This window comes from Poecilia latipinna, unplaced genomic scaffold (assembly GCF_001443285.1).
Source record: "Poecilia latipinna isolate Pla-1442-1.1 unplaced genomic scaffold, P_latipinna-1.0 Scaffold628, whole genome shotgun sequence".
NCBI lineage: Eukaryota > Metazoa > Chordata > Actinopteri > Cyprinodontiformes > Poeciliidae > Poecilia > Poecilia latipinna.
Window position 1 is genome coordinate 201,194 of NW_015113244.1, and position 56,093 is coordinate 257,286.

General features: G+C 45.0%; 5 protein-coding genes across 23 annotated transcripts in view; 2 read left to right on the forward strand and 3 right to left on the reverse strand.

The window, feature by feature from the left end:
- The window catches only part of LOC106954104 (protein-methionine sulfoxide oxidase MICAL3-like), a 22,863-nt gene extending 21,227 nt beyond the window's left edge, over positions 1-1,636 (forward strand). For all 12 annotated transcript variants that reach the window (XM_015043352.1, XM_015043355.1, XM_015043351.1 and 9 more), the window contains 8 exons: positions 82-165; positions 296-343; positions 407-649; positions 728-821; positions 969-1,019; positions 1,089-1,188; positions 1,256-1,329; positions 1,399-1,636. In XM_015043352.1, coding sequence (XP_014898838.1) covers positions 82-165; positions 296-343; positions 407-649; positions 728-821; positions 969-1,019; positions 1,089-1,188; positions 1,256-1,329; positions 1,399-1,574 — 870 coding nt within the window. In that variant the 3' untranslated portion in view covers positions 1,575-1,636. The remainder of the gene's footprint in view (positions 1-81; positions 166-295; positions 344-406; positions 650-727; positions 822-968; positions 1,020-1,088; positions 1,189-1,255; positions 1,330-1,398) is intronic.
- Positions 1,637-4,332: 2,696 nt separating this feature from the next.
- lta4h (leukotriene A4 hydrolase) lies at positions 4,333-9,157 on the reverse strand. Its single transcript, XM_015043369.1, has 19 exons — positions 8,874-9,157; positions 8,020-8,150; positions 7,827-7,947; positions 7,440-7,508; positions 7,260-7,364; positions 7,018-7,070; positions 6,874-6,946; positions 6,642-6,782; positions 6,533-6,556; positions 6,370-6,440; positions 6,191-6,302; positions 5,965-6,109; positions 5,779-5,882; positions 5,308-5,378; positions 5,179-5,233; positions 4,998-5,087; positions 4,840-4,922; positions 4,660-4,764; positions 4,333-4,573 (listed from the first exon to the last, which is right to left on the reverse strand). The coding sequence occupies exons 1-19, from the start codon at positions 9,018-9,020 to the stop codon at positions 4,435-4,437; spliced, it is 1,839 nt and encodes a 612-aa protein (XP_014898855.1). The 5' UTR covers positions 9,021-9,157; the 3' UTR covers positions 4,333-4,434.
- Positions 9,158-10,926: 1,769 nt separating this feature from the next.
- Positions 10,927-20,996, forward strand: tbc1d30 (TBC1 domain family, member 30). The gene is made up of 16 exons (XM_015043381.1): positions 10,927-11,653; positions 12,459-12,623; positions 14,238-14,299; positions 15,426-15,491; positions 15,710-15,835; positions 16,227-16,412; positions 16,487-16,556; positions 17,473-17,571; positions 17,640-17,808; positions 17,882-17,987; positions 18,085-18,203; positions 18,294-18,433; positions 18,979-19,188; positions 19,260-19,340; positions 20,107-20,737; positions 20,918-20,996. The coding sequence occupies exons 1-16, from the start codon at positions 11,233-11,235 to the stop codon at positions 20,994-20,996; spliced, it is 2,730 nt and encodes a 909-aa protein (XP_014898867.1). The 5' UTR covers positions 10,927-11,232.
- Positions 20,997-21,805: 809 nt separating this feature from the next.
- On the reverse strand, positions 21,806-40,732 carry prkcq (protein kinase C, theta). The gene is made up of 18 exons (XM_015043368.1): positions 40,651-40,732; positions 35,342-35,660; positions 31,674-31,873; positions 30,542-30,602; positions 29,740-29,920; positions 29,635-29,666; positions 29,453-29,538; positions 29,239-29,368; positions 28,125-28,234; positions 26,785-26,914; positions 26,557-26,711; positions 26,224-26,397; positions 25,126-25,217; positions 24,632-24,694; positions 24,387-24,525; positions 24,126-24,314; positions 23,865-23,993; positions 21,806-23,322 (listed from the first exon to the last, which is right to left on the reverse strand). The coding sequence occupies exons 2-18, from the start codon at positions 35,457-35,459 to the stop codon at positions 23,164-23,166; spliced, it is 2,148 nt and encodes a 715-aa protein (XP_014898854.1). The 5' UTR covers positions 35,460-35,660; positions 40,651-40,732; the 3' UTR covers positions 21,806-23,163.
- Positions 40,733-46,819: 6,087 nt separating this feature from the next.
- The window catches only part of sfmbt2 (Scm like with four mbt domains 2), a 33,821-nt gene continuing 24,547 nt past the window's right edge, over positions 46,820-56,093 (reverse strand). For 7 of the 8 annotated variants that reach the window (XM_015043371.1, XM_015043373.1, XM_015043372.1 and 4 more), the window contains 17 exons: positions 55,863-55,951; positions 55,338-55,587; positions 55,105-55,202; positions 54,737-54,838; positions 53,749-53,979; positions 52,939-53,065; positions 52,750-52,863; positions 52,605-52,647; positions 52,102-52,163; positions 51,377-51,516; positions 51,194-51,303; positions 50,141-50,316; positions 49,895-50,046; positions 48,832-48,999; positions 48,179-48,304; positions 47,970-48,089; positions 46,820-47,381 (listed from right to left, as the gene is read on the reverse strand). In XM_015043371.1, the coding sequence (XP_014898857.1) occupies positions 47,244-47,381; positions 47,970-48,089; positions 48,179-48,304; positions 48,832-48,999; positions 49,895-50,046; positions 50,141-50,316; positions 51,194-51,303; positions 51,377-51,516; positions 52,102-52,163; positions 52,605-52,647; positions 52,750-52,863; positions 52,939-53,065; positions 53,749-53,979; positions 54,737-54,838; positions 55,105-55,202; positions 55,338-55,587; positions 55,863-55,951 (2,246 nt within the window). In that variant the 3' untranslated portion in view covers positions 46,820-47,243. The remainder of the gene's footprint in view (positions 47,382-47,969; positions 48,090-48,178; positions 48,305-48,831; positions 49,000-49,894; positions 50,047-50,140; positions 50,317-51,193; positions 51,304-51,376; positions 51,517-52,101; positions 52,164-52,604; positions 52,648-52,749; positions 52,864-52,938; positions 53,066-53,748; positions 53,980-54,736; positions 54,839-55,104; positions 55,203-55,337; positions 55,588-55,862; positions 55,952-56,093) is intronic. The other variant, XM_015043376.1, reaches the window with a different exon arrangement.

The window sequence follows — 56,093 nt, forward strand, 5'->3', positions numbered from 1 at the left end:
CACAGACTCCTGTAATGTAAAGGGTTTAGAGCAGACTGTGGATCAGACTAATACCTGGACTGTGATGTCCTGGTCTTCCAGTTGCAGTTGCAGTTGTTCGATCTCGTGTCTGAACTGCAGAAAGTTTCCGTGGAGGAAGAGGAGGATGAAGAGGAGAACCAGCAGGTAGGAACTGAGAGTCGGTTTGGTTGGAGACGATCTCAGCCGAACCTGAAACCTTCGTTTGTCCGAGAGGTTCCGCTAGCTGACTAACTCCTTCCGGTTCTGCTTGTGTCCACTTCCTGTCTGTCTGCAGGTCTACGTCCCTCATGCTCTGGCCTTCAGGCGGTCGTATGGTGTCAAGGTAAGACTCACCTGTCCTGCAAGCGATGCTGTCAGTCCAGGTTTGAGCCGCCATTTGTTTCAGAGGAAGAAGCGCGTGAGGGACAGCGTCCCGGACTCGGATGGACAGTCTTCCTGTCCCACGGAGGTTCTGGGCGTCCTGGTCCCGCCCAAAGAGCCGTCCAGCCTCAGCGTGAGAGAGGCCATGTTCCAGAACCAGGAAGGGGACGGAGACGGAGACCTGGACGCCAAAATCACCCGCCGCGTCCAGAGAGCGGCCAGGAGGCAGGCCAAGAAGGAGCAGCTAAAGAGGCTGCACAAGGCCCAGGTGAGTTTACCTGAGGACAGGTGAGTTTACCTGAGGACAGGTGAGGTCCAGACCGTGATCCCGCTCCGTCTGCTTCAGATGATCCAGCGGCAGCTGCAGCAGGTGGAGGTGAAGCAGAGAGAGCTGGAGGAGAGAGGAGTGATGGTGGAGAAAGCTCTGCGAGGAGAAGCAGGTGAGCCAGGCGGCAGAACACACCTGAACACACACCTGGGTTTTAATAAAACCCAAAGGAAACCCGACCAGAACCAGCAGCTTCTACCTGAACTCACCTGAATCTAAACGAACCCGTTCCTGAACTCTTGGTTCTGGTTCTTGTCAGACTATTGGGAGGACTCCAGCCACGGTCCAGACACGGAGCTTCACCTGGGAGGTGAGTGTCTGTTACCTGTAGTGTTTCCATGACGACGGCGCCTGATGCGCGGCTCTGCTGTGACTGCAGGACTGGGCAAACTGGACAACCTGGTTCTGATGCAGCAGTGGTTCCGGCTGGTCCAGCAGAAGAACTCTCTGGTCCGATACGAGTCGGAACTCATGATCTTGTGAGTATGTGAGTGGATACGGATCGGAACCGGGTCGGCTCAGAACTGAAGGCGGTTCTGCTTTCAGCGCTCGGGAGCTGCAGCTGGAGGACCGACAGAGCCGCCTGCAGCAGGAGCTGAGGGAGCGGATGGCCGTGGACGGTGAGGCGACCCGAACAGAACCGGGTTCCGACCCAGACGGGCTGCAGTCTAACCAGCCCGATGTTTCAGATCACCTGAAGGGCGAGGAGCAGCTGGACGAGGAGCGGCGGATCCTGGAGGAGATGCTGGAGGTGGTGGAGCAGCGCGACGCCCTGGTGGCGCTGCTGGAGGAGCAGCGCCTACTGGACCGCCAGCAGGACCAGAACCTGGAGGTTCTGCTGGCCGGGGCGCTCAGCTGGGCCTGACGGAACCGGACCAGAACCTGGAAGTTCTGCTGGTTCTGGCTAAAGTGTTAGTTTGGTCTTCAGTTGGTGTTTCTTCCTCTGGTTCTGGTTCTGGTAACTGACCCAAAAGGTTTTTCTGGACCTGGTTTAAAGCAGAACTTCCTGCAGAAACGTTCTGATCCGGTCTTTCTTTTTGATTCTTTTTAATGTCATAATTTGGTTCTGATTCAGATTTCAGACGATCTGCAATCAGAACCAATATCAATAATCAAACTGAAGATCTTTGATCCAAATAATCTGAAGGATTGTTTAAAAAAAATTAAGTTATTTAACTGGTGATTATAAAGAAAAAACCAAAACTAATTAATGATCAAATTAACTAAGAATGATGAAAACACAAAAACTGTTAATCTGCTGAATACGTCCTGGTCTGATGCTAAAAACCAATAAGGAAAAAAGATTAAAAAAAATAAAGATTTATTTCAATAAATCTGAATATGGTTTTAAACACTAACCTGGTTATTGGAAAAATAAAATAATTGAAAATTAAACTGTAAAAATGTAACAAATATATACAATGAATAAAATTTTATTTTTAAAATATGAAAGTATAAAACTAATGTTTTAAAAATGTACAAATACAAAATCATCCATAAGATAAAAATGGATAAATAATCCCAGATTATTCCAGTTATTTTGGGATTCATCTGTTGATTAATAATCTGAGTTTCTTTATGCGTCACCATGGTAACCCACAGTATTATGGGATGAGCCAGCTGATGGTCATGTGACCTAAACTCGGTTTCCTGCAGAACCGGATTGTTCTGGTCACCATCTGCCTTATTTCCTCCGCAGGTCTTGTAACCCTCTCTGATGTCACTTCCTGTGTTTAATAAAAACAGATTTTCAGCTCAAATTGTCGAGTTTTAGGAGAACCTTCACTGAGTGTCAGGTTCTGTCATCTAGAACCGGATTTAAAATACAAAGATTGAAGACGCTTCGCCTGCTTCCTGCAGCTGGACGGGTTCTTCACTTCCTGCCAATCAGTTTTTAGTTCAAACTAGTTTTTGCTACATTTAGGTCCAGATTTTCAATTTGCTGTTTAACTTTTTGAAATGATAAAGTTGGAAGAAAGTCCAAAGTATTTTGTTCTGAGTCGCCGTGGTGACGAGCATCTCCGTGTGGATGCTAACTCGGCTACAGGCTCAGACATCTTCCACTCTGAGCTGCTGATTGAAAATGAACCGGGCCCAGTCGGCGCCGTGGGGAACTCCTGACGCTCCAGAGGATCCCTGAGCTTTAGAGCAGCGTTTCCCGACCCTGGTCCTCAAGGCACACCGACCTGCATGGTTTAGAAATCCCCTGCTTTAATGCACCTCAGCTGACTGCAGGCCAACAAACACCTGCTAACTGAAGGAAACACCTGGAGGACCAGGGCTGGGAGACGCTGCTTGGGGCAATGGTTGGTTACCTTGCATGTCTGAAGGCGTCTCCAGGCTGTTTCCTTGGTGACCGTGTGTCACCTGAACTGCCCAGGTGTGTCCATTTAACCTCTGACCCCTGTGACCTCTGGAACCAGCTGCTTCACATTAATCATCCAAAATGTTTGAGTTTTATGTTCTTTGCATCCAGTTTGGATGTTTTTATGGAAAACGAATAACTGATGGTCTCTGGTTCATGTAAACTCTGTAGAAAGTTGGTGAAACGTTTCCTCACTTCCTCCTGATGAACAAACTCAGAATGTAATTTATCGTTGCTTCACGCCAACAGGAAGCTGATGGTGAAACTCGACCTGATGACCTTTACCTGTTCATCTTTGTTCTGCTCAGACATTAAAACCCAGAACGCCTCCATCACCACAGCATGACGCTGCCACCACCATGACTCACCGGGCTCTGAATTAATTTGGCTGAACACAAACTTCTGCTTATTGGCAAAAATACTGAAACCATCCACTCCTGTCCTTCACTTGGTTTATAACTTTACTTTTGTAAATAAAACGTGTTTATGGCAACAGGATCTTTAAAATGTTATACTGCTTATAACTTTATATCAGTTTTTAGGTTTTCTTCTAGGGGATGTTGATATTTGTAGAAAATGCTATAAAAATCCATTATTTCCTCTAACGTTGATGTATTTGTACCTAATGTCAAAGAGCTTGAAATCAAAAAAGTCTTCCTGACTGAAAAAAAAAAAGTTTCCAACCCTAAAAAACAACTTTCAAAAATATTCCTGGTTATTTTTCAGACGTTCTTTTGTGAATATTTAGTGAAATTATTGCAAAAACACAAAACATAACCAAGTGTTTTAGTCGAGTTTCTAATGGAAAAAGACTAAACTAATTTACAAATAAACAGGAGATTCCTTAACTTAAATCGTTAACATTGATCCAAACGTGAAATAATCTGCCAGTAGAACCAAACATTTTCCTATACAAGTTAAAATGGTAAATTACTGTTTTAAGTCAATATTGAGTTATTAACAGCTGAAAAGTTACCTCTAACTTAGTTTTGTTTTATTTTAAATTTATGCAAGATTTTTGCAATAAAAGATCAAAAATGCCTCCTAAGATTTTTTACAGCGGGAAAAACAACCTGCATTTGTTATTACATCTTTATTTAAAGTTAAGGGCCGCTGTGGAAGGTCCAGAGAACCACTCATGGTCCTGGAGCCGCATGTTGGAGACCAGGGTCTAAACCAAGAGGTGCACTCCACACCAAAGAGATGCAGAAAGTTGATTTTCTCCCTGCAGTTTAAAACAAATGACACGACTCGGCGCTGCGCTCAGAGATCTTTATAAAAACCTGATCTGGTCCAACAGAAGCTTCTGGTTCTGGATTTAATACTGCAGGTTCAGAACCGGGTCGGAACCGGGCGGGCCTCAGCGGTCTCCGGTGCTGCTGGCGTCCACCTTCAGGTCCTTGGCCACCAGGCCGGAGGTCACAGGGTGCATGGCGGCGCGGTGAGCCAGGAACACGCGCACGGCTTCCTCACGGTACTTCTCAAAGTTAAAAACCTCCCTGCAGGTCCAGAGGCACAAAGATGGAGGACAGGTGAGAAACACGGCAGCGTTTACCTGCAACTCACCTGGACCCATCGTCGGTACCTGAAGAGTGGCCGGGTGAACTTCATCCTGCCCTGCTCCGTCGCCATCTTCAGCGCCAGAGGAACCGCCTCCTCCCACTGACAGCGGACACACAGCCGCAGCCACCTGGACACACAGCAGCCAATCAGGATGCAGCGCTGCCAGGGAGGGGCGGAGCTTAGATCTGAGCCAATGAGTCACCTGAAGCGGATCTCTGAGTTGGTGGAGGCGTTGAGATCGTAGACGTCCTGCATCCTCTTCACATGAGACAGAGGGAGGGGCTCCTGAGGGACAGAGCAGGGGTCAAAGGTCAGAGGGAAACACAGAGGTCACAGGGGGACACAGAGGGCCGGCTTTACCTCCTGCAGCAGCAGAGAAAGGAACTCAATGAGCTGGTGGGACGACAGTGTCTTCACATCCGACTGGCTGAAGACATTCAGGTCTTTGGCCTGAGGGGACAGAGGACAGACGGAGCTCAGAGGACAGACGTCTCGGTCCAAAGCCTCTAGGGGACTTGTGTGGGTGAGGAGCAGTTCTTACCTTGATCCACCTCTGAGTAAGAGCGATGCAGGCGTCTGCCAGCGTGGTGTCATACCTGGATCAGAACCAAAACCAGCGGGTCAGGACGGGTCTCAGGGACCAGATGGAGGACAGGTAAGGTTCACCTACTGAGGTTTGACCGGAGGCATCCCAGGAGTGAACATCCAGCCGTTCCAGTCCACCTTGTTCAGGATGTCCACCTGAAGGACGACATGTTGGACACCTGAGAACCAGGAACCACCAGAACCAAGAAGCCAACAAAACCTGGTACACCCCAGAACTAGGGACCCTAGATTCATCCCCCCGAAATGTTCCTCACCACAAAGGCCCCCGAATATATTCATCAACCCAGAAGGTCCTCGAGTGGGTCAACCCACTCCTTGGCTTTTGGGGTGAAGGACCGACCTTGGGGTCCTTGGGAGCTGCTGGGTTGGTCAAACCAACGTCCTCTCAGGGCCCCCAAGTACGTCCTCGACTGCATTCATCACCCCAAAAGCCAAGAAGTGGGTTCGTCAAACCGAAAACGCCCAAGTAGGTCCATAATGCCAGAATGTTCTGAGTAGGTACGTCACCCAGAGGCCCTCCCAGGTGTTTCCTCACCTTGTCCTTAAAGTAGGTGAACAGGTAGTTCTTCCAGTCATCAGTGGTGACACTGCTGTAGGCGAATCGCTGGATGTAGGACTTCACAAAACCCATGAAGACCTCTGAGGGAGAGACAAGCCAACAGGTGTATCAGCAAAGGACCAGAACCAGGTCGGTGTGTGCGTGTGTGTGTCCAGGGGTCACCTGGCCCCCCCATCAGCTCCTCTAGGTGGTACAGCAGAGCGAAGCCTTTCTCGTAGGGCACCGAGGAAAAGGCGTCGTCAGGATTGACCTCCTGCAGGCTGGGCACCAGGTTGGTCAGAGGGTTGTTGGCTCCAAAGGTGTTCACCTGAGCGACAGGTGAGGCGAGCGGTGAGAGGAAACACCTGCATGGTTCTGAGGAGACGTACTGATGGGTTCTGGTTCTCACCGAGTCCTGCAGGTCCTTCCAGCCCCCGATGGCTTTAAACTGCCTGAACTGCTCCCCCTCCATACGCCTGCCGATCATCCTCTCCAGGTAGACGGTGTGACCCTCGTTCAGCCTGGGAGCAGAACACACCTGAGCATCACACCCAAACCCACTGGACCCCTACTCGATTGGTTGGTTACCAGAAGTGTTCCCAGGTTCTGTTGGTCACCAGGTTCCCGGTCCAGCTGTGGGAGATCTCATGAGCGATCACCTGAGGAACACAGACACCATCCCACCTGGATTAACCTGTCCATTAAAGCCCCGCCCACACGGAGACCCAGGTGTGACCCGGATGTTACTCACTCCAGACAGGGATTTGTCTCCAGCCTGAGGAGAGACAGACAGGAAACAGCTGGTCAACAGGACGGTCACATGACGCGGCGCCAGGTGTGGCAGGCGCATTCAGGTTTACCAGCAGAGTGGGCGTGGCGAAGGTGAGGCAGGGGTTCTCCATGCCGCCGTAGGGGAAGGAGGGCGGCAGAACCAGGACGTCGTACTGACCCCAGACGTACGGCCCGGCCAGGTCCTCGGCCGTCTTCAGCATGGTCTCCGTCTGATAGACAGGTGAAACCAGAACAGGTGAGGGAGAGCAGCGGAACGGGGCCGGCCTCTCTGATCGGATCACGGTTACCATGGCGACTCACCTCAGAGAACTCGGACGCCGCCTTGTCCACAAACTCCATCTCAGACCAGACTCTGGACCTGGGACCAATCTCCCTGTAGACCAATCAGAGAGCAGAGGTCCTGTCACCTGGTACAGGTGGAGCCATGACATCATCAAACACTACCTGCTCTCCAGAGCTCCCACCACAATGGCTATCAGGTAGGACGGCATAGCCACCTGAGGTCAGAGGTCACAGAGGGGAACAGTGAGGTCACAGAGCTCGTAGGGCTGAATACTAATGCATGCCACACTTTTCAGAGTTTTTTATGAAAAGACATCAGGGGTGTGAATACTTTAGCCAGACTGTGAAGACCTGAACTCAGGTGAGACGGTGATGATGTCATAAAGGAAAGAGGCGTGGCCTACCGGCTGTCGGAACCTGTAGACGATCCGACCGCAGTCCTGAGGATCCACTTCCTGTCCGTCTCTCACCGCGCTCATCACCGCCACCAGCTGCTTCGGGACAGACACCTGGAGACAGGTGTGTGTGTTAGCTGTGCAGGTGTGTGTGTGTGTGTTAGCTTTGCAGGTGTGTGTGTGTGTTACCTGTGCGTAGTAGGTGTGTTTAATGGATGGCGTGTCCTGACAGGGAACCATGCTCCTGCAGTGATGAGCCTGTCAGACAAAGTGCAGCGCAAAGATTCAGATCCTGATCAATTTGCTCTGCAGATGTTCTGGTTCTGTTGGACCTTCCAGACCGGTTTTGTGTGTTTTTCAGAGGTAAGACGAGGAGCTTCGTTAGAAACGGAACCAGTTTGGAACCAGAACCAGGAGGAAATGGAGCAACCGGGCCATTGCTCAACACTGAAGAAACATCAGTTTAACCAAATCTGTGTCTCAACAGCTAGAAACCACCAAGAGGAACCAGAACTTCTGCTCTTTGGACCCGACCACATCTTCCTATGCCTTAGGTATGTCTGACAGGTATGTCACCTGGCACTGGCTGAACAGGTAGGGCTGCTTCTTCCCCGCTGTCTGCTCAGGTGTGAGCCACTGCAGCGCAAACGCAGATGGAGACGTCTCATAGGTCACCTCCACGATCACCTGCTGGCCCCTGATTGGTCCAGACACACAGACAGGTCATACATGACACAGACAGGAGGTGGGGAGCTGGACGTGAGCTCACCTGGAGAGGTCAAAGGGCAGCGTGATGACCAGTGGGGTCCCCTTGAAGCTGTGTTTGGGGCCCAGCTCAAAGTGGGCCGTCTGCTGGTTGACCGACACGGATGAGACGTTCAGGTCCCTGCTGTCCAAAGTCTGCAGCAGAAGAACTGATTTCATTAAGGGGTTAACAAGATAAAGCCACACCTGCTGATAAAAGTCACCTGGCTGCAAACCAGTTGGACCAGAACAAAGTTCGCACATCACTGCAGCTCCAGGTCATCAATATAAAACATTAATCAGATGAAATCTGATGCTTCATTCTGCTGCTTCTGACTCTTTCACACTCAGATTGCACTTCAGTGAAATATTAAGAGCTCAGGTGAAAACGCCTGTCCTCATGACGTCACACTTCAGGACTCCACACAGTGGCAACTGGAAGTGTGGATGAGTCACAAATAAAACATTTAAACACTTTCTGCGGTGTGTTTATGTTGCCACAGAGGAATTATTCTCTTTCACTCCGGAACCAAATATCAAAGTTCACCGTCTTCTAACAAAACTCTGCTCAGATTTAACTCCTTAAAATGATTAAATATGTGATGCAAGTGTGGCCTTCATGAGCCGAATTAAAGAGAAACCTCAGCTGGAAAAGGAAACTTCACCATCTCAGCTGGACCTGCGGCTATTCCGCTGCAGAACCAGAACCAAGCAGAACTCTGAGCAGATCTTCCTGAGCTCCGTGTTTCTGAACCAGACCCCAGACCAGACTCTATGCAAATTATCTCTGTTTTTATTCGCCTCACTGACAAGCTGCCTGATGTGAGCTCAGAGGCTGAGACCGGGTCAGTACCGGAGCACCGGATCCGGGCAGCATACCAGAACGGAGAAGCGGTCCTCCAGAGCCTCCACGGTGAGCTGGACCTTCCCTCTGATCACGTGTCTGTCGAAGTCCACGTGCAGCTGCAGGTTCAGGTGTTTGGTGAGGCAGGTGGAGAAGGAGGAGAAGGAGCAAGGGTCCGACATCTTGATCCGTCCGCAGAGACCGAGCACTGAGAGGAGGCACGCCGAAACAGCCGCTCAGACACCGGGGAGAGGGCGGGACTTCCGGACCGCCTTTCATAATAAAAGTCCCGGCGCAATTCCGGCTTTTATTTTGAAACCTTTATAAAAAAATTAAACAGCGACTGAATGTTAATTTATGATTTGTTTAAAAACATTAAAATGTTCCTATATTTTACAAGTTTGAAATAATTAAAATAATAAATTAAGAAACTAAATCAGTAGTCATGTAAAAATAAGTTTAGATATAATTCTTAGAGAGAAAGAACTTTAAATAAATAAGTAAATCTGAATAAAATATAAGTTAAGGTTTAATGAGTAAATCCATGTCCATCCAGCAGGGGGCACTGTTGGTGCAGCTTGGTTTTACTACAGGAAGTAGTCATCAGAACAGAATGTAAACAACAGCTGGGTTGTGCAAAATAAAAGCCTTGACATATTATTATTACAATAAATAGAATACAAAATGAAAAATAAAATTAAACTATACTGAATGAGACATTGAAATACTAGGGAAATTGATAAATGTAAAATAATAATTCTGGTTCCTCTTTAATTAATACGTCTTGATTTACTTATGAAACTAAATGCTTCCTCTGAAAGTTCCTCTTTTAAATCAATGAAGTTGAACAAAATCGACACAATATAAAATTGACTAAGATTAAAGAAAATATACCGCAAAATCTGTAAAGAGTTTCATTTAACGGGCTTGTAAAAATAAACCCAATGAAGCTTTAAACGCAGTCAGTCTCATGCTGAGCTGAAAAATGGAGCGGATCTGTAAAATCAGGACTCGGCTACTAATCAGTTTTAGATCATTAAAGTTTGAAGTCCTTCAGTCTTTCAGGAACTCTTTATCTGACCTGCAGCCTCATCATCAGGTCCAGAACCAGAATCTGGTCCGGATCCGGATGGAAATCCTCCATGAAAATCACGTCATCCTCCGCATCCATCCAGCAGGGGCGCTATGCCCCTGTTAGATTAAAACCAGCGTCATGATTTTAACTAAACAAAGATTAAAAAGGAAAATTTGATGAAAAGAAAGTGAACCCGGTCCCGGAGGGTGTACTTTTTACTTTCAATCAGAGCTAAGATGATCAGCAGGAGAGTTTATTTATCCATTTAATCAATTTTATTATATCTTATTATTTTATTTATTGCTGATCATTTATATTATTTATCTTTTTATTCTTTCATGACTTTTATAAAATGTAAAATTCACAATAAAAATGTAAAAAGTAACATTTCAGGCTTTCAGGGTTTTGAGCAATACTAAATAAAGACAATAAAACTAACATATAAATATTTCCATCGTCTTCTGTCTCACATTAAATCAGACTCATGTCATAAATAACTCTTTAAGTTATTTATGATTCTAGAAATTATTACTATTTGTTGGAAGTGACTCGACGCTCTGCTGCTCGGACTTTTTAAACTTGGAAATGAATTAAATGAGCTTACTGTTTGATGATCAGTTGGAATGTATTATTATTGAATTGACATAATTTACTGTAAAAAGTCTGGAGACATTTGTTGTGAGAAATAAAACTTAAATTGAATAAAATGCTACATTTTTAACTCATTTGCACTTTGCTGTTTTCATAACTGTATTTATGTTATAAATTTGGTTTTACTGTAGAGTACTTTATTCTTTATTCTGTTTTACTTTTTTGTTTCTTTATGTGAATCTAGATTCTATGATCTGCTGTTACATCTGAATCACCGATGAACAATAAAATATTTTATTCTAATATTAAATTATTAAACATTTACTTTGTTAATAAAACTACGTGTTAAAGTCTGAAAAGGTTCATAAAGTTTAAGCAAAGTGAAAAACATCTTGATACTTCCTGCTCAGCTGGTTGCTCACCACAGGAAGCTGATTGGTCGATCATTTTCGGCTCGTCTCTGATTGGCTGGCAGAAACACCTGTTGCACCTGCCTGTGGAGCAGCAGAAAGTTTGTCCGCCGCTCAGGAGTCGCTTTGGACCGGTCCATTGTTCCGTCAAAGAGGGGGGATCCGGGAAGTCCGGCCCGGAACCCGGAGGCAGGCAGCGGGAGCGGCGGGACCGGCCCACCTGCCGCGGGGAGCCGTGGAGTCTTCCACGGACTCAGACAAACTTCCACTCCGCTGATAAACCCGCTCCGGGTCGGAACCGGTCCAGCGGCCGGAAACATGGCGGCGGGGCTCGAACCGAGCCGGGAGGAACTTCTGGAAGTGAACATATGTGATCGCAGCGTGGGCTCCGAGGAGGAGAGCGGCGTGTTCAGCCACTCCACGGAGGATTTCTGCGGCTTCCAGCAGTGGACCCACAATGACACATCATCATCCTCATCCTCACCTTCATCACGTCCGGCGGAGCTGCGGGACCCGGAGCCCGCGGCCCCGCGCAGCTCCATCGTGGACTGCCTGCTGGTGGAGCTCTACGACGCGTTCAGCGGCGGCGGCGGGCGGCGCACCGCGGACAGCTGGGACAGCTCCACCGGCTCCGGCTCCGACACCCTGCCGGCCCGCAGCAACTCCGGCTGCGGCTTCCTGCAGGAGCTGCAGGAGCGGCACACCCGGCGGCTGCAGATGACTTACCTGGCCCAGAAAGGTGAGCGGGGCGAGGCGGGGGCTGGCGGGCCCTGCGCGGTCCGGAAGGGTCTGCTATCTGGGTTCGACCAGAACCCGGTACTGAAACTGAAACTGCAGAAAGCAATGAAGTGGGTTAGGGTATGTTGGATTTTCACAAATCAAGAGTTCACTGAAGGAACGCTGCTGTTGGTAAAATTAAGTTTACAAAGGAAGTGAATGACTTTATTTGCATGTATTAATGAATTTTGATGTTCACTAAAAAGGTGAAATGGTTAAATTAAAAACCATCAGAATAATCAATAATTTTAATAAAGTTTGGTTATTTCCTGGTTAGTGGAGCTGATTGGGTCGTCACCTTGGAGTCTCGCCTGGCATGCAGAGACAGGCAGTGTTTGCCCTGCACACACACACACACACACACACACACACACACACACACACACACCCCATCTGCCTGCTAACAATGCAGAGTCAGGAAGAGGAAACGGTCCGATAACGGTTCTGGTGTTTTCCTGCTGCTCTGCTTTCAGCAGTTAAACTTCAAAGTTAGGAGGAAAAAGTTTCCTTCTTTACAGAAACTACAAATTTTATGACGTAGTTTAATGAACTTCATGTTTTCTGCTGGATGTGCCAACGAATAAACCAAGAGGTTTTATTCAATGAAGTATAATAAACCAACATGTTCAGAGCCACTGACCTCTGGGTCTGTTTGAGCAAAACGGGAGGAAAAGTCAAGGTGTTGAATCTGGTTGTGGTTCTGAATGGGATTCTGATTCTGGTTCTGGTTCTGGTTCTGACCCGCTGTGCTGCTCTTCTCCTGTCAGACCTGCAGGAGCTGCGCTCCATCATCCAGGAGGTGAAGCACCGCTCCGGCCTGCAGTCCACCAAGCTGTTGCGGCAGCTGAAGAGGCGGGACCGGCTGGTCCACAAGCGCCAGAAGAACTATGACGTCATCACGGCGTGCCTCCAGGCCGTGTCCCAGAAGAGACGTAAGATCAGAACCGTTTCTGTTTGGGTCCATGAAGTTCTGCTAATTATTCCAACCACTTCAAAGACCTGCACATTTCTGCAGACATGAAAGCTCATTTTGTAGATGATGGTTTTGATTCGGACCGCAGGTCCAGAACCGGTACCGGCTCATGAACCAACATTTTCTCAGAAATTTGAAACCAGAACTAAAACTAAGAGCGGAGTTCATAATGTGACGTCTGCAGGATTAAAATAATCCGTAATAATCCCACTGTTTCCTTTCTGATGAACATGATATCCAGTTTTACTGTCGAACTTTATGGACCGGACCGGACCGGTCCTCCGTTAGCTCCTCCGTCCTCCGTCCCGGCGCCGCCTCCTGGTGACGTCAGAGAGGAGGAGGAGGAGGAGGAGGAAGAGTGCAGCATCAGCAGCATCCACCACTTCCTCCTCATCTCATCAGATGCTCTCCGGAACCGGTGCCGGTACCGGCAGGTTGTTTGGGCCTGGTTCCTATTAGTCCGGAAGCAGCGCTTCAGAACCTGAACCTGCTTGAACAGTTCGGCTCGGCTCGGCTTCTGATGGGCTCCGGTTCGTAAGCGCATCGGCAGGCGATGAGCGCAGAGTCCGGTCGGAGCGGCCTGTTTCCGGGATGAGGCAGGAGCGGCTCCCCGCCGGCAGGAGGCCCCGGGCGGCCGGCCGGCAGCGGCCGCAGGGCCCGGCGGGGGTCGGCGGCATCATCAGCAGCGTCCTGCGGAAACGCAACGGGATCTCCCGCAGCGCCCCGCGGCTGCTCTGCACCTTGGAACCAGGTGTGGACCTGCGGTTCCGACCGCCGCTCCGCATGTTCGTCCTGCTTAATGTAAAATTTTTCTGAGTTCATTCTGGGGACATTTTGCTCTGTTCTTTATTTTTATGTTGAATCTCCGACACCAAAATAGAATTTAGATTGAAATCAGAACATTTAAATGTCATAATTTTGAAGAAATTAAACATTTTTCTGAAAATTTGCCACCGAATCTGAACCGCCTCCTTAAAGATTCAGTTTTTCTTTCACTCTGCTGGTTTTTATTTTGTATTTTTCTGTAAAGCGCTTCCGGTGTAGTCCCGCTGCTGTAATCTCCGTGGGCGCTTTCCCGGGTGGGAATATAATCCGGTACCGGGAAGTGGGCGGGTCCTCCCCGGTAATCCCCCCCGAAGCCTCGCAACGAAGCGGAATGGCGCAGGGGAGCCGAACCGAACCGGACCAAGCAGGTCAAACGGGATTTTCTAACATAATAATAAGGGTTAAAAAGGTTCCGGCTGAAGGAAACGGGTTCGGTTTGGTCCGGTCCGGTTTGAACGTTTTCCCTATTCGCTTCGGGTCCAATTCAATTCCTGTCGATGTTTAGCGGTTCGGGTCGGATTCAGCACCACCGGAAGTGGACAGCAACAATGAACCCGAACCTTTTGGATCAGATGATCCTGATTCATGAAAAGATGAAAAAGCTGGCAGCTGGAGATGTGACTTTAATTCTGACTCGGTTCTGTTGATCCTGATGTTCTGGTCGAACTTTTCTCTGTAAATGTTGATTTTTTTAAGCCGGTTCTGATCCGGTAGAAGCTGCGGTGCTCAGGCTCCTGTTTGTTTCCAGGTGTTGACACCAGGCTGAAGTTCACCATCGAGCCGTCGCTGGGAAACAACGGCTTCCAGCAGGTGAGTGCCACGCAGGGCCGGCCCCAGGCATATGAGAGCCGGGCCCCTCAGGGGGCCCCAAGAGCACCAACAGACACCAAGTAATACAAACTAAATCTCTTACACATGGAAAAACTATTTATTTATACAAAACTTTATATCTTCCTGTTTCTGCTGCTTCTGTTGGGGAAATTTAACCTCAAACTTGTCGACTTGTTTAATGTAAATTAATGTTTATCAGCTTTTAAATGGTTAAATAATGATGTACATAAATACACTGCAAAAACATTTCACACAAGGATTTTTGGTTCAGTTTCTAGAGTAAATATTTTACATTAGACAAATGTAACTTGACATAAGACTAAATTTAAAGATATAGGAGCTTAGCTGAAGTTAATAATTCCTTCATATTGATGAGAAACTATTTGTTCCCCAGGTGGATTATTTCATTTATAAAATGGGGGGGAAATCTGCCAGTGGAGCAGTAACAGTTTCTCATCAGTATGAAGAACTTGTTGACTTAATTTCAGCTCCTATTTCTGCTGGAAGGTAGTTGAGGTATTTACAGACCAAACGACTTGGTAGGATTTAGAGCAGGGCTGTCAAACTCCTGCAGGGCCGCTGTACCGTAGCTGTTAGATGAGCCTCTGCTGAACCACCTGGACAGAATAGCAAAGCTCTGGAGACCTGATCTACACCAGGTGATGGAGCCGTTTCATTCCAGGGTTTTTCCCTGTGGCTCATCTAAAACCTGCAGGACAGGAGAGGACTGGAGTTTGACTCCTGTGATTTGGAGTTTTTGCTGTGCAGCATTTTAAAATGTTTTTTTTTTAGTTTATTCTACAAGGTTAAAATCAGCAGCCATAATAATACTGATCTGATGTAAGATAATTAGAAATTATGCTAATGCTAGCAGCTCCACTTAGCAGAATGAGGCGTCTCTGTTGAACTCACCGTGAAACATGGTGGTGGCAGGATCATGCTGTGGGGTTACTTTCTTCAGGTCTGCTGAAGCTGAGGATAAAGAAGAGAAGTTTCCACCGTTGGCTCTGGGGTGTACTTACTTCTGATTGGCTTTTCCACATAGGAACCAGAAGTTTACATACAGTGAATAAAGGACATTAAGTGTGATGTCTCTGTTCCTCAGTGGTACGACGCGCTGAAAGCTGTGGCTCGGCTTCCCACCGGGATACCGAGGGAGTGGAGGAAGAAGGTACGCATCATCATCATCATCATCATCATCATCAGTTATTGTTATTGTTGTGACGTCAGTCAGAGCTCAGGATGATGGAGAACCTTCAGCTCTTGTTAGTCAGAGCTAAAATCACACTGGTAGCTTCAAATAAATGAGCAGTTTAGGGTTCAGAGTTTGGACCTCCAGAACCCAGAGAGGTTCTGGAGGTTCTGGCTCACTGTGGCGTGTCGTTGCAGGTTTGGCTGACGCTAGCGGACCGCTACCTCCACAGCATCTCCATCGACTGGGACAAAACGCTTCGCTTCACCTTCAACGAGCGCAGCAACCCAGACGACGACTCCCTGGGCATCCAGATCGTCAAGGTAACCAGACTTTATCTGTGATCTGATTGGCCGAGGAGGAGTGTCAGTCAGCGTCTGATAGGTCAATTCCAGGTGAAATGATTGTGGGTCTCATTGAGCTTCATGGACCAGGAGAACTTTCTACAGCTCTACGTTTTCATGCTAAATCAATATTTGAATGTGATCTCCATTTTCCTTCTGACCTTCCTGGACTCGTTTGTGTCACTTCCTGTCGGAAAGAAACAGGAAATTCTTGATTGGAATAAATTCTTGGTTTTAACCGTCCTGGTTCCCTTTCCATGCAGGTAAAATCACATAAACAGAACAGCCAGCAGCTGGGATGGTGTTGTCATGGAAATGGGTCAGAGGGTCAAAGTCTGCTCCTGTGTTTACTCTTCCCTCTCCGCTGCAGGATCTGCATCGCACCGGCTGCAGTTCTTACTGCGGCCAGGAGGGGGAGCAGGACCGGGTGGTTCTGAAGCGGGTTCTGCTGGCCTACGCCCGCTGGAACAAGTCGGTGGGTTACTGCCAGGGCTTCAACGTTTTGGCCGCTCTCATCCTGGAGGTGACTGAAGGAAACGAGAGCGACGCGCTGAAGGTGAGTCCAGCTGACGGGTCAGCCACCCGGAAGGTTCTCCAGAACCTCACCTGGTTCTGCTGTTTGGGTTTCAGGTGATGATCTACCTGATCGACAAGGTTCTGCCTGAGAGCTACTTTGCCAACAACCTGCGAGCGCTATCAGGTAAACCCAGCCTCATGTCTGAAGCCGTCATGTTTCAACATGGCTGCCGTTTTTAAACCTACTGAACAATTATTGCCATAAAATGTTCCCCATATCATAACTTGGAAGAACTTTGTCACATCATATTCATACAACTTTATGATAATATGAAGCAAAATCAGAAACTTTCTGTGCGAGTCTCACACCAGTCAACTGGGAGGAATGGAGGCGTCTTAATGGTTAGCATTAGCTTCTGCTATTTATTTGTTTAGTGCTAGTTTCTTTTGTTTTGTGTTTAGCAGTTCAGTGTTGGCTTATGCCAAATTTAACATGTTTAGAGGTTTGGCAATAGCTTCCACAAATTATTTTTAAGTTGTTTTGCATTAGCGGTTTAGTTAGCTTCTGCTAATTTTTTATGTGATTAGTTTAGCAATGATAGCATTGTTTACGTTGTTACATTGTTTACGTTAGTGCTCTCTTATTTATGTGTGTGTTTGTGTATTAGTGTTAGCTTTGGCTTTTTTAAAATGTCTTTTGGGTTAGTTGGACGTTGGCGTCTATTGTTTTTAGTGTGTTTAGTGGTTTCGAGTTAGCTTCCAGTAGCGTTAGCGGAGCTAAGATTTGTATTCAGCGCCTGAGTAGTTGGTGACTCTAACTGTCTGGTTAGCTGTGGCTAATGGCTACTTCCAGTTTTAGTTCACACATATCTTGCATACGTTACAACCATGGCGGCCATTTTGATTAAATGTCTTGTTCTAAGCAAAATGAGCTCCTGTATCTTGAAGTTAGTTTTGTCCTATTTCAAGTATCGTGAAACTAGACGACGTACTTGGTGAGCCACAGAGGTAGGAGGCGTGTTGCAGGCAGCTGGCCGGCAGCGCGCAGCAGCGGGTGGGGGAAGGTCAGTAGTGCTGAGGACGTGTCCTCCTGTCTCCAGTGGACATGGCGGTGTTCCGGGACCTGCTGCGGCTCAAGCTGCCCCGACTGTCTCAGCACCTTCATCACCTGCAGAAAGCGGCCAATAGGGAGGCTGGAGGTAAGCCATCATCATCATCATGTGGGTCGTCATGGTGAATCAGGATGAAGGAGCCTCCTGTCTTGCAGGCAGCTACGAGCCGCCGCTCACCAACGTCTTCACCATGCAGTGGTTCCTCACTATGTTCGCCACCTGCCTGCCGGCGCCAACCGTCCTCAAGATCTGGGACTCGGTGTTCTTCGAGGGGTCCGAGGTTCTGTTCCGGGCGGCGCTGGCCATCTGGGAGCGGCTGGGGGAGTGAGTGGAGCAGCGGGGTCAGAGGTCGGGGTCAGGAGAGCCCAGCTGAAGCCTGTGTGTGTCTCGTCTCCAGGAGGATTGAGGACTGCCAGACGGCGGACGAGTTCTACAGCACCATGGGCGGCCTGACCCAGGAGATGCTGGAGCAGAACTTGCTGCACCCGGCGCAGCTCATGCAGGTAGTGGGAGCATCAGGAGGGGCGTGGCCTGCAGCCGGGGGGCGTGGCATGCAGCCGGGGGGCGTGGCCTGCAGCTCAGGCTCTGTTTGCTCTGCAGGACGTTTACTCCATGGCGCCGTTCCCGTTCCCCCAGCTGGCCGAACTCAGAGAGAAATACACCTACAACATCACGCCGTTTCCCACTGCTGCCAAGGTCAACACCAAGGTCAATGCAAGGTACCGTCTCCATGGAGACCATGTCCGCCAGCCGTTCCTTCCTGGTGTTCTTTCAGACTTCCTCCATCCTGACCCGGTTCTGTCCTCCAGCAGCGGTCCGTCCGGTTGGGACAGTGAGGAAGACGCCGATGTGGATGATGATGACTCTGTGGCGGCGGCCCTGGGCTGCTTGGGGCCCCTGGGCGGCCTGCTGGCCCCGGAGCTGCAGAGATACCAGAAACACCTCAAAGGTTGGCATGGCAACAACAGACCGGTTCTGACCCAGTTACTCCTGACAGAAACAATCGGACCAAAAAACTTTTCAGTCCCTGACAGCTTTACTCTGTTTTTACACTGGAAAAAACATCATCTTATTATTGGTGTGTTATTGATTTATTGGTTTAGTTTCTACTGTAAATCTCAGTAAACTTGAATTAAAAGCTGGTTTAAGTTAATAATCTGTTGATCAAACCATTTTAGTTTGGAAGATCTTTTCACTTATAATATTTTTCTCATGTTATAAATGAAATAATCTGCCAATAGAATTAATAATTTTTTTCATCAATATTGTATTATTGATTTGAACAAGCTGATATCGTGAAAGTTTGTAAATTAGTTTTAATTAAGTGTGCTGAGAGATTTGCACTAAAAACTTCACCACAAAATACTTTTTACAGTGTATGTGACAAATCAGCAGGCTGAATCTATATTAACGTTTTCTATGAAAAGAATCTGAAAAGTGTGGTGTGCATTTACAGTTGATACCTGAGGCCGTCTGTCTGTCCTGTTCCTCCAGACCAGCGAGTCGAGCAGGGCAGCATCGCCGAGCTGAGCCCGGGCGCCGTGGGCGGGACCGCCGCAGGAAGTGGTCGTGCGGAGCATCAGGCGGCCGTCAACAGCATGATGCTGGAACGGATGAGCACCGACATCACGGCGCTGAAGAAGCAATATGGCCGCATCAAGCGGCGGCAGCAGCAGCAGGCCATGCGGCTCTGCATCCGCACAGGTGAGACGGCACCGCCGACCCGGACGCCCCGACAGGAAGTCCAGAATTTAACCGCGCTGTGTGACTTGTAGGACCCGGCCTGGCCACAAGTCCTGGGGTTCTGCAGGACTGTCCCAACAAACCCGGCAGTGGTTCTGACCCGGATGCTCACGGTACTCGGGTCCAAACGGCAGAACGGCTGAGGCTGGTGGCGGGCCGAAACTTTAGGAAACAGGAAGTGTTGGAGTGGCTTCCTGTTTCTGTTCAGGAACTGAATCGTCATCCAAACGTTGATTTATTCCAGCAGAACAATAATAATCTAAAAATGATTTCATAAAGAAGCTGGTCCATACATATGCATGGAAAGTTGAGTGGAAGGAAGAAACGTGATAGAAAATAAACCTATACAAACATTGAATTGTGAAGCTTCCAGTCTTGTTAGCCACTGCTATCGGTACCAGTACCTGCTTTAATCGCCATGGTAACCTGGGCTGATCTGCATTGACGCAGTAATTAATGCAGCAGGAGCCCAGACCAGAACTGAACGGATTGATTATTGATCTGATATTTTGTTCTGATTCTCTGAACTCCCCCAAACCCCCAAATAAACAGAATTTAACTTAGTCGCTGAAATGAATCAACTTTTCGATGAAGTTCTGGTTGGTGGAAACAGACGTCGCTACTGGATGTCAAAGTTCATCCTGGTCCTGAGTAAAAATGGCCGACTTGGCGAGCATCAGAACCTCCTGGTTCTGATGGACATTCAGTAGAGGCAGAAGTTTCTGACCCGGTTCTTCCTGCTTTAACTAACCAGCTGCTCACATCCTTTCTCCAGCTGGTTCTGGGATCTGATTGGTCCTCCTGTGGCGCCCTCTGCTGGCTGCAGTTTCTCCCTGCAGCCTGTTTTCACTCACTGCCATCTTTTCTTCTTCTTCTCAGATAAATGTCCCGCCACGCGGGTTCTGGCCTCACAGCTCAACCCGTCTAGCGCCGTCATCAACCACCTGTTGCTGGGCCGGAAGCCCCGCGGCCCGTCCAGAACCTTCCGGCCCGGGTCGGCCAGCGCGCCGGTACCCGGCTCGCCCTGCAGGCGGCGCCGCGGCTCCAGCAGCACCGGATCCCCGGGCAGCCGCAGAGGCTCTCCGTGGCGGAACCACGCCCGGCAGCACCGCAGGAACCCGGCCCGGGTCCGGGCCCGGATCGGGGTCCGAGACTCCGAGGAGAGGGAGGATGATGATGAAGAGGAAGGGGAGTCAGAATGTGAAGAGGAGGTGAAGGTGGAGGAGGTGAAGGTCCAGTTGGACTCCCTGGACCTGGAGAACCAAGCGACCGAGAACTCCCTCACTGACCCAGAACCAGAATCAGACCCTGATGAAGAGGCGAGGAGAGCTGCAGCTCCTCTTCCTCCTCCAGACTCAGACCGGCCCGGAGAGCCGGACTCGGGCGGTTCTGATGGACCTGCTGCAGAACCTTCAACATCATCTTCCTCCCCTTGTCCTCATCTTCCTCCCTCCTCTTCCTCCCCCGGTCCTCATCTTCCTCCCTCCTCTTCCTCCCCCGGTCCTCCTCTGCCTCCCTCCTCTTCCTCCTCTGGGCCTCTTCCTCCCTCCTCTTCCTCCCCCGGTCCTCCTCTTCCTCCCTCCTCTTCCTCGGCTCCCCGCCAGCCTCTTTTCTCTCCGTTTCCGTCCATCAAGCAGCCCAGAAAGTCTCTGGCGGCTCGGAACCTGGGCCTTTATGGGCCGACGTCCAGAACCCCCACAGTCCACTTCCCTCAGCTGAGCCGCAGCCTGAACCGGAGCAGCGCCGCTGGGGCCACCGGCCGGCGGTGAAGAGCTCAGTGGGTCGGAACCGGGTCAGAACCGGGCTCCAGTATTCCCTGGTTTGCACTACAGCCATAAAGCGTTTCTATGCCAAGTATTTATCTGCACAGGATGGACGGAGACCTGAAAGCATCCTGACCCGACGTCCTCCAGAACCTCCTGCTTGTTTTCTATCATTCTGTTCTGGTTCTGTAGAAACCCAGAATGTACCGTCTCCATCTGTCGTAATGAAAAAATGAAAGGAAACATTCAGCTGTGGCTCGTTTCTTCTGTTCTCAAAGATCTGAACCAGTTCTCTGACCTCAGATCAAACAACTGAACCACTTTTTCCTTCCACTAAGCTTTCCATTAATATGGTTGGATCTAGCCCTCTGAACTTCTGCTGCTTTAGCGTCCTGCTCTTCATCTTCAGCCAACCAAATTGATGGAAAGCTTAGTGGAAGGAAAAAGTGGTAGAATAAGTTGAGATCTGAAACAAAGAATCCAGAATCCAATCAGCGTTCTGACAGTTCTCATGACTGAGACACAAATTTCCAGATGACTCTAATAACCATCTTTACCATATATAAATACTAAAGATGACCGTTTCTGGAATATGTAGCCTGTAGAGTGGATGGAGATGATTGGGAAAAGGAATAAAATCTGGAAAATAGCCGAATTTACTTCTGCTGTTTTCCAGATTCTGTTCAGTAAAGACAGTAAACACCTGATGGGTCTGGTCAGACTTTTCTATTGTGTAGGAAATGATCTTCCTACTTCCTGTTCTCATGAAAGAGGGCAGACAGGCAGAACCACCAGTGATGCTCAAAATCCACTCAAACATTTAAAAACAAACTTACTTTATTAATATAATATACAGGATCTGGAGTGAAACCGTCCACGACTACAGTACAGCTCACTTATTTACATCTAACTTTATCTCAAGATAATTCATCACATGTAAGTTTTATTTACACATTATGAGGAACCAGAAATCCTCCCGAGACTCGGAGGAGAAAAGTCTGACATGTTTTCATGAACATAAAACAGAGGAATAAACTCTTAAACTCAGTGATCAGCACCATATTCAGGCTCTTATTTTACTTTTAGAGGTATTTATTTACAGTAACTGCGGTCCAATGTGATCCATATGGTCTATAAGGAAGGAGTTGTCCTGTTACTAGCTAATGCTAATCCAGAGTTACTCTGTTAGCTAATGCTAATCGAGTAGATGGAAATATAGATGCGGCCGCTAACGGCAGCTGAATATCAGACCGATTATTGTTTTAATTTTAGGCTCGGGACCTTAACGCGTTATTGTCGATAATTAATGACGGATTTTAACGCGTTAAATATATTAGCCGCATTTTTTTTAACATACGAAGGTTCCGGCGACCTCGCGTTTCTGGTACGCCCTTAAATCTGACGTACAAGCGGCATCAGCAAAGCCGCTTCTCTCGGCCCACTGGCGGTTAATTTCTGTTTCAAGCCGACACGATGGGACGCTGGAAAAGACTTGTGTTCAAATTGTGCTAAAAGCAGTTAGCCTAGCTTTTCAAGCCTAAAGTAGCATCTCAGTGCTAAACATGTCGCAGCAGCACAGACGTTCCCAATCATGTCAGCTTCTGCATTCCAACAGAATTATTTTTTTTAAATTGAAAGCTAAATGGCTAGAACAGCACTTTGCTTCAATCTGATGGTTTAATAACCTAACAGATTAAAAATAATATTTGTTACTGAGGTTAGATGTCTATTTATTCAGTAAATTAGCAGCAGAAATTGCTTTTGAAATAAGAATATTGCTTATTTATTAGATATGTCTAATTAAATGTGATTAATTACAGACTGTGCTGTAACTCTTAAAAGTTTTTCAAGTCCCACTAATTTACTGGCTGTTTGAACGTCTGTGTTAAACTGGAGGAACATGAAATCCATGAATAAATGAGTAACTAAAGCCTTCAGGGTTCAGTCTGGAAAACAAATGCATTGAGATTCATAATAAATCCATGAACAGTTCTAATGAGGAGAAAATGGATCTGGGTCTCAGGAGGATCACAGTTAGGAGGAACCTCAGAACAAACCGGATCTGCCTGGTTCCACAGTCCAGTCCCACTGGGGTTGACGGGTTCATCTTCGTTGGCATTCACAGTCTGTAGATTTAGTTTGACTCGGTTTCAGCCAGTGTTGGTACTTTGGGTCAGCGGGCGGCGATACGGGCCATCCCTGGGTTGACGAAGGAGAAGTTCCTGAACATGGTCTGGTCCACGCTGTTGATGAGCGTCCGGTCGGCACACGACAGCTTCGGCTTCTCGTTGATGAACTCCTTGTCAAAGTTGCTGCAGTCGCTTGGTGACGTCTGAGAAGATGGAAGGAAACATTTCGTTACATGGTAAAACTGGTGTCCTATTTACATCACCAACTGGTCTGAGTAAAGACATGGACATCCATCCATCCATCCATCCATCCATCCATCCATCCATCCATCCATCCATCCATCCATCATCCAGAGGCCAGGTCCTCTTTCATCATTAAACTTCTCTGTTTCTCAGCAGAAACCAAACTACAACAATCTGTTGCTACAGGAACACAGGAGGCTCTGCTCTTCAGTTTAAATGTTTGACCACATTCATGTTCAAAGTTTCAGATGTGAGTTGATCATGTTTATATCTGAAGCTTCTCAAGATATTTTTCTTTCTGTAGCAACATAAATGATGTCAAGTGTTTGACAATTTGATAAATGTATCTATTTTTGTGTCATTAAGACATCAATTCTAAAATATTCCTCAGTAGAAACATTACTCAATAGCCAAAATAAACTAATAGTTCAGATAAAATAACTCCCACTACAACTGAATATAATAAATAACTCCAAGCACCTGGAGCTCCTCTTTAACTTACCAGTGTGGGCCTGAAGGGCGGCGCCACCTGCCGCTGCTCCAGGGCGCTCCAGTCCGTGCTGCTGAAGAAGCCGTGCTGCCGGATGCTTCCCTTCACTCCCAGTCGTTCCTCCGGCTCCCGGACAAACAGCTGAAGAAAACCAGGTCAGACAAAACCTTTACTCGCTGCTGGTCGCCATGACGACGGGACAGATTTACCAACAGAACCAGAAAGCATGTTCTCTTAGACAGACTGGACTGGTTCCGGTGGTCTGAATCTCACCTTGACTAGAATGTCTCTGGCTGTCTTGGTGAGCCAGCTGGGATAGATGGGCGAGTCGGTCCGGATGGACTGGAAGAGCTCCTCCTCGTCGCGGCCGTGGAACGGCGACTGACCGATCAGCATCTCGTAGAGCAGAACCCCGAAGGACCACCAGTCCACTGAGCTGTTGTATTTCTGGCCCAGCAGGATCTGTCGGCACGGCAACAAGCATCAGCCTCGCACACCAACCAGAACCCCCGACCCAAACCCGCGGCCGCTCACCTCCGGGGCGATGTAATCCGGCGTCCCGCAGAAGGTGGAGGTCCGCAGGTCGTCCTGCATGTTCTCCTTACACATCCCGAAGTCGGCGATCTTTATGTGTCCGTCCGAGTCCAGCAGGACGTTGTCCAGCTTCAGGTCTCTGCAGGGGAGAAGCGCAGAGTCAGCCTGCTGTCCGAAACTCAACCAGCGCTGCAGCACAACGCCGCAGCACAACGCCGCAGCACGACGCCGCAGCACAACGCCACCTGTAGATGATTCCCTTGGAGTGCAGGAACTGGAGGCCGCAGACGATCTCGGCTGCGTAGAACCTGCAGGACGAAAAGCAGATCATTAATTCACAGAATGAGATTTCATCGTTTCTGGGCTCCACCACTAAAATCACACATCATACAGCAGAAACGACAGATTTAACATAAACAGCAATAAAAATTTAATACAGTTAATAAAAATTTGTACATTTATAAAATATACAATCATTAACCATTCCAGCAAGTTGCTCCTAAGAGTTTTTCAGTTTCTTTTTAAACAAACTCCTGCTCAGCGTTAATCAGAGCTGGAGGTGAATCTTTTATTGTAAGTAAAGGTTCATGAGCGAAACGTCTGGCGACGCTGAAATCCTTTTTGTTTTTATTCAGATATTAATGTTTGTCGATCTGAACTGTGACTGCAGCCATGTTCAGGGGTGTAAATACTTTTCCCAGCTCGGTGGGCTGCTGGCTGCGTTAGCAGGAAGACCTACGTGGCTCTGTGCAGGTCGAACTTGTGGCAGGTCTGGATGTGGAACATGAGATCTCCTCCGTTCAGATACTCCATCACGAAGAAGAGGTTCTCCTGGAGAAAAACAAAATGGCGTCATGAGAAACTCTGAGCCACATGAAGGAGAAACAGCTGGACTGCAGCTGACTGTTTAATATTTCTAATATCAGGCAACTGAAAGGAGATAAACTACAGACTGAGACTTTACTGTAGTGCAGTTCAACATGACGGGATTAAGAGACTTTCAGCTGCTTCCATTCACTACAGCCTGGTTCTGCTTGTTTAGGAATGAATCAGGAAAAAACATCTGATTTTAATCTGGTCTGTAAAGAACCTTGAGATGATATTTCCAGTTCAGAACCTCTCTTCATGTCTGACCCTGTTATATTTCAGATCCAAACGAGATACAAACACAGGAGCGACAAACTCCCAAACCAGACACACGCAAAAAAACAGAAAAAAGCTGCAAAAAAAATATACTGGAACTGCAGGAAACAGAACCACAATCTACTATTAAATTCTACATATAATTCAAACACTTTATTGGGAAATTAAAAGAAAATAATAATAAAATCAATAAAAAATAAAAAATAAAAAATTCTGTAATAAATAGACAAAATGCTGCAGCAACAGGAAATGGGAGCAAAGGGAAAAAGTTCTGCGATTCTAACAAAAACAACCACAAGAGTGACACTCGCTCCACAGAACAGAAGTCCTCCAGACCACCAGGGGGAGTCGACCAACACACTGGGACCAGACGCTCAGAGGACTTGGAGGAAGAACTTCACGTCTTTTTCAAAACAGTTTTTTTCACAGACATCATATACGTATACATATTTATGTCTATGGTTTTTTTCAGCAGCATTTTTACATAGTTGATATAATTTACTCCTGACTCCCCCTGGTGGCCTGGAGGACTTTCACCCTGAGGAGCGAGTTGCAGCTTTTCATGCTTCCTGTTGTTTTTGCAGCTTTGACACCTCCAGCTCGTGTTTCCTGTGTTTGCAGCTGGTTTTGCTGTTTGCACCAGTCAGAACCGGCAGGACCGCGTTCTGACAGGAGCCCTGTCTGTGGTCATCACCTTGGTCTGGAAGGTGCAGTACAGGTGTGTGAGGAACGGATTCTCCCAGGCCAGAGACAGAACCCTCCTCTCCACCAGCGTACACTCCACATCGTCGTCCATCAGCACCACGTCCTTCTTCAGAGCCTTCACAGCAAAAAACTTCCCGCTCCTCTTCAGCTCGGCCAGAAACACCTGGAACCACAGGAAGACGGGTCTGAGGTTCTGCACCACTCTGGACGGATCCGCCTCCACCAGGTGACATGTTTCCGTGCAAACAGGCCTGACCACAAGCCTGGCTGAAGTGTGAATGAGTCAAAGTGTGACAGCGCAGCTGAACTAAGGGCGCCGCACCTTTCCGAAGCTTCCTTTGCCCAGCATCTTGTGCAGGATGAAGTCGTCGATGCTGAACTTCTGCTGATGGTCCTTCTTTGGGACGGCGTACAGCGGCTCCTCCGGGGCCGGCCTGCTCACCTCGGTCGGCCCTTCCCACAAAACGCCCGTCGGATCTGCCGGCGAACGGAAACCTCCGGTGAGACGTTAGCTAGCCGACGGGAGGTGGTGATGTCAGCGGCGGCGTACCTTTGCTAGCAGGCGCCGGCGTGACGGGCAGACCCGGTACCAACCCGGACGGCGCCCGAACCACGCCCGGCTGGCCAATGCCCACTGGACCTTCTCGACCCATGATGTCACCGTCTTTAGTACTTCTCGCCTTCAGAGGGAAAATAAAACCCAACAGATAAATAAGTTAGACAATTATTATCCTTAAAAATTATTTTGTTTTACTTTTAAATTACAGGTGAAACAATTTTGGAAACTAAACTTTTCTAAAAATCCTCAGACAAACTTTGTCATTAAAGGTAACCAGTATCAGCAAGTGAATTAGCATTTTAGCTAAATATTTAGCTTTGAGCTAGCTTAGTCTAAATATTTACACTCCAACTTAGTTTTCTAGCTAAAGATTTAGTTTGTAAACTGAACAACCAAAATTCTTGCTGGTAATTGTTGACTGTGTAAATTTACAACACGTAAAAATGTTTGGAGAAAATTTGCAATTTTCATCCATTAAACTTTTTCGCTCTAGCAGAAACATTGTGGAGAATTACTGTTTGTCCCAAATTAAGTAAGAGGCAAATAATAATTAATTTGCTTCATAGAGTAAATCTTAATTCTGAGATGTCGAGGAAAGAATCCGGCCAGTAGAAGAGATTTATTTTACAGCTAAATGAACTGATTTATGTATAATGATTAAATTTAAAGAAGTGTAAAAATAAACAATTCAGTTTCTGAAGAAACATTGATCAGCACACAGAATCATGACTCATGAAACTGTTTCTATTATCAGGAAATCTGACTCATAATGAGACGATTTTGCAGCCGTGTGAGGCGTTCCTTTCCCGTAGGAGTCGGGTAGATTCTGCTGCTTCTGCTGTAATAAAAAATGCAACCGTACATTTTCAGAAAAAATGCTGGTCAGAACCTCAAAGTAAAGCAAAACTTGGTATCAGACAAGAAAACTGCTGGGAGGAAAATAAAATGACTTTGGAGGAACAAATTTCCACCAAAAACAACATTTCTAGATTAATTGCATGTGTACTAGAAAAAAAGAACAATGTTCCATAGTTAAAGGCATAAGTCTGATATTAAAACTAGAATATTCCACATTTAGTCAGAAATTTGTGAATAAAAACAGCAGAAGAACTAAAAGAGTCCAGTGATGAATTCAGGAAATGTTTTAATGTTTTTCTGGATCCTTTCACATTCTGGAAAATATTAATTTTCTCTAAACATTTAAAGGTTTTCCTCTTAGAGATGTCTGAATTTATAACATCAGGGAGTTTTAATATTTATGCCTTTATGAAATGATCTTGATTTCTCTACATCAGAGAGCGTTTTAGTTTTCCATCTGCAGATGTCCTGACCTGCTGCTGGCTCTCGATGACGGCCAGAGCTTCAGCCATCAGCTTCTGGTTGACGCCGCAGAGGTTCGCCACCTTCTTCTGGCATTTATGGTGAATGTTCATGCTGCACTCTGCACATAAAACAGAAAAAATAAAACTGCAATCACATCTGTAACAACGTTTGGTTCTGTTAAAATCAATCATAATGCTGAAATCTCTGGAAACTCAATTTGTCTTAAAGTGTTTAAATGATGCAGTTGATTCAAACTTTCAGAGAAATGTTGAACTTTGCATGAACATCAGAGAAATGAGGCGTTTTATGTCTGTAAACAGGAGTTTTCAGCTGCTGGATCATATTTCTGATGAGAACATCTCCAGCAGCAGCTGCACATGATGCAACGCCGAGACCTAAATCATGATAATTCCTCCTGCTGCACATGAAATTATCTTTATGGGTTTGGAAAATAAGCCTCTTATGTTACATAAAGCATCTAAAACATCATCTGGTTTGTCATGGGAAACATTTTATGTTCCTGAATCTGATTCAGTTCAAACAACTAACGTCCAATAACTGTTAAAATCTACAGTAGCAGAAGGTTCCCAGTCTGAGATACAAACTGGGAACAGTCAAATCGACTGGCCCGCCTACGGAGGAACATCTGTGACCGAATTAACTACAGTTGGTACGATTTTATGGAACAAAGAAATAAGGGAACAGGGAATCGGTGAAGAAGAGAAGGAGCAGGAGGAAAATACAGCCAGAGACATTATGGACACTTTAGATCACAGCTGGTTCAGGTTTTAGAATGGCCTAGTCAAAGTCCAGACCTGAATCCAGCTGAGAATCAGAGGGAAGATTTGAATGTTTAGCCGTCCTGATGCTAGCGGAATCGCGGCGGCCACGTTTGGCCGTCCCGACGCTAGCGGAGGCGCGGCGGCCATGTTTGGCCGTCCCGACGCTAGCAGAGGCGCGGCGGCCATGTTTAGCCGTCCCGACGCTAGCAGAGGCGCGGCGGCCACGTTTGGCCGTCCCGACGCTAGCAGAGGCGCGGCGGCCACGTTTGGCCGTCCTGACGCTAACGGAGGCGTGGCGGCCATGTTTGGCCGTGTACATGCGGTGCAGGCGGCGTCTCACCCTCACATTTCAGCCCCTGCTTTGCCAGCCCCCACAGCAGGGTGCCACAGTGCTGGCAGAAGGTGGGGCTCTTGTAGTTGTACACCTTGAAGCGGTGCGGCATGTCGATCTTGAAGCGCTCCTTATGGATCTGCAGAACAAGAACCAGAGTGCAGCTGGATGCAAATTGTCAGAAACCAGAACAGAACCAGAACCAGAACCGGTATAAACTCACCATGGTCTCCTTGCTGTTCACCGCCGACCCGGTGCATTTGGCGATGACCTTGTCGATGCATTTCTTGTGGATGGCAGCGTTGCATTCTGGGAGACACACAGAGACAAGAGGGACAGAGACATGGAGGACACCGCCGCAGGTCGGCTGTCTCCTGATGCATCATGGGAAACACGGAGACTCACGTCTGCACTGGTAGCCCTGCTTGTTCAGACCCCTGCAGAGCAGAAAGAGAGCCAAGTCAGGAACCGGTCCAAGTCCGGGTCGGTCTGGTTCGGGCCGCTTCTTACCAGACGAACTCCTTGCAGACGGAGCAGAAGGTGGGCTGAGGGAAGAAGGTGGCGCTGAACTCGTGACACTTCACCAGGTGAATTTTGGCCTGCTTGATGGCGCCGCGCCGCTGATGCAGCGTGAACAGGCCGTCTCTGCCGTGCTCCGAGTCCGGGTCGGCGCCGGCCTGACCCACAGCGTCTGAAACACACCAGGACATGACCCTGTGACCCCTAGGGTTTTGAGATTAATCTTAGAAATTTTCTAGAAAAAAACTAGGAAAAAAGTCAAATATTTCCACCGAAAAACATTTTTAGACAAATTTTTTTTAAGGAAAAGTCAAGGATTTTTCAATAATTTTTTTTCTAGAACATTTCTGATATTAATTAAAAAAATTCTGAACTTTTTGGCAAAATGTACTTGTTTTGTATCTACAGTGACATGTTTTTGAACTCTGACCTTCCTTCGAGGATGTCTGCAGCTGTAATCAGAACTGTGACTATAATAATAATAATATTAGTAATAATAATAATGGAGGAAGTTGGGTTGCGGTCTAAGAGAGAAATTCAAACGATTGATTTGATTTGAAGATTCTGCTTCTGCTGAGAAAAGATGAATTATTTCTTCCAGTTTATAAAATAATCAGCAAACATTTAACAAGAAAACACAATTTCAAGTTTTGGGTCTATACTTCTGTTTATTAAACATTTATTCTGTTAAGTAAATATTGTATTAGTGAAAATATCTGCTGGTAGAGTTATTGATGGTATCATGTAAAGTTTTAGTTTTGCTGTTTTTGGCTGCAGGTCCGGTGAGACTCACCGCTCTTCTCCAGGTAGTACCGGGCCTCCATCAGCAGGCGGCCCTGCGGCTTCATCTCCAGCTGAAACACAGAACCAGCACCAGTAAAACCAGCACCAGTAAAACCTTCCATCTGGGGGACCTGATGCTGGGAACGGCAGAACAAACAGCCTGGAGGATTTTATTTACAGTTTGTTTGGGAAGGAAACAGTTGGCAGAAAATCTCTGATCTCAGCAGGAGATAAAAACTCCCCACAAAACAGACAAAAATCATTTTAACTTTTAATAAGTAGAAAATGTTTCTGAGAATCATCTGAAGCAAAAAGTTTACATTTCTGATTTTTCTTCTTTTTAGTTTCCAGGATTTATTGGACTAAATTATAACTGAAATAAATTCTCATTTAATTCAACCATTAAATTAATGAAAACCTGAAGCTTTATCAGGTTAATTAGGTCATTTTAAATTAATCCTCAGTTTGGTCACATTTAGGTCATCAATGTTCTTAAAGGGCCGGTTGTAGCATTGATAAAAAAAACACCGGTTGGAAAACTGTTAAAACTTTCTCTGCATTCATATTTCTTGCTAACATATGTTACATTAAGTTCTTATAAAATTCTTTGTCAGATATGACTGAAATAAAATTTTGCTTCCAGATTTAAACTCTTGAAATTGGGCCTCTGTCTCTTTAAGAAGCTCCTGCTCTTTCTGAAGCTCCGCCTCCAGGAAGTCATCCCAACATGGCTCCTCTATTAACCCTTTAACGTTTTTACCAGCGTTGCTCTGAGCAGCAACTCCTATAATGAGCTCAGCAGCTGTTTGCTAATTGCTGCTAGCTAGTCTGAAGGAGCTGAGAGGGGGAGGAGCTAAGCCTTGAAGGCGGGGCTAGGTCCACCCAGACGTTTAGCACCTGAATGGTTGCCATGGAGATTAAAGGATTTCTCATGTTTATGATGAGGGAGAACAGAGCATGACGCAAAGCTCAAAGCCCATTTTAGATGGTACCGGCCCTTTAAGGCTCAATCTCTGTAGCCCTCTGGCCATCAGAGGTGACCTGTAGCTTTAAATCAGTTAATCGCAGGAAAAACATTAATCGATGTTCTGAGTGTCCTCCGACCGGTCCGGTCCGACCCGGTGCGGTTCTGCTCCACCCACCCAGATCTCCAGCTTGCCGTTCTCCTTCTTGCAGCGCGTGGCCAGGGAGTCCAGCGCCACGGTGGCCTCGGACCGCAGCTCCACCGTCCGGTCCTTCACCATGACGTGCATGATGCGGCCGCGGTGGACGTGGGCGTCGAACGTGGAGCTCCACGGCGGGTACATGGTGGGCTTCTTCTGCTTGTACACCTGGCCCTTCTCTGCACACACACACACACACACACACACACACACACACACCCTGTCTGAGGGACGCCTCTTGGGAACCAGAACCTGCACGGCTTCAGTTTCACTTCCACACAGCCTCTGATTTGATTCTTTGAGTTTCATGGTTTTGTTTTTTAGATAAGTGCTGCAGCATAATTTGATCATGACTCGCTCATCGACTTAGATTTTACTTTAAACTTTAATATTGGAGCAAAAGCTAAAGAAACTCCAACAGCAGAAACATTTAGTAGTTTATTACTGATACTATGAGGAACCAATATGTAGTTTTATGTTTCTATTAGTTTATAAACCATGAAGTCCTTTTTGCTTTTCTTTTATCTTGTTTGTATTTCCTCTCATTCATGTAAAACATTTTGAATTGCCTCATTGCTGAAAATGTGATGTAAAAATAACATTTCCTTACTTTACTTTAAAAATAAAAAAAATTTGTAAATCATTTTTCCGTTTCTGCAACGTTTTGTATCCAGGTATTAACCTGTGAATCCAGAAATACTCAGTTACTTCTGACGGTGTAAAAAGGCTTAAATGAAACATCAGCCTAATCTTTATTTATTTTATATTTTTGCTTTGGTTTTATTACTGATCTGAGTCTTTTTTTAAATCTTTCAGTAAATTGATTTTTAGAGTCCGTTTACTCCAGTTAATGATTAATCAATAGCTAAATTAGTTGATTATTCCAATAATCGATTAATCGCGATTAATTGGACCATAAAGTCCAAAACAAATCTACTTGTTTTATTGAAACTAGTTCAGTTATTTCCAGACTAATTAGCCAAAATGTTTCCAGTAAAACCCATTAAACTCTCAAAGTTTCCACTTTGCCTGCAGCAGAACATCGGAGCCATTTCTGGGCCCAGAACCCGGCCGGTTCTGGTTCTGTGCAGCCAGATGAGCCAACATGTTGTCAGAGTGACATGTGAGCCAGTTCCTGTGTGAACTGCTAAAAACAAAAAGGTGACGCTCAGAAAACGCTGACTTCCTGTCGTTTGCCCTCCTGCTTCTTCTGAGTCAGAACCGGTTCCGTCTGAAATGACGGGTTTTTCTGTCACCCAGAAAACTAAACGGACCGCCTCGGTTTTACTTCCATATTCATCATTTTCACACGATTCCTAATACGCAACCGGCCGAAATGCGGCAGAAAGATGAAGGTCAAAAATACTGAAACACAGAGAAATGATGTCTGAAACTTTACCGGACCTGATCAGAACCAGCGACACCGTTACCATGACAACTCATTAATAACTGGAGGTCCTGTTTGAGTCTTATGAATATAAAAGGGAAAACTGTTTGAAAATTATATGCTGTACAAAATAAATCATGAAAATAGAGAAAAAATTTAAATAAAATTAAAAAAGTAATAAGTAGATTAAATTAAATAGAAACAAATTAGAAATAAAATGAATTTAAAATAAAAACGAAATAAGGTAAAAACCATATTTTTCATATTATTACTAGTGAATTAAATATAAAAATCACCATAAAACTAAAAGTAATAGTAACACCTTATTACCATTACTGTCATGACACTGTTATAAACATGTCATAACACCTGTCATGAACATCAATAAGCCTTCATGAATATTTATGACTGTTGTCATAAAGCGTCATTCGGTAAATTATGACACTTTTAATACAAAGTTGACATTATTCAAAATGTCTTTATGACAACTTGACATTAACCAGGAAATCATTACTGATATAAATTTGTTATAAAAGTATTACTGATTGCACTTTAAAAATGAGGTAACTTTATGTTATTAAAGGTAAAGTTTAAACAGTAATGATTTCCTGGTTAATGTCAAGTTGTCATAACAAAGACATTTTGAATAATGTCAACTTTGTATTAAAAGTGTCATAATTTACCGAATGACGTTTTATGACAACAGTCAAATATTCATGAAGGCTTATTCATGTTTATGACAGGAGTTGTCATGTTTATGAAAGTGTCATGACAGTCTTATTCAACCCCCTTCAAATAAAGTGTTACCAAAGTAATATAGTAAAATATAATTTTTTTTTATAAAACTAATAAAACCCAAAATAAAAAAAGTAAAAGAAGGTAAATGTATTTCCCTTCCTGAACACAAACGTTTCCCACAGAAGGCAGCCATTTTTAACTCTGCCTTCGATGACATCATGTTTCCCATTAATGCTCATGTTCAGTCAGCGATCAGCTGATTTTCCTCCTGATTCTCACATGAAACATAAAATAACTGCAGATGGGCTAGAAATGATGAATCTGAACATGATGTCATTTCCTGCAATTTAACAGGAAATGACAAGATTTTTATTTAGAATCTGAGCAAAATAATTAATGTAGAGAAACTTTATGGGTCCTTTCTGGTCAACAGTTGAAAACTGATTTTACTGCAACATGTCGTTAAATCATTAAAAATAATTATTTCCTCCTGGGACTTGAACTACGCCTTTTTTCTTCTTCTTCTCTGTCCCAAAGTGAAATGGACCCGAGCGTTTCTCTCTGTCGGCGGCAGAAATAAAACGTTTGGCTGCGGTTCCACAGAAACAGGCGAAGCTTCGACTCCAGCTTCACTCAGCAGAGATTCAAGATGGCCGACGCAGCTGGGATGACATCACCAGGCATGACCCGCCGACCGAAGCAGAGCAAGTTCAAAACTAAGTACACCCTAATCAGTTGATCAGTCTAAACCAGAGACGCAGAGACTGGAAGGGTCAAAGGTCATCTCCAAACCACCATTGTTCTCCAGAGAGGAAAACGTCTAAGATGTTTCAGACTCTACAGTTAGCAGGTCAAAGGTCAGGACTCTGGAAGCCTCCTCCCTCTGGGAACAAGATGGCCGCCGGAGTGAGGTTAGCAAAGCAGATTCTAGAGTCCAAACCGGGTCACCAACAGAACCAGAACCAAGGTCCCCTATGGCCTAGTCAAAGTTCCTGCAGGTCAAAATGGAACACTGATAAAGACTTTTAACTTAATCCTGGGTGTACTTAGTTTTTTATCTTCATCTTTATTTAAGTGAACCTGATTGTTATTTTCAAACAAATTTAGAACCTGGACATAAACAGCAGGGTGCACTTACTTTTAGGGTGCCTTTACTTTTAGGGTGCACTTACTTTTAGGGTGCCTTTACTTTTAGGGTGCACTTACTTTTAGGGTGCCTTTACTTTTGTGTCTGCCTTCCCTGGTCCAAACATTTTTACTGACAGTTTGTTTCCTTTAAAAAAAGTAAATATTCATTTTTTATTTTTATGACTTTAAAACATTCGAAGCCTCAGAAACCAGATTTTCTCTTTCCGTCCGTTCGTCCTGGATCTCACCAGTTAAACTCTTTTTATTGTAAAACTAGCAGGTTCCTGAGCAGAGCCCGTCTGACGGCGTGAAGTAGGCTGGAAGGACTTTCACATCCGCTTCAGTCGTCATGGAAAACAAATTACAGTTGCCGTAGCAACCCGGAGCCACTGACCTGTGTCCACGGCCTCCTTCATGTAGACGGCGCAGTACGGGTTCAGCACCTCCTCGTAGTACGCCAAGCCGGGATCGATCTCAAAGTTGGAGAAGCCGATCCGCAGGAAAGGAGACATGTCTGATGATGGCTCCTCCAGGAACGATCAGGAAAAATCTGGATTCTCCAGGTTAAATCAGGATTTTCCAGGTTAAATCAGGATTTTCCAGGTTTCCTTGCAGTGCGAGCTGCAGCGCGTCACCGTCTCTCTGCAGGCGGCTGGCAGGTCGGCGACAGGAAGTGAGCTTTTTAAAGTTTTTCCGTCCTCGTATCAAACGACCTGCAGAGGAAGAGAAACATTTCATCATGAAACCACAAAATCAGTCAGAAGCAAATTCAGTGAAAGAACCAGAAAAACACAAACTGGTGAATCTTTCAGAGGCAGAACCAGAACCAGAACCAGAGAGCGGCCGACACAACCTGACCAGCTCCCAGTGAGTACTGGACCTGGTTCTGTCCCAGTGACACCCGAGTCACTGCTGGATTTAGAAGAACGTGTGTGTGTGTGTGTGTGTGTGTGTGTGTGTGTGTGTGTGTGTGTCATCTCTATATATAGCGATGAAATCCTAAACGCAGATGAGGAACCGACGCTCTGACCAGAACTGCTTCCAGGACCCGGACCTGGCCCAGTGGGCTTTTAGCAGCTTAAACCAGAACCAGAACCGGGCCTGAAGCTCCAACATTAATCCATTTGATCTAATTAACAAACTGTTAAATATTTAACATTTTTAAATTTGTGATTATTTTGCTATTAAAATCATTAAAATCAAGTTTTTGTGGAGCTACTTTGATGGAAAATGTTTTAAATGAATTTCTGTGAAATATGAACCGTTTGTCTTCGCATCGCCTAGAAACATTCTGACATCGCAGGAAACTAAAGTACTGCAGCAATCTGTTGCATTAGATTTTATTTGAGGGCGCCAGAGTCCAGGGGAGCTGCACAGAACCGATCAGCAGGATTATTATCAACGACAACAGATCAATAATCAGACACACATTTAGAACCAAAACCAGACGTGATCCGAGAAAACAGGACAGAGCAGAACCGGACAGAACCAAACAGAACCGGACAGAACCGGACAGAACCAAACAGAACCAAATAGAACCGGACAGAACCAAACAGAACCGGACAGAACCGGACAGAACCAGACAGAACCAGACAGAACCGGACAGAACCAAACAGAACCGGACAGAACCAAACAGAACCAGACAGTACCAGACAGTACCAGACAGAACCAGACAGAACCGGACAGAACCAAACAGAACCAGACAGAACCTGACAGAACCAAATAGAACCAGACAGTACCGGACAGAACCAAACAGAACCGGACAGGACTGGACAGGCAGCGACTCGGTTCACAGTAACAGTGATGAACATCAACATGGTTAAACCGAGATCCACTAAAACTGATGCTGCAGTGTAAAAAAGCTGCTGCAGCATGGCAGGGAGCTGCTGTAGCTGCAGCATGGCAGGGAGCTGCAGCAGCAGCGTGGCAGGGAGCTGCTGTAGCTGCAGCGTGGCAGGGAGCTGCAGCAGCAGCGTGGCAGGGAGCTGCTGTAGCTGCAGCGTGGCAGGGAGCTGCAGTAGCTGCAGCGTGGCAGGGAGCTGCTGCAGCAGCGTGGCAGGGAGCTGCTGTAGCTGCAGCGTGGCGTTTAGCTGCGACTTGTTGATGCGACTGAGTGGGCGGAGTCAAACTTCCGGAGTTCACGGCTCCGACACCAACCACACTTCCTGTCTGAACGTTTTCCTTCTCAGTGGGTTTGATGCAGTTTCAACTTTACAGAGAAGAAACAAAATGAACGAAAAACATTAAATATTAAAATCAGAATTTAGTTCAAACAAACGGCTGGAACTTTGTTCTCTGCTTCCAGTCGGCGCTGATGAATCATCCAAACTTTACTTTTGTTTCTGAATTTTGGATTTTTCTCCTGAATTTTTGAACTTTTGGTTAATTAAAAACTAGAGTTAATTGGTGATTGAACATCATTTCAAACAGAAAGTCTTTTATTCTTCAGGCTTTTATTATATTATATTATATTATATCATATTATAAATATTCTCAGTCTGAGAATATTTACAAGGTTTTCTATAATTTATTAACTCAGATCAGTGTTTAACTTACAGGAGGTTAAATATTTATTAGTTTGTGATAAAACCTTCATTTCATTCTTCATGCAGACATACTGAGAATATTTATTTAATTTTCTAAGTAATTTTTCTGAATTTAGTTGATTTTTCTTCTTTTTAGAAAACCAACAATCATCTAATAATATTTGTAGTTTGTGAATCGATGGTAGAAATGAAAACTGCTCAGACTGCTGGGCGTTCCTCTGGTCGGCTCCTCTAATCACTTTAAATGTTTCATTTCTTATTTTCACAGATTTCAACGTTAAATTTCAGTGGTTTTGTAACTTCTGACAGACGGACCGATTCTGCTCTCTGAACGCTGCAGTTCATCTGGGAAACCTTTTTATTCATCACATCTCCCTCCGACTGTCTGCTCAACGGAAACTTTAGGAGCTTTTCAGCCGAGTTAGAGGTCAGAGTTAAGGAGCTTAGCACGATGAAATTCTCCTGTGGTCGTCAGAAAACCAGTAAAAAGTCGATCCCGACTCCGGCTTTCAAAGATTTAAAAACGTTTTGATGCTTTAAGGGAAGAAATGAAGCAGTTCAGGAATTTTGCACAGAATTGTTGACGATACAGACAAGAAGAGACGAAGAGCCGATCGGTGGGACGGCTGAAAAATGTTCAGAAAGAAAAACCGTCTCAGTTGGTCCTGGAGGCTGCAAGGAGTCTGAACATCTGACCTCTGGAAGGCCGGTGAGCCGTGAAACTAACCAAACGTCTTTAATCTGCCGTTTATCCTCGCTGCTTCTCCACCTTTTAGTAAAAACTCTGGATGAATTATCGTCTCCCCAGTGAAGCTGAAGCATACTGAGGTTTTACGGTTCCTGCTCAGCAGCTGAACTTCAGGTCTGCAGCGTTTAGAAACGTCTGAACTGGACCAGATTACAGCTGCAGCCAGAGGTTCCTCCGTCCATCCAGAACCTCCAGAGTCCAAACTTTCTGCTGCCGCTTTAATCCGTCCAGGACGGGACTCGACCCGGAGCAACACGACACGCCGAGCTGCGAAAACACCTGCACAACAACCACAGGACGGGTTCTACTGGTTCTGCTGGACCAACTGGACCACGCGCTGGTTCTGGTGCCACACAGAGGTTTTACTGTGATGCAAGTTTTCACTCCGTATTAGAGCAGATTTTAAAAAATGATTATAAAACCTTAACATAGAGAATGGATGGATGGATGGATGGATGGATGGATGGATGGATGGATGGATGGATGGATGGACGGATTCTGTCTGAAAATAACAGGAATAATCCTAATCCTATGGATTAAAGGAGGATCCATAAATGGATCTTTGATCTTAAATCAGGTTCTGAGCATCAGGAGAAAATGTTTCTCTCTTTTTATCGTTTTCTTTTCCTCCTGTGAAGAGCCATGCAGGTGAGGAAGAGGAGGAGGATGAAGGTCACCCCCCTCTGAGTCGACCTGAGATCAGACGAAGGTCGCGGCGGCGTGGCGAGCCGCGACCTTCAGACCCGTCATCCATCAGAACTCAGCCAGGACCTTTGTTCTCTGAGAGGCCTTTGACTAGACCCCAGACCCGACCAGAACCAGCACCGCTCACCTCCACCCACACAGTCAGAACACTTCTGATCCACCCGACCAGAACCAGAACCAGTTGCTGGACTGTTAAACGTGGCGGCAGTAATTGATCTTTCACTACAGATTAGGAGAAACGTTTTCTAGGATGGAGATGAGAAGATACTGCCTACTGCCAAACGCTCAGTGGTGTGAAACCGTCTGAACAGATTCTGGTTCCTGCCGTCGTTTGAGTCGGATCAGCGGCTGCAGGGATGGACTGGTGGCCTTACACTGCCAGATTCATGCAAACTCACCAGTTTTGAAACCTTTTCTTGTTTTTTGGTTTTGGCTCCAATAGAAACTTTCTGATCAGATAATGAACAACAGGATGTTACTACTGGAGGAAACGAAGAAGACGACAACAGGAAGTGGAGCAGGATGAAGAGCTGCAGGTTTTTTAATGACGCATCGCTTCAACAAACTTATTCACGTGTGATTTTAATTTTCTTTCTTATTTAACAGAAACAGCATTTCCAAAATTGTGTTTTTTCCACATTAACAGAATATTTTAAAACATTTTGTGCGTTTGTAATCCCTCCAGTTTTTAGTTAGTTTGTGATCCCTGCACTTTTTCACGCTTCTGCATAATTGTGATATTATTGCAAATTTTCTGCACAAATGGACAAAAACGTGATGCTAACTCCCACCTGCAGGCGGCGATATTTCTTACTTCTACTTCTGTTTCCACTTTACTGGATGTCAAGTTATCGTCTCACATGAGGGCAAACACCGCAAAATTTCTAAATTAGCTCCACACAAATCAGTGAAATAATCATGTGTTTAAAGAAGTATATATTGAATCCAGAGACATTTTTTAAAAATATTCTAACGGGTTTTATTAATACATTCTGCACCAACCGGCCCTTTAAGAATATTCATGATCTGGATGTGGAAGAAAATGAAAATACGTTGGCATCCATTTCCTTTATAGTTTGTTTATCTTTTTATAAAAATGACTCAATAAAGCCTTTTAAATTCTACATAATCTAATACTAAATATGTCGTTATTTATGCTGTACAGTTCATTGTATATAAAGAAAACGTATTGTCTATTCATGATGAGTTTTTTTACATTTCTTCTGGTTAAATCGAGGTTTGTTGTCTCCACTGTCGCCACATGCTTGCTGTTCTTCTGCTGCTTTCCAGTCATTTTTAGCCTCTTTCAGCCTGAACTCACAAAACCTGCCAGACACTTTGAAAAAGACTTTTTACGTTTTATAGACGCCTCCTGAAGGAAACTGTTTATTTGGTGGCTAAACAACAACTTCACGTCTGTTCAGGCTTGAGAACAAAGAAAAAAACTTTGTACCGAATAACGGAGGAAAGCATCTGGTTTATAGCCAAATATGTAGATAACCATTTCACAGAAATTGTTCGTGTTTAAGAAAAACATGACTTAATGCCTCACAATACGTAAAGTATAACCTTTTATTTGTTTCACCTGCGCGGAACCTCCAGTCTGACGACAACCAGCCGGTTTTCATGGCGGGAAACGCTGAGATACTTTAGCTAAACTGGATGGAAGTGATAAAGGTCATAGTAACCGCTCAGAGTACTCACCTCCCGGCGGACTGCAGCTTCCTGCCGCGGCTCCCACTCTGAGCGGAGGAAACGGAGCCGCAGCGTTTAAACGGGCTGCGTGACGCGTTCACGGACCGTAGGAATGTTTATCACCTCCAGCCACCGCTTCTCATCTAAACTAGACCAGAGAAAGAGGGAGGTTTTTATTTCCTGTCTGCCCTGTGAGTGTTTACATAAAATAAAATCGATCGAAGACGCGGGTCGCCGTAAAATTTAATTTAGAATTAAATATTTTTATTTATTAACGGAAACAAACATAGATTAAAAAAATCTATAAAAACCACAAATTACTTTGTGGTTTTATTTTTCTAACTTTAGCACTTAACCTTTTTCAGAGGCTGGATTAAGATTTTAAGCGAAGAGCAGCAAATTCTCCCTTTAGTCTTTAAACGCAACACTCAGTCAAGCTTCACATCGAAACAGAAACTAAACTTATGACCTAAATTTATTGAACATAAGAAACAAAACTCTTATGTGGCGCTGGGTTTGCATATCTATGTTTCTGCCTTTAATAAAAACTAACAAAAACTAACAAGAGATTAAATATGATCTGTTTTTGACAGGGTTAGGTGTTTGTTACAGAGTTGGGCTCCATGGATGGATGTGAAACATAAAATGTTCCTGCAGATTTTTGTTATATTTTGTATTTATTGGCAGAATAGTAAGTTTACAGCTTTATGGCTCTGAGCTTCATAAGGGATTTGACGTTACGGCAAGCTGATTTCACATTAAATCTGAGTCTGAGCTGATCGTTCGGAAAGTGATCCTGGTTCTGTTCAGGTAATCTGTGTTTAACGGGTCGATCATCCTGGTTCTGGTTTCATCTTGTTAAGGAATCATTTCTCCCCACTGTCGCCACATCCTTCCTTTAACAAATAATAGGCATTATAAACTGAATTTTATTTAATTCAGTTTAATTAGAATCAAACTGGAAAATAATATGAAATATGGCTGCTTATGCTGTTATATTTGATTCTTCACTTCATGTTTAAATTTGTTGAGTTCTTCTTGTCTGGATTATTTTCTGTGAACTGAAACTATAATAAAATTAAATGTTGAGTCAGTTTTTATCAAAGTGAAAACTACAGAAAAGATTTAAATATTTTTCTCTCTGTTCCACATATAAAGCAAATTTGGTGCTTGAATAAATATAATTTCTTCTTTAAAAACATAAAATAATTATTTTAATAATGTAAAGCGGACTGGAAACATAATTTCTATTAAGTTTGATGTAATAAAAGTTCAAACCTGTTTGTTCCCCTGCTTGCAATTTATTTTCACTTTTTCAATAAAAATAAATAAAATACCAAAAATCCGGTTTTCGTTTTACTTCCAGTAATCTCAGCAGGTTTAAATAGCATTTCATAGATGTTTTAAAGTTATAGTTTATTCATTTTATGTTGCTGCTGTGGCCGTTTCCGCTGCCTCGGTTCTCCACCAGGGGGCGCCACCGTTCATGTTATGACCTTTTCAGTCCGAGTGAAACAGGCGGAAAGGAAAAATGTAATTTAAACATATGAGACATATTTATGTTCATTTCTGGGTTTATGTGATGATTCTCCAGAGCAGAAACTCTCTCACATTTTATTCATAAAATTCATTTTAACTTTTGATTAATCCTGTCACTAATTCAGCCTCAAAGCAAATAAAATATGAGGCAGTTTCTATTTTAAGTTTTAATTTGCATTCTAATATTTCCTAAATTACTCTTTCCTACTCTTCTCATATTTTTCGTTCTTAGTTTTGCTGCGGCTGATGAATGAATGAGGCTATGAACTCCTTCCTGCTGTGAACTTTAACACATTTCTGTCTCTGATTGTCCTCGGTTCGGCTCCGCGGTTTGTGGGTTTTCTGCAGGTCGGCTGGATGGACCGTCCAGCCGCTGCCTGCTGGGGGCGCTGTCCTCTGCTCGCTGCAGTTTGAATTAACAGTTTGCAGTGAACTCCTGATGTGAATGCTCATTCTAATCCTGCTACCTTCCCAGTTACTGTAATAAAATGTTTTCATGTTCATTATGAAGCTAAAACAGGAGAAATAATAGAAATAAACTAAAACAACTAAACAAATGGATTACGTGGTGGAAAATTTGACAAATATTTTTAAAATAATCCACATTCAGTTGATTTCTCTTGCAGGTTTTAGTTTCTTACCTTTTCTCTTCCTCTTCTCATCATTTGGATGTGAATGTTTCCTGTTTTCTCTCCCAGCTGTTCTTCGTCGTCTGATTAGCTCACCTGCTTCTCATTTTTCTGATCATGTCTCTGTTTTTTTTGCTGTTTCCATGGATACCGTCCTGATTCCTGCAGGTTTTATTTTCTGCAGTTTATTATTTATAAAAAATGTTTCAGAGTTTTCATCCTTTAACTTTTTTATTTCACATTCATTGTTTTTGTTGGATGATAACATCAGGGAGTCAGGATGCTGCCACCATGATGCTGGTGGTGGCAGCATCATGCTGGGGGAACAGGGGATGACAGGTGAATCCCAACATATTTTAAAAAGGTGCAAGTTTTCTCCTCTGCTGGTTGCCATGGTGATTCCCAACATTTTCAGGGGCGGGGCCGATGTGAAACTACAAACAAGCAACTTGTGTGAGAGGAAGATGAGTCGGATTTAAAGAGAGAGCAACTCAAGGATACAACGGCGAGCCGGGACAGAAGAGATGGAAAAAGGAGAAAAGTGGAAACTCATGAACTCAAGAAAAATATACAAAGATTTTCTGAGTAAAGTCAAATATTTAAGACTTTCTAACTCAAAAAATTTCCATGTTTGTTGTAGAAAATTTTTGAAATTAATCTGAAAATTTCAGAGTTTCTGGTGAAGGCTTTTCTAGCAGCTTTAACCAGTCTGTCGCAGGGCAACACAGAGACACACAGGACACACACTCACACCTAGGGGCAATTTGGAGAGGCCAATTAGCCTGACAGTCGTGTTTTTGGACTGTGGGAGGAAACCGGAGAACCTGGAAAAAACCCACCATGCAGACTCCATGCAGAAAGACCCAGGCTGGGAATTGAACCCAGAACCTTCTTGCTGCAAAGCAACAGCATAAATGATTTTATGTTTGATTAAAATTTTATTTGATCTCTGAAATATTTCCTTTCTAGTTTTCTTGCAGGTTGCTGATATTCAGGGAAACTGAATGCAGAAATCTGAAGATGCATAAATATAAAACATGCAAACTCTTTGTTAAAAAGTAATTACAACAGCAGCCAAATTATTATTATTATTATTATTATTATTATTATTATTATTATTATTATTAATTTGTGATGAGTTTTAAATGAATCTGCTGTTTAAAAATTGATATTTTATGAGAATTAAGATTTAAATATTTGCATTCAAGAGTTTATGTTTTATAAAAATCTTTTGTTCAGTGGATGAGGACAGGACTGAGAGCCGGCGCCATGGAAACCAGCAGCCAATCAGCTGCCGCCCTGCAGTTTGGATCAGATGNATGAAACCCAGACATTCATCTCCCAGCTGAAACACACACACACACACACACACACACACACACACACACACACACACACACACAGCCTGCAGCACATGCACTACAAACGCAGCGGTTTGTGAAACGCAGCGACAGGAAGTGAGTCAGCTTTATGCGAGCGGCGAAGCCGCAGGAAGTGAGCAGGTGAGGAGAAACGAGTCAAAGTTTAGAATCAGAACAGAGGAGAAAAAATCATTTAATCAGTTCAGCTTCAAAACATCGAGTCAACAAACAGAAAAGTTCTGACACAAACCAGAAAACCTTAAGGAAGAAGAACCGCAGATTTACTCTGACAGTTTACTGGTTTCGCTCTCCCAGCTCTCCCAGTTTGTTTTGTCTTGTGGTTTCTCCAGTTTACGACGGTCTGATCCCTCTGAGTCTGTGATCACCTCCCTCTGCATCTGCACTGAAATGAAAGAGACAAAATGTGTGTTTAGATTTAGAAACATGCTTTTGGAAAACACACTCTGTTTTCACAGAATCCCTCCAAACAACCTGCAGAAAGGAAGTGGAGGTCACCGAGTCGCCGTGACACAGGAAGGAGTTCGTCTGGAGCCAGAGGAACGTCTGCTGAAGAAGCCAACTCCACTGGGAGGCACGATGGAGGCAGCATGGGGCTGTGGGACTGAATGAGCGAGCATCTTAAATCTGAAAACAAAGATCCAGAGGATCCTCTGACCTCTGACCTAAACACTGAAAACATCCAAATGAAACCAAATATTTTATACAGTTTCTGCTGCACACGTCTCAGTGCAATAAAAATAAAACTAAATTTACTTAAAAATAACTTTTCAGCAAACACAGGAACTTGTTTTGAGTCAATTGCTTAATATTGATGACAGAACTGACAGATTTTCACTTTTAAGATTGAAAAATGTTTTATTATAAGTGAAAAATCTGTCAGTGGAACCAGAAGGTCCAGAATTACTGCTGAACAGTAACTTCTCAGTTATTTCAGTGGAATATGATATTTGCAGGAAAAACTAGATGAAAACTTGGTAAGATTTTGTGTTTTGTGGAAGAAAGAAAGAAAAAGATTAGCAATAATTATTCCTTCATGTGGAGTAAAGTTTGAGTTTATGGAAAATAAACCTCAGAATGAAGTTTTCCTGCAGACGAACAAACTTTTTTAACATTTCACCCATTTTTATGTGAAACTCCATAAAACCAAAGTGTCGGTTTCAGCTCAGACACAACCCGAGTCAGGGCTCCTCGGCCTGCAGCAGCCGGAAAGTTTTAGATTTCCACCAGTTTGGTCCCAGTAGAGAAACTGGAACCAGCAGAGAGAGGCTGTCTGAACCTCCTCTTCGTCACTCTGCTCCTCTTCCTCCTCCGTCTGACCCAGATTTCAGGTGATGGTTTGTGTGTGAAAGTGAGAGCAAGATCTCCGTCTGGTTAACCGACTCGCTTCTTTCACCGCTGACCTGAAACTCTGCAGCTTTACGATCGATTAAATCCTCAATTAGTTTTAGACTGATCAATAATTTACAGATGAACTCCATTCAGGGATCGCACCTTTTTTTTTTTAACCTCTTTTCAGATTTTTGTTTCATATCAACATATTTTTGATGATCATAAACATTTAAATGTGACAAAAAAGTAAAAACTGAATAAATCTGTTGGGTTGTGAATACTTTTCTCAGCACCTCTGAGATGAGAATGATTGAAAATGTCAGAAAGCTGCTGATCATGTTATCTACATCATGTTATCTACATCATATCTACATCATATTATCTACATCATATTATCTACATCATGTTATCTACATCATGTTATCTACATCATATTATCTACATCATATCTACATCATGTTATTTACATCATGTTATCTACATCATGTTATCTACATCATGTTATCTACATCATATCTACATCATATTATCTACATCACAGACAGATCAGTGACGTAGAGACGGAGGGTTAAAGGTTAAAGGCGTTCGGCTTTCCAACCAGCAGACCTCGGCTCTTCCTCCTCCTCAGACCGTGAAGTTAGAAACTGGTGAGTTTTTCTCCACTGAAGCAGAACAACACGACGCCATGCTCCCTGCGAAGCTAACAGTTAGCTTTTAGCTTCAGTTTGGTCTGATCTGACTGAGAGGCTAACAGTTAGCTTTAAGCTAAAGAGCTCCAAACTAAACATTAGGTTAGAAGCTAAATATTTCATTGGAAAGCTCATTTTTATGCCTCAAACTACATATTTAGATCCCAGATAAATATTTCGCTAATATGCAAATTTACTTGCCAGTAACCGGAAGTGGACTACCAAAATAAAAGCTGGTTCTTGCGAACATTGATATAAACTTTTCGTGTGACTTATCAGTGTCAGCTGCTATTTAGTTAGCAAGCTAAATATTTAGCTATTTAAATATTTAGTTTGAAACTGACATTTACAAATTAATACATAAAATGGTACAAAATATGAATTTGAAAAACAAAACCTCACTTTTTCACAGCAGATAAACAAAATCGTACAATTCACAGAAAGTCTGATGCCAGAAGCTTTGGTCAGATCACCTTTGACCTTGTTGGAAAGGTCAAAGGTGATTTTCTTGTTTCTAGAACACAATTATAAAATGAACTGCTCAGGTAAATAAAGACTAAAATGGCATCAATAATCATTTCCCCACGCATCATAGAAAAACAGCTAAAACTACAAATCCATAGAAATTTATTTTATCAAAAATATCTGCAGCACAATTGCATAGATGGACACAAAATAGCTTAGATGATTTTTCTCTTTTCTGTAACAATAAGGAGAGAGTGCAGTAAATCAAGCGTTCCAGATTCTCCTTACATACCAGGAAATAATAAATACCTCACAATATATTACTCCTTACGACTTTAGGATTAAATGTTTAGGGAACCAATCAGACGAACAGAAATAAGCCGGGATTTCCCTCCAAATAAAAAGGAAATTAAACATTTCTTCACAGATCGGCAGAGCAAACTGAACAGGAACAACACCAAAATAAATCCTTCGAGCGATCGTCTCTTCCTCTTTTTGCTTCAGGTTCAACAGATTCAAACAAAAACAGAAATGAACTATTTTGTTGTGGTAATGTGGCGACAGCAGCTTCAGGCGAACTGCTTGTAGAAGGCGACCTTAACGCGCTCGATCTGGTGGCACAGCTTGATGGCCGGGCCCAGCTTCAGGTCCATGCACTCCTGGACGGTGGGCAGCGTGAGCAGCAGCAGTGCCTGGCCGTCGATGTCCTGCAAACCACAGGACACAGGCCTCATAATCCAGACACGGGATTATTCTGCTCAGATTAGCGGCATGAACGTGGACACGTTAAACACACTTCCTCTGTTTCCATTCCTTATGTCACCTTTAGAAATGTTTTTTATTCCTGGTGAACAGTTTACGATCCCAGAACCACCCAACAGTAAAGATGGCCGCCGCAGCACTTCAGTTACCTCAGTAAAGATGGCCGCCGCAGCGCTTCAGTTACCTCAGTAAAGATGGCTGCCGCAGCGATTCAGTTACCTCAGTAAAGATGGCCGCCGCAGCGCTTCAGTTACCTCAGTAAAGATGGCCGCCGCAGCGTTTTTTTCTAAGCTTTGTCATTCGGTTCTGGTCTGTCATGTTTCTTTTATTCAAAATTTCTTTTATAGTTTTTTCGACTCAGATTTACCATGTCAGCCCTCTAGTGGCCATCTGTGGTATTACATGTTCAGATTATTCATGCAGAAATTTATTTCAGGTTTATAACATATAATTTATCGAGTCGTTCTGTGTCTGTGTGCGCTCATGTGTGTGTGTGCATATGTGTGCTTGTGCATGTGTGTGTGTGTGTGTACCTGCTCCTTGAAGATGTTGGCCAGTGATGCGCAGTCGGTGGAGTTGATGAACTGGACGACTTCGTCGACGCTCCACCCCAGCGGGTTCCGGTCCAGAACCAGCTGGCCGTCCTCCTCCACCTGAACGGATCAGAACGAGACTCTGACTGCCGGGTTCTGGTTCTGGTTCTGGTTCGACCCGGACCTGCAGGTCGGCGTCTCTGTCTCACCTTGACGTCTTTGTGCTGCTGCCTGTTGTTGTGGCTGCAGGCGGACAGGGATCGGGTCGAACGCCGGCGCCCGTCTGGAGGCTGGTGGGCGGCGCCGAACGGGCCGGAGCCAAACGATCCGAACGCCTGTTACCATAACAACCGTTACTGGATGATAAATTTGAATTATTGCCATAAGCAGTAACATTTTGGTTTAAACTATTTTCAACTAAAATAATAATAAACTTTTTTTAAGCAACATTTTAAAAATTCAAACTAAATAAACAAAACAACTAAAAGAACCAAGATGGCCGCCGGCACTGAGCCCGGTTCTGGTTCTGCTGGAGGTTTCTGTGCCCAGTATGAGGGGCTACTGTAAAGCGCCTTGTCGCCCCCTGCTGGCCAGGAGGACTGACTGCTGCCAGTCGACGACTCGATGGAATCTGCTTGACACTTTTAAACTAATTAGAATAAAAACTGAACATAATTGAACTGATTGTTGGAATTATGTGAGGCTGAATTGAAATGATTATTTTTTAGTGGTCTGACATTTTCTGTGAATTAGAAATAAACTGAAATACTGAAGTTTAAAGAGTGGCTAGCTGAGAGCAAACAAAACGATGGAAATGATTGATGGTATTAATCGATCCATTGATCAATGGTCTCAGGCTCACCGCGGCGCTGAAGGCCCTGCGCAGCGCCGCGGCCCGGCGCGGCCGCCCGCCGCCGCCGGTCGCCTCCACAGACGAGGCGTCGGTCTGGTCGTCTCGCGGTTCGGAGCTGCTGCCTTCGCTGCAGGACTGCATCAGCTCTTCATCCTCCTCCTCTTCCTCATCGCTGTCCTGAGGGACGGAGGAGAAATCAGGGTTAAAGTTCAGCTCCACAGCCCACAGCATGACACTTCTAGTACCAGCAGGTCATTTTAAAGAACCTCAGTTTTATACAGATAGAGACATGATGGAGATTAATTTATATCAATAATTCATGAATTAATATTCCTGCAAAGGTTGCTTAAAGTGCAGCAACAATCCAAGGAAACGTTTGAGTTCAACTCATTTAAAATAAAAATGCTCTTCTCTGCTTGGTGCTTTCTCAGCTTAACGCACAAAACGAGTGCAAGCATTGAAATCACATTTTACTCCGTCATTAGCTGGTGAATGTGTGAATAACGTGAGGCGGCAGTAACTGTGACTGTCTGGTTGTTTAAGTTCAGACGAGCGATAACAGAACCAACAGTGTCAGAAGCTGAACAATCTGACTCAGCAGTTTTAGCTGATAGGGAATCTGCTCCATCCTGAGTTCATTTCCAATGGGGGAAATTATGGCAAACCTTAAAGATTTAAGCCCTTTTGGTTCAAAATATTGTTAGATTTCATTTACAAAGATGTTTTTATAGTAAATCCCCAAATTCCTACATGATGATGTAGTCTGCTTTTTTGCTTCACAAAATGTATAAAGTGAAAATCTGGGTCAAATAAAGATTTGTAACTTCTGAACAGATGCATATTTTTGTATTCATAATTTTAAGAAGCATTTAATGACATCATCATGTCAGATGGACTTCAAATGTCCAGGTTTATCAGTAGCTTACAAAGTAAACGGTGTGTCTTAAGTAAAACATCTGGATTTTATAGCAAACTGTAAATAATTAAAGCTAAAATAAAAGGTGAATTCAAACGTTTATAATGAATCCGTTTCAGTGAATCAGTTCGTTGCAGATGAACTGGTTCCTCTGACCTGAGGAGATCCTGCGGCGGTGTAGTCCATGTTGGACGAGCGTCTCTTCTTCTGGACGAAGATGGCCTTCCTCTTCCTCCGTCGGCGCGCCGGCTTGGCCTCGTCTCCGCCCACCGCCTTGGGGAGCCGCCTCTTCTTACCGTAGTAATATGCTGCAGCAGAGGACAGAAGGGTGCTGCAGCAGAGGACAGAAGGGTGCTGCAGCAGAGGACAGAAGGGTGCTGCAGCCGGGTTCTGCAGACTCACTGTACTTGGTCTTGGTCTGGACGGAGCAGTTCTCGGGGCAGCTGTCGGCCCTCAGGTCGGGGCCCAACAGGTTGGGGCAGCACTGCAGCTTCACACAAACCTTCCTGCAGAAATCTGGGATCTGCTCGGCCAGGCGGACGATGCGGACGGTGGAGCGATACGTTTTCCCCTTATACCTGAGGACAGACGCAGACGAGAGGAACCTCTGATTCAGATCAACGGCTCAGAGAAACGACTGGGACGAAGCTTCAGGAGGTTGTTTACAGATTATTGTCAGATTATTTCAGCTATGCTGTGACTGAAATAATCTGACAATGAAACTAGAACTCTTTAATCAGTAAAGTAAAACTAGACCACATGTGCCAAACTGGAGGCCTGGGGCCAGATTTGGTCCGCTGTAGCTTCTCATGTGGCCCTCTGCACTATAGAGATTAAAGTTCTGTACTTTAATATTTTATCAATCAAATCAAAGCCGTTTTTATCTGTTTGATGCTGAATTACATCCATCTTACTTCAGTTTTTAAATTCAGGTAAAATCAACAGAATTTATTGGAAATTTCCTTAAAAAATGGTCAAAAACTTTGGAGTGAAGTGATGCTAACTCCAACCTGCAGGGGGCAGTGCATCTTCCGTCTACTCCACTGCTGCTTCAGCTTTACTGATGTCACCTTATCGTCTGTGATCTGATTTACTGTCATTCATGAACGTAAATATCAAAATTTATCATAAATATTTCTAAATCAGAAAATCCCCAAACAGTGGAGGAGTCCAGAAGGATCTGACTTGTTTTCAGATTATTGGATCCATACGCAGCTTTTTATTGATTTTAACTGCTTTTATCGATGCATTCCGGCCCTTTAAGAACACTGAGGATGATGAGATGAAGAAGAGATTTCCTGTGCCGCTGTGCCGTCGCTCTGGAGGAAAACGGTTCCTCCAGCAGGTTTTTCTGAACTGCAGGAAGGTGAAGCATGTGACTGACCCAAACATCAAACCCAAACATCAAACCCTGCCTGACTGGGGAGGAAGTGAGGCGCTGAGAGTTTGTCCTACTTGGCTTTGAGCGTTTCCTCCTGGCTGTCCCATCCAGGCTCCTGTAGCTGCTGCAGCTCCTTCAGGACGCGGCCCGGCTTGTAGGCGGCGTTGATCAGCATGCTGAGCAGCTGCAGCACAAACACAAACGGCGGTCAGGAGGGGGAACTGTGGCTGAGCGCGGCGCCGTCGGCTGCGGCTCACCTCCTTCAGCACCAGCGAGCATTTCCCGGGCCCCACGGCGCGCGGCAGCTCCGCGATGCGGCCCTTGTTCAGGTACGGCCCCGAGAAGCAGCGGTGGTTCACGAAAACCCGGGAGCAGCAGTAGCGTCCGTTCGCCGTGGCTGACAGGAAATAAACGGACGTTAGCAGAAGGTTAGCATGCATTCAGCCAATCAGATATTAAAGGGTTTTAGTTTCATGTGTTTCAGGCTGAACTTCGTTTCCTCCTGAATCAGCAGGAAAACCTGGAAATCCTGGATGAGCGGATGGAAGGTCGAAAAAACCAAAACAATCAATAACTAATCGATGGATGGATGCAAAAAGTGAAAAATGATGGACTGATGGACAAAAAAGGAAAAATCAATGGAAGGATGAGAAAAATAATTTAAAAAATTCAACGAATGGAAAACAAAAAATAAAAGCAACAATTTTATTTTCTCCATCGATTTTTTTAAGAATGACCAGATAAAGTAAAATTTAGTTATTTAGAAACAAACTAACGTTAAAGTAATCGATGGCTCTTCTGGTCTTGTACTGGGAACCAGTCAGATGTTGACTTGGTTGAACCCAAACTGGGACTGGACCAGTAAAGACAGAACCAGAGCCGAGGCCACGCCCACCGATTACCCAGGCTGATGAATATTCATGAGGAAGTGGAGGGATGATGATCTTGTTTAACTTGTTACATTAATTACAGGGTTAATTACCCGTATCCATGGCGACGGGCTGGCAGGCGACAACAGGAGGCGCTTCGGCCGGCGGAGCCGACCTGCAAAAAACAGAACAAGTCAGAAAGCAGTGGGGGAGGGGCGACCAAGATCGCGTGTCTCTCCTACAAATAGAAAATCAATAATAATGATAATAATAATAATGATGAGATAAAAAGCTAAATGTGAACCACGGGATCCATCTGGTGACAATTTAATGCTGGAATAAAACACCAAAAATGTTAAACACTGAAATAATTAAACATCATTTTAACACAATGGATCCAATATTTAACTGCATAAATAATGAATTGTTGACATATTTTAATAATTTTAGACTCAATTTGACCTAAAATGATTAATTTTCCTGGGATTCTTCCTAAAATTACATCCAGAAATGTTTTCAAAGTATTTTAAGTTTTGTATTTGTTTCCCGGCTGCCTCATTTCTCCAACCGGTCTTTAAGCTGATGAAACGTTTTTCAACATGGCGCCGTTTCTTACTGTTTCTCCGGCTGAACGACGGCGATCTTCTTCTGCTTCTGGCCTGCAGGACGACAGAAACACAACGAGGATTCGACGTTTTAATGCCACAGAAACAGTCGTTTTAATGCGACGGTTGCAGCTGCGTCACTGTGGCGGTACGTACAGACGGGCCTGAGCGGCGGGGTCAAAGGGTAAGAGTTGGCCTCACACCAGCCCACTGGGAAGATGTCCATGGACTCCACATCCACGATGCACTCTGACTGCGGCTGCAGCACGCCTGCAGACAGGTGGCGCTGTTTGTCACGGATCTTTTCTAACTCCTCCTCCAGAGGCAAGAGAGCAGAGGGAATACCTTCCAGCCGCAGCCACAGCAGGCGGCCGCGGACCCGACTGACCCGGGCCACACACACTTCCTCCGGCCGCGCCGGGTTCACCGCCTCCAGCCACATGTCCTCAGCAAAGCCTCGAGTGTGTCCAGTCTGGCACACACACACACACACACACACACAGAGGAGGCGGTTAGTTCAACTCTCACAGCAGGAATCTAAAATAGTTTTTTCTGTTTAGCATCAAAACTTTAACTCTTTCCTTCACGTTACCCTGCAAGAAAAGCTAAAAATAAAATATGATGAATTGAATTATTTAACGCAGCAGGCATATTTAGATTATGTTTCATTTCACACTACGACTGCAGCTCAACATGGAGTTTATAAAGAGTCAGAAATGAGCAGCAATAATTCAGATTATTCAGCCTGAGAGAAAAACGGTTTTCATTTTTCACCATGTCATTCATTCATTCATAAATATCACAATTTTAAACCAAATATTTCATAAACAAGCTAAGTATTTAACTAGAACAGCTTCAAACTAATTATTTTGTTAGCACGCTAAATATGTAGCATCTAACTAAATGATAATTAGTCTAAATAGTTAGCTCTAAGCTCCCTAGTTAGCTCTAAGCTACCTAGTTAGCTCTAAGCTACCTAGTTAGCTCCTGTACAAATGTTTCTGCTGTTCTGTTATTTTCTCCCTGACGGTTTTAATAAAAATATATTTGAATCATCTTTTGCTTTTTCTCATAATAATTTAGAGTTAGTTTTAATTTCCCAGTGAGAAATGTTTGATGATATGAGGGAACATGATCCGATATTCCCGTCCTTACATCAGGAAAGCAGGCGTCTGGCGCCGCCTCGGAGCCGCTCTGCTTCAGGTAGTCGGCCCAGTCAAAGTCCGGGCCCTCGTAGCCCCGGGGCCGCTCCAGCGCCACGCCGTTCTTCAGACACCACTGGACCGGCAGGATGCCGGGCGAGTTAGCGTGGCACACGGCGGAAAGGGGCGCGGCTTCGGCGCAGAGGTCATCCAAGGTCACCTGGAAGTAGGTGTCGCTGTAGACCTGGACAGGAAGCAGAACCGGGATTTCTCAGAGCATCTGGACTGGAAGCTCTGTTTATTAATCTGGGTTCTGATTTTTACCTCAGAGTGGCCATCTTTCTATTATTCCTATCTCAGTTTCACACAGCAGGAGCTCCTGTCTGTCCGTTTCCAAAGTTTAATCCGTTATTAATGTGTCCTAATGTGTTTTAACTTTTGACTTTTCCTGAACCTCAGGAAAACAAGCCGTTGTCACGGCAACTGCTACTGCAAATCCAAATAATCTAACTAACTTTCATAAACTATTGCTACTCTTGCTTGGTCGATTTTGCATCTAAGGAAATTTAAGGATAAATTTCAGAGATTGGAAACATTAGATTCCTAGATTATGAAGTTTATGCTAATCTGAGGATTATTAATCTGACTTTTCCCTCCAGCTGAATTCCTCTGGACCAGGAGTGGGATCAGTTTCACTGCTCTGATTGTTTTTACCATGACTAGCATATCCTGTTTCTGTGTCAGTAACTTGGATTGTGTGACCTGGGACTCATCGCGTCGTGTTAAAGTGAGAGACGTGTCTGTTAGTCACAGGACGTTTCTGGAAAAACGATGAAAGGCAGAAGAACTTTCCTCCTGATTCATTCTCTGGAATCCAACGACGTCAGGAAGGAGGCCGCCTCCACAGAAGCATGCAAAGAATCCTGCAGCGCAGCCTGGGAGGCAGCTGCGGCATGCGCTGCAGCACGGCATGGCTGCATCAGGGCGCCTCTTTAACTCACCTTGGTGACGGAAACGGGCCGGATGAGGAGCTGCTCCCACGGAGAAACCATCTCCAGCTTCATCCCGGTCCTGAAGGCGTGCCTGGGCAGGTCCGCGTGGTCCTGGTAACCATGGCAACAGCCAGAGGGTTAGCACATGTTTAATGACGCACACAGGAGAATTCAGGAAACCCAAAACGAGGAAAAACAAACGTCTGGGACATCAAGACGCCAGAACTGTGTGGATTTACCACTTCCTTATCAGCATGTATATAATTATTCACAAGGATTAACAAAAGCATCTCAACAAATTCTTAAACTGTCTTCTGAGAATCAAATGTGTTTCCCAAAATGGCCGACATGACTGAGCGGTAACCATGGCGACTGACCTTGAAGACCTCCAGTGGCACCGCGTCCTTCTGTCCGTCCGCCTGCGCGTTCTGCAGCGCCTGCTGCCAGTCACGGTCGCTAAGCAACGGCCTGAGCTCTGATTGGGCAAAGCAGGATGATGTCACAGGTCACTGTCTGACGATCCAATCAAAACCTTTTCATACCAAACAAAGCCGAGGTGCAGAGCCGGCAGTCCGGACCGGTCCTGACCCGGTTCTGATCCGGTTCTGACCTGTGGGTGGCTCCAAGGTCAGCCGGTTCTCCAGGGCCCAGCCCAGGGGGCGGAGCCTCACGTCCAGGTAGAACAGCCAGGTGTCCTGCGCCCGGTGCCGCTCGCTCAGTCCGACGGGCCGCAGCCGGAGACGGCCGCCGATGTTCTGGATCACCCGGACCGGCCAGTACAGCAGTGGGTCCGAAAGATTCTGCAGCTCCAGAACCGAGCCGGCCACGATCAGATCCACCGTGTTCTTCCCACGCAGCGGCTGGAGGAACAACGACTGGGTCAGTACGGGTCGGTTCTGATCAGTACGGGTCGGTTCTGATCAGTACGGGTCGGTTCTGATCAGTACGGGTCGGTTCTGATGTTCTGCTGGTAGAACTGGGTCCTGCTGACATCAGGACTTCTTGCTTATTTACGTGTTTAAACTTTAATAATCCCTGAAAAGTGACTAGAATGTTTTCTATTCAACCTGATCAGGTGTTTTAAACCCTGATGATGTCATAATCGAGCAGTTATCATGGGTGGACAGTCACTCACCCCCTCCAGCAGGTTGGCCGGCGCCGTTCTGGACCCGGTCAGGTCCTGAACCAGGAACTCTGTCCAGTCGCTGTATTTCTCCCTGATGGCTGCAGAAAGGATGGCATCAATAATTAGTTACTAAATAACTAAAATACATCACAAGTCAGGAGTTAAGTGATTCTTGAGAATAGGGACAAAATGGGTTTAAATTTTCCCCATTTTTTTTTTTTTATTATTTCTCAACCTTAT

What these genes read in the sequence shown, in the direction of transcription:
- lta4h (XM_015043369.1), bottom strand. Translation starts at nt 9,020, where the DNA reads ATGTCGGACCCTTGCTCCTTCTCCTCCTTCTCCACCTGCCTCACCAAA. An exon ending in TCGCCACGCCCACTCTGCTG is followed by an intron (nt 6,557 to 6,641) that starts GTAAACCTGAAT and finishes GTCTCTCCTCAG; the next exon opens with GCTGGAGACAAATCCCTGTC. An exon ending in ATGCCTCCGGTCAAACCTCA is followed by an intron (nt 5,234 to 5,307) that starts GTAGGTGAACCT and finishes GTTCTGATCCAG; the next exon opens with GTATGACACCACGCTGGCAG.
- tbc1d30 (XM_015043381.1), top strand. Translation starts at nt 11,233, where the DNA reads ATGGCGGCGGGGCTCGAACCGAGCCGGGAGGAACTTCTGGAAGTGAAC. An exon ending in GACTTACCTGGCCCAGAAAG is followed by an intron (nt 11,654 to 12,458) that starts GTGAGCGGGGCG and finishes TTCTCCTGTCAG; the next exon opens with ACCTGCAGGAGCTGCGCTCC. An exon ending in ATACCAGAAACACCTCAAAG is followed by an intron (nt 18,434 to 18,978) that starts GTTGGCATGGCA and finishes CTGTTCCTCCAG; the next exon opens with ACCAGCGAGTCGAGCAGGGC.
- prkcq (XM_015043368.1), bottom strand. Translation starts at nt 35,459, where the DNA reads ATGTCTCCTTTCCTGCGGATCGGCTTCTCCAACTTTGAGATCGATCCC. An exon ending in GCCGGCGCCTGCTAGCAAAG is followed by an intron (nt 26,712 to 26,784) that starts GTACGCCGCCGC and finishes GTTCGCCGGCAG; the next exon opens with ATCCGACGGGCGTTTTGTGG. An exon ending in TCCAAGGGAATCATCTACAG is followed by an intron (nt 24,526 to 24,631) that starts GTGGCGTTGTGC and finishes TCTCCCCTGCAG; the next exon opens with AGACCTGAAGCTGGACAACG.